The sequence below is a fragment of the Schistocerca serialis genome, chromosome 5 (genome assembly GCF_023864345.2).
Source record: "Schistocerca serialis cubense isolate TAMUIC-IGC-003099 chromosome 5, iqSchSeri2.2, whole genome shotgun sequence".
Classification (NCBI taxonomy): domain Eukaryota; kingdom Metazoa; phylum Arthropoda; class Insecta; order Orthoptera; family Acrididae; genus Schistocerca; species Schistocerca serialis.
The window spans coordinates 527,551,925-527,624,013 of NC_064642.1; positions in this window are offsets into that span (position 1 = coordinate 527,551,925).

The window sequence follows — 72,089 nt, forward strand, 5'->3', positions numbered from 1 at the left end:
GTGCAATTCGAGGTGAGCCGCCAGCAGTGGTGGATGTGGGGGGAGAGATGGGAGAGTTTTGAGAGCGGACGATCTGGACGTGTGTCCGTCAGAAAAAGGAAATTTGTAAGACTGGATCTCATGAACTGATATATATATATATATATATATATATATATATATATATATATATATATATATCCCCCATGAACCATGGACCTTGCCGTTGGTGGGGAGGCTTGCGTGCCTCAGCGATACAGATAGCCGTACCGTAGGTGCAACCACAACGGAGGGGTATCTGTTGAGAGGCCAGACAAACGTGTGGTTCCTGAAGAGGGGCATCAGCCTTTTCAGTAGTTGCAAGGGCGACAGTCTGGATGATTGACTGATCTGGCCTTGTAACAATAACCAAAACGGCCTTGCTGTGCTGGTACTGCGAACGGCTGAAAGCAAGGGGAAACTACAGCCGTAATTTTTCCCGAGGGCATGCAGCTTTACTGTATGATTACATGATGATGGCGTCCTCTTGGGTAAAATATTCCGGAGGTAAAATAGTCCCCCATTCGGATCTCCAGGCGGGGACTACTCAAGAGGATGTCGTTATCAGGAGAAAGAAAACTGGCGTTCTACGGATCGGAGCGTGGAATGTCAGATCCCTTAATCGGGCAGGTAGGTTAGAAAATTTAAAAAGGGAAATGGATAGGTTAAAGTTAGATATAGTGGGAATTAGTGAAGTTCGGTGGCAGGAGGAACAAGACTTCTGGTCAGGTGACTACAGGGTTATAAACACAAAATCAAATAGGGGTAATGCAGGAGTAGGTTTAATAATGAATAGGAAAATAGGAATGCGGGTAAGCTACTACAAACAGCATAGTGAACGCATTATTGTAGCCAAGATAGACACGAAGCCCACACCTACTACAGTAGTACAAGTTTATATGCCAACTAGCTCTGCAGATGACGAAGAAATTGAAAAATGTATGATGAAATAAAAGAAATTATTCAGATTGTGAAGGGAGACGAAAATTTAATAGTCATGGGTGACTGGAATTCGAGTGTAGGAAAAGGGAGAGAAGGAAACATAGTAGGTGAATATGGATTGGGGGACAGAAATGAAAGAGGAAGCCGCCTGGTAGAATTTTGCACAGAGCACAACATAATCATAACTAACACTTGGTTTAAGAAACATGAAAGAAGGTTGTATACATGGAAGAATCCTGGAGATACTAAAAGGTATCAGATAGATTATATAATGGTAAGACAGAGATTTAGGAACCAGGTTTTAAATTGTAAGACATTTCCAGGGGCAGATGTGGACTCTGACCACAATCTATTGGTTATAACCTGTAGATTAAAACTGAAGAAACTGCAAAAAGGTGGGAATTTAAGGAGATGGGACCTGGATAAACTAAAAGAACCAGAGGTTGTACAGAGATTCAGGGAGAGCATAAGGGAGCAATTGACAGGAATGGGGGAAATAAATACAGTAGAAGAAGAATGGGTAGCTTTGAGGGATGAAGTAGTGAAGGCAGCAGAGGATCAAGTAGGTAAAAAGACGAGGGCTAGTAGAAATCCTTGGGTAACAGAAGAAATATTGAATTTAATTGATGAAAGGAGAAAATATAAAAATGCAGTAAGTGAAACAGGCAAAAAAGGAATACAAACGTCTCAAAAATGAGATCGACAGGAAGTGCAAAATGGCTAAGCAGGGATGGCTAGAGGACAAATGTAAGGATGTAGAGGCGTATCTCACTAGGGGTAAGATAGATACCGCCTACAGGAAAATTAAAGAGACCTTTGGAGATAAGAGAACGACTTGTATGAATATCAGGAGCTCAGATGGAAACCCAGTTCTAAGCAATGAAGGGAAAGCAGAAAGGTGGAAGGAGTATATAGAGGGTCTATACAAGGGCGATGTACTTGAGGACAATATTATGGAAATGGAAGAGGATGTAGATGAAGATGAAATGGGAGATACGATACTGCGTGAAGAGTTTGACAGAGCACTGAAAGACCTGAGTCGAAACAAGGCCCCCGGAGTAGACAGTATTCCACTGGAACTACTGACGGCCGTGGGAGAGCCAGTCATGACAAAACTCTACCATCTGGTGAGCAAGATGTATGAAACGGGCGAAATACCCTCAGACTTCAAGATGAATATAATAATTCCAATCCCAAAGAAAGCAGGTGTTGACAGATGTGAAAATTACCGAACTATCAGCTTAATAAGTCACAGCTGCAAAATACTAACACGAATTCTTTACAGACGAGTGGAAAAACTAGTAGAAGCCAACCTCGGGGAAGATCAGTTTGGATTCCGTAGAAACACTGGAACACGTGAGGCAATACTGACCTTACGACTTATCTTAGAAGAAAGATTAAGGAAAGGCAAACCTACGTTTCTAGCATTTGTAGACTTAGAGAAAGCTTTTGACAATGTTGACTGGAATACTTTCTATCAAATTCTAAAGGTGGCAGGGGTAAAATACAGGGAGCGAAAGGCTATTTACAATTTGTACAGAAACCAGATGGCAGTTATAAGAGTCGAGGGACATGAAAGGGAAGCAGTGGTTGGGAAGGGAGTAAGACAGGGTTGTAGCCTCTCCCCGATGTTGTTCAATCTGTATATTGAGCAAGCAGTAAAGGAAACAAAAGAAAAATTCGGGGTAGGTATTAAAATTCATGGAGAAGAAATAAAAACTTTGAGGTTCGCCGATGACATTGTAATTCTGTCAGAGACAGCAAATGACTTGGAAGAGCAGTTGAATGGAATGGACAGTGTCTTGAAAGGAGGATATAAGATGAACATCAACAAAAGCAAAACAGGGATAATGGAATGTAGTCTAATTAAGTCGGGTGATGCTGAGGGAATTAGATTAGGAAATGAGGCACTTAAAGTAGTAAAGGAGTTTTGCTATTTGGGGAGCAAAATAACTGATGATGGTCGAAGTAGAGAGGATATAAAATGTAGGCTGGCAATGGCAAGGAAAGCGTTTCTGAAGAAGAGAAATTTGTTAACATCCAGTATTGATTTAAGTGTCAGGAAGTCTTTTCTGTAAGTATTCGTATGGAGTGTAGCCATGTATGGAAGTGAAACATGGACGATAAATACTTTGGACAAGAAGAGAATAGAAGCTTTCGAAATGTGGTGCTACAGAAGAATGCTGAAGATTAGATGGGTAGATCACATAACTAATGAGGAGGTATTGAATAGAATTGGGGAGGAGAGACGTTTGTGCCACAACTTGACCAGAAGAAGGGATCGGTTGGTAGGACATGTTCTGAGGCATCAAGGGATCACCAATTTAGTATTGGAGGGCAGCGTGGAGGGTAAAAATCGTAGAGGGGGACCAAGAGATGAATACACTAAGCAGATTCAGAAGGATGTAGGTTGCAGTAGGTATTGGGAGATGAAAAAGCTTGCACAGGATAGAGTAGCATGGAGAGCTGCATCAAACCAGTCTCAGGACGGAAGACCACAACAACAACAACAACAACATATATATATATATATATATATATATATATATATATATATATATATATATATATATATATACACTCCTGGAAATTGAAATAAGAACACCGTGGATTCATTGTCCCAGGAAGGGGAAACTTTATTGACGCATTCCTGGGGTCAGATACATCACATGATCACACCGACAGAACCACAGGCACATAGACACAGGCAACAGAGCATGCACAATGTCGGCACTAGTACAGTGTACATCCACCTTTCGCAGCAATGCAGGCTGCTATTCTCCCATGGAGACGATCGTAGAGATGCTGGATGTAGTCCTGTGGAACGGCTTGCCATGCCATTTCCACCTGGCGCCTCAGTTGGACCAGCGTTCGTGCTGGACGTGCAGACCGCGTGAGACGACGCTTCATCCAGTCCCAAACATGCTCAATGGGGGACAGATCCGGAGATCTTGCTGGCCAGGGTAGTTGACTTACACCTTCTAGAGCACGTTGGGTGGCACGGGATACATGCGGACGTGCATTGTCCTGTTGGAACAGCAAGTTCCCTTGCCGGTCTAGGAATGGTAGAACGATGGGTTCGATGACGGTTTGGATGTACCGTGCACTATTCAGTGTCCCCTCGACGATCACCAGTGGTGTACGGCCAGTGTAGGAGATCGCTCCCCACACCATGATGCCGGGTGTTGGCCCTGTGTGCCTCGGTCGTATGCAGTCCTGATTGTGGCGCTCACCTGCACGGCGCCAAATACGCATATGACCATCATTGGCACCAAGGCAGAAGCGACTCTCATCGCTGAAGACGACACGTCTCCATTCGTCCCTCCATTCACGCCTGTCGCGACACCACTGGAGACGGGCTGCACGATGTTGGGGCGTGAGCGGAAGACGGCCTAACGGTGTGCGGGACCGTAGCCCAGCTTCATGGAGACGGTTGCGAATGGTCCTCGCCGATACCCCAGGAGCAACAGTGTCCCTAATTTGCTGGGAAGTGGCGGTGCGGTCCCCTACGGCACTGCGTAGGATCCTACGGTCTTGGCGTGCATCCGTGCGTCGCTGCGGTCCGGTCCCAGGTCGACGGGCACGTGCACCTTCCGCCGACCACTGGTGACAACATCGATGTACTGTGGAGACCTCACGCCCCACGTGTTGAGCAATTCGGCGGTACGTCCACCCGGCCTCCCGCATGCCCACTATACGCCCTCGCTCAAAGACCGTCAGCTCCACATACGGTTCACGTCCACGCTGTCGCGGCATGCTACCAGTGTTAAAGACTGCGATGGAGCTCCGTATGCCATGGCGAACTGGCTGACACTGTCGGCAGCGGTGCACAAATGCTGCGCAGCTAGCGCCATTCGACGGCCAACACCGCGATTCCTGGTGTGTCCGCTGTGCCGTGCGTGTGATCATTGCTTGTACAGCCCTCTCGCAGTGTCCGGAGCAAGTATGGTGGGTCTGACACACCGGTGTCAATGTGTTCTTTTTTCCATTTCCAGGAGTATATATATATATATATATATATATATATATATATATATATATATATATATATATATATATAATGACTTTTGAACACTGTTAAGGTAAATACGTTGTTTATTCTCCATCAAAATCTTTCATTTGCTAACTATGCCTATCAGTAGTTAGTGCCTTCAGTAGTTAGAATCTTTCATTTAGCTGGCAGTATTGTTGGTGCTCGCTGTATTGCAGTAGTTTGAGTAACGAAGATTTTTGTGAGGTAAGTGATTCATGAACGGTATAAGTTATTGTTTCTTAGGGCCATTCTTTTGTAGGGATTAATGAAAGTCAGATTGCTTTGCTCTAAAAATATTGTGAGTCAGTTTAGTGATGATCAGAATAAGTAAAGAGGAAACTGTTTGAGTACGTTGAGTTTTGCTCAGCTGCTTGAAAAGCAAATAACGTAGAGGTTTTCCAGCACTGTCATTTATAATTTTTCTATGGGGACGTCTCATATATCGACCCTTAGCCGAGGATACCTCACTGCAATCTTCTGATTTTTTCTTGTAGTTTGTGTAATTGGTGTAGCTATTGTTTACTGCTAGCGGGTAATTGTAGATAGAATCTTCTTTGTAGCTGTAGTTTTTCATTGTTGTACTGTAAAACAGTTGTGGCAGGCATGTAGATTTGCACCAAAAATAATTCGCAGCTGTGCTTGCAATTAATTAGATATTATTTTCAGTGCAATGTTAATGTGTTTTCTTGTTTTTGCTCTTCAAATTGTTCTTTTCTTGTTATCGTGTGTGATACGTATAAGAAACGTAACACTAGTCTCCAAAGTAAATTGAGAAATGATAGTAACGACGAGCGTAGCTTATCAGCACCATCATGTAATGAATTAACAGACATTTGGTAACTGTGCATAGGGAAATGGACCAGGCGGCAAATAATGGTGGAGACAGTGAAATAATTAGTGAACAGGGAAGCATTATCGATCGATTGGTCGGCAACAGCACGCCTCAGGAATCCTAAATGACAAGACACAATCTTACAAATTTCCTTTTTCTGACGGATACACGTCCAGATCGTCCGCTCTCAAAACTATGCCACCTTTCCCTCCACATCCACCACTGCTGGCGTCTCACCTCCAACTGCGCAACGCTACTCGCTGTTCACATCCAACTGCCCAACACTACAATAGCGAATATTCCAACAATGCCAACCAGCCACAGATTGCACACAGCAGAGTTAGTGATTTTGATACAGAGAGCTACGTGTCGTTATCAACATAAAAACCTAAACAGCCTACTTACACAGTTACCTGTAGCGTTTCAGATCTAACGGCAAGAGCAGTTTGATCTGCCAGTTTGACAACCCTGCCACGATTCTGAATAGATGTCACATTCTGTCACTGTCATACCCGATTTCTCTTGCACGGTTTCTGTTTTCCTGTGTTTAAATTTATTTCGTGCACTAAGGCAAATTAGATAGCTGAAGCTAAATGCGTTGATGATTTGTAAGTTTTTGTACCTTGTTCGTTTGTGTTTTCATTCATTTATTGCTGTAACTTCTGTGTCATTTGTTGATTATTCTTGACGGAAAACGACGCTATGTTAATTTGTGGGAGGATAGATCATTTGAGGGTCACTATGTTATTGTTGATTAGGGATGCTTTTACTTGATATGTCTTGTCATGTAGTCAGACTTAGTAGCTCACTATATCCAATTTCAGGGTAGAATTGTGTGTAATTGCGATGGTAGCAATTGAAATCTCTCGGTATTAGGTATCTGAATATATGCTTACTAGAAATAATGCACATTTGCTTCAAAGTAGTGAGAGTACTGAAATCTCGTCATAACTGCATAACTGGATCAACTTCAGACCAGTAGCGTTGATTAAGAGAAAGTTGTGGAGAACTCTCAGGCAAATATAGAAGCCAAATATAAAAGTTTCCGTCTGCCTAATAAACAGAAACAGCTGTGCCACAAATTCTGCCCTACTTCTAGCGGACCTGTATGATTCTGCAGGATTTCTCACGTGAACACACGAACTCTAGACCTTGAAATTAAGGGAATCTCTTGGTATTCATCATGTCTGTCATGTGAAACCACTTGTAGAATAGGTGTTTATGGTAGTTCCTTTAGGGTAGAGTAAAGAATCAGTTTGTACATAGAACCTCAATGGATTAGCACATTCTAGGTGATTGCGTAGCATTGTCTAGATTATCCGTTTATTCAATTTCTGTATTTGATGAATTTGTAACTGTCCTTTAGTAGCGTATGGTATGGTTCCTTGTGGAACGTGGTCAAATGAGTTGCTTGGTTGTTACATCACCGTATCAACGCTTTCACTTGCCGCTTAAAAGTCAAAGTCAGGATTGAATAGAAATTCATCGTAAGTGACGGTTCCTCATGTAAACTGATCTCTAGTGGCGTGACAAACCATGCACGTTAATGAACTAAGGTCTTTGTCCAACCAGCATATTACCTATGTTGCAAATGGCCACATGTCTTTGGACTATCGGTGTCCATTACCACGCTAAAAGGACAGGAAGAATATTAGTCAAGAAAAGAACTCGTTATGACTATCTAATTTAGCTGTATAATTCTCGTAGCAGTGTCTTCTATAGTATCACTGCGGTCTACGAGATTGTTTCTGCATTTTTTCGCAGTATCTTGTACACTACCTAAGAGGCGAATGTACGTTTCTGTCCACTGTTTTGCACTGACGGGACTGCGACCATACCACAGCGCATGTTTGTATTTATTTTTTGATACTTTATGAGTGGTATTAGCTGCCCACGAATTAGGTGACCGGAGACGCTAATTCTGCCGCGATTCTAATCCATCGCGTCATGCGACGGAGGCTCTCTCGAGATCTTTGTATTTGGGTGGCGCCATGAGATCGCTATGGGAGTAATATATGGCATGAAGCGTGAGAACGAATAGTGGAAGTCATGATGGTGTGGTGTACCATACACTCAGGAAAAGGAAGGCAGTAGTTAGAAGAGGACAATTGGTGAGGATGATCAGCCTACACCGGAGAACAAATTAACATTTTTGTAATTTATTACAGTGGCAATCCAACAAGAGGAAGGCTGGAGGCATTTCTGTAACATGTTAAGCAGCATGTATTTGGGAACTAGTGACGTTTATAAGTTTCAGATGACAGAATATAGGTGCAGTTGTCATGATACAGGAGGACAGCTTCAGACCGCCTCAGCACTGGGTGACAATGTCGGCAGAAGTACTAAGAACAGGAGGAGCATCTGTAGTGCAGTCATAATCTAAGAGCGGAAAGGTTTTAGAGGTAAAGTTGACAGGTGTTGGATAAAGAAAATAAGTTAATACTATGTGTGGAGTGAGCAGGTGTGAATGATCAGTGGATGCAGTTGTGGCATAATGATGCGGTATGCACGACAGGAAATGGTACCAACACAACTCACATACAGACCAGAGACAGTTCACGTCATATTTTTAAGACACTAGTAACTGTTCAGGATGTCATACTTAGTCAATACAATAACACTTATTTTCATTTTATTACAATCGCTCAAATTATCATGTACAGGTTCATACTGTATTTATTCAAATAGGTCATGTTCGTGTTGTTGTTCTACTGATAAGAAACTATTTGCAAAAACTGATGTAAAGACATGACACTGAACGACACTATGAGGACTGTGCAGGTCTTGGGAGCTGTCAAACCCTGTTTGATACATTCTGGCGGTATCATGCGGCAACACCTTGCAGACAGCAGTGATGCCCTTGAGGCAGCTTGAAGGAGAATACCTGTGGCGAGTGCGGCCCAGAATGCCAGCAAGCAAAGGGCCAGTCAACAGCGCTGAATGTATGTCCGGACAGCTGTGTGCTAGCCATCTACCTTCACAACAAAACGAGAGAGAGGAAGAGCGCCACGGCTGCCATAAACCAACCCACCCTGGTGGCTTTGAATTGAGGTGGCACGCTGGACAAGAGTGGCCCAACATTGAAGTCACACTGCACCATCGAGAGCCTTGCGGATGCCCTGCCGCCACCGCGTAACTGGCAGCTAACAGCAACCACCCACTGTGCTGCTGCGAATGGGACCGACTCTACAGGAGGTCATCCCTGACATCACGCCACACCCTAGAGGGACCTAAATAAAATAAATTTTGACAACGTAGTCTTTGGAGAGCTGTGACCTGATGTTATATTTACGTTTAAATGAACAGTACGATCGTGGTACCACGAGAAATCCGAGGGGCCATCAGCACAAGCCATCGGAGAGTAAGAAATTCTGAAGATGGCTTGCATATAAGCCGAAACCGGTACAGTGTACGATCATGGTACCACGAGAAATCCGAGGGGCCATCAGCACCAGTCATAGGGGGCCAAGAAATTCTGAAGATGGCTTTTATATAAGCCGAAACCAGTCAACAAAAAATATTAATCCGCTCCCGATTGTTCATTTTAACATACACCTAAAGAAAAGCTGGTGCCACAAGTCTCAGAGGAATCCTCCAGGTGGACAGATCTCTCTACAGACAGTGTGGGGTGTCTGATGACCACTATCTGGCCAATTTCCTCTTTCAGTTGTGCATTAAAATGCAGACGAGCATTGGCGATTGTGGAAACATCACTTGCTACCCAGTGGAACATCGAGAGCCAAGAACTCGTCACTAAGAGACAGGGTGTGCACCAAATGCAATGCTCTCGTGCACTGCTTCAGCTACCTGGTCTAGAAACAACACTTAATCAGTTGCAGACGTTGGGTGCCATCCATCAACGCTTGTGTTTCAAATCCTCCTACACATGTAATGTCCATCGCAACTAACAATGCGCCAGACTGTCAAATGCTCCCAGGTCGAGAAGATGCCAACAGCACATCTGCCATCCAAATGCTAGCAGGTACAAGAAGGCGAACCAGAGCTATCAGCTGCTGTTCCTACATCAGGCACTGAGTAATGGGCAGGGTTCACTCTGGCCCAATCTCGCTGCATCTTGATGCTCCAGCCAGTCCAGAGACAATTTGTTTTGCATGTGTCTAGTGCCATGTTTCACCTGTGCGACTTTGTGAATGTATTGCCCGGGGATCCTTGTCGAGGCAGCGATAAGATGTTTCACGAAACTCTTGATTTCATGTAATTCTGTATATTTTCTGGTGAAACTGATTTAATCTTGATACAGTTATACTCGTACAGATAATTTGTCACACATATACGTAAATTCTACTAGAAAATGGAAAAGTCTTGTGGGTAGTAGAAAAAATATGCCCTAAGAAATAAGCACAATAGATGACACACATTACTTGTTTGTTTAGATTTTGAGAATGAGTATGTTTCTTAAATTATAATTACTGTCTATACATGTATTAGGGACCACTGAAATTTTGTGGATGACTCAGCAGCGGTAAATCACTGATTCAGAGAAGGTCTGAAATCGACGATTTTATAATCTGATTAGGGACATTAGTCACCTCTGATGTCAGAAATTGTGTAAGGAGTAAAAATACTGCTGCAAGACCTTTTAACCGCTTACCAATTGTTCATCCGAAGGCTGTGGTGTAGCAAATAATCTTAGAGTCCTCTTGCATCAAACTACACACAGTACTGTTCGTATGTTGTTCTTGCAGGCATGCAGCTGAGTGTGAGTGACTCCTTTGCTGAATGAGGCCAAGTTAAGAAGTTTTTCTCATGTGCAGTCTTGTTTGGCGAAATGGCCCCTATAAGTTAGCTTATCAGTACTATTTCATGATTTCCTCTGTTCTGTGTCACACTGTACCAATTTGAAGTGTGACGTAGGTGGGGGGGAGTCTTGAGAGAACACTCTCATTTGTTTAAATGTTCCATGCTATTCTTCAAGATTGATATTACACCCTAGACGTCAATTTTATTAGGCGACAGGAACTGATCAGTATGAGGAGGCACTGATGGAAGCATGTACAGTGTTAATGCATACGAGATCATTGTGGTAGCTCTCCTTGGAATAGATTTCCTGGAGTTGAGAACAAATAGAGGGCGCGGTTATTTAACAGTAAATCATCCAGAGGACACGGAGGGCCTGGAACCCACCTGAAGCTATTAGACAGAGGAACAACAGTTATTGGGGAAAGAATGTTGGTCCCAAGAATTTCTCACACGGGTGTGCTGACAATGCCTTTGGTCGAAGATGCGACAAACAGCCTACCTGGATCTACTTGTTTCTGGCCACAGTAGGAACAGGGCCACAGAAGAGAAAGTAGGTTTCCCGGTTGAGGCTTTTCGAAAGTGTCGTGAGCACCCATTGTGTACATAGCTGGAGTCCACAAAAACCCGTACCGAGCGAGGTGGCGCAGTGGTTAGCACACTGGACTCGCATTCGGGAGGACGACGGTTCAATCCCGTCTCCAGCCATCCTGATTTAGGTTTTCCGTGATTTCCCTAAATCGTTTCCGGCAAATGCCGGGATGGTTCCTTTGAAAGGGCACGGCCGATTTCCTTCCCCATCCTTCCCTAACCCGAGCTTGCGCTCCGTCTCTAATGACCTCGTTGTCGACGGGACGTTAAACAACACTAACCTAACCCTAACCACAAAAACCCGTGAGTTTCCATATCCACCATGCAATAGATGCTGTAGGCAGAGCCCTCAGCTGGTGTCATCCCTCTAGCTGACGAGATTTTTGGAGAGCCTCTGGTCTCCGTAGGAATTTTAGGACAGAACGCAACATTTGTGACGGCTCGGAAATGGTCTGCGTTCGGACACAAAAGCACTTCTCATAGTATAGCCGAGACCCCTGGTCGGACATGCTGTATCATTTGGCCCATCAAGATATAAATCTCTGTGCTAAGAGTGTCGTTCACTTTAGGACTAAGCGAAAACTCTCAAAAAGATGCTGCCTAAAGGTGACCGAGGGGAACATAACTCAGGAGCGTAACGTCTTTTCCTTCTTGTGTGGAAATTTACAAGTCATGGATTGGCTGCTTCTCCAGCAGGGAATATATGTTGTCAACTTTGCTTATGATTGGTTCGGAGGGGAGGAGCTAGAGGGGAGACGTGGCACTTGTGGAGCCTTGTGATCGGCACAGAACTGTTTGAGGCGGATGTATTGGTGCTCTTTGCTAGTTTATTGAGTTTTCATGGAAATGTAATAAGTGGACAGAAATTTCTTCTGATTCAGACTTCGACCTGGGGAGTGAAATCTGGTCTCGATTCTTGTCGTGAGTGGGTTGCAGTTGGGACACTTGACCTGAGCGTGGTTTCGCACTTGTACTAGCCTTGATTGGGAAGCCTTTTTTAAAGTCTTAGTTGTACCGACAGTTGGGACTTCAATCATCTGGGGCAAGTCGCTCTGGCGAGGACAGTGTTATTCGTCTCAGATATGCTGCCTTGACTTTTGATGGTTTTGTGCGCACTGCCGCATGAGTGAGTAAAATTGATCCATGGTATGACCGGCGAACTGGAGTGTCACACTATGGAATCTGCCGAGACCTCAGGACTCGGTTAGAGAAGATATGGGATCCGCCTGACAAATCGCCTACCCACGACTTTGCATATTTGTTGCTCGCGAGAACGAATTATAGGCTCTGCACATTGCTACTGTGCCGACGCTTGCACCATGGCCGTCACCCAAGACAGCTCCAAGCATCGAAAAGAGGTTCAGTATTGCTGCTCCGGCTTGTTAGGGCAAACAGAATCACAGTCTCCGCACTTGTTCTCATCTTAACCAACATCTTTAACTTCTGTGTAGAATAAACGCATCAACGTCTATTCAGCGCTAGATAATTTCAAATTGTTTTATCCATGTTCTGAGCCAAGGTAAATGGGTTATACAGATATCATTAGTCTTTGCCAATCAGACGCCAGCCGTAGAGTGTTAATTATTTGTTACCTGTATTTGTATTCGCGATTTATTTGTCATCTCGCTTAACTTGTTTTGTTTGTCCTATTTTATGATTAATAAACTTTTGCCATTTTTATAATAGATTAAATTCGTGTTCGTGTACATTAATCACCCATCACTAACTGAGTACGATTTTCTAATTTCACTCAGCATTCACTTATTATCTAAGATCTGGCATGTAGGGACGAAATACTGAAGACACATTCTTGAAAGCGATGAAACTGCCATGAAAATTATGTAATTGCTTTAGTGACGACACATGAGATGACGTTGAGACATTCCAGATGATTATGAACACGTAGGCTGCTAATAGTAAATTCAATGTAGAGCTGTAACTTTACAATGGTAGGGTAATTAGATCTATTACTCTACGTGCACAATTACTTTTAAGGCCGGAATTCCTCTAAAAACATGAATTGCACAGTTTTCGCTTTCTGCACATATAACTACTTCTGTTGGAATGAATGACGCCAAAGAAGAATTTATTGCGTATAGTTGTGTTGCCACCGCGGTCGTTATATAACTGATGTTCATGTTCTTTTTAAAGAAACGGCCAAACACTCAGCAGAAATAATGTAGGACAGTAGTATGAAACCTGATTTAAGGCGTGTCGAATACTGTAAACTTGGTTTCAACGCTGTCGGAAATTTTGAGGTTAGCCTACAACATTCTATAGGTATCGATGCGTCTAAATACGTAACACGTACCCACACAGGCCACGGGTGCAGTGATTTGTACATGTACTACGCAAGGGAAGTTACTCGCCCCTCCTAAACTTTCCCAATGTCCCCAGTATGCGACGTATGATGGAAGCAGTAGGATGACGACCTGTTACGTTCACAGTCACACATGTCCATATATATTCGTCGTGTTGTGTTAGGCAGTAATTCTGTAGAGGTCACACTAGTATTAGAGTTACACAACAGTAGAGTGGGATCTTCTGTTCAAATTCCTTCCATCGATGATATCAATTAATTGCATTTCAGATCGTTCAGTAGTTCTTTTCCTAGCTATTTCAGAGTATTTTGCAGACACCAGTAGTTTACTAGTAATGTTTCAACTTCATACTTCCAGTTCTGTCAGTATTGAAGAAATATTGGCTATAGCTATGAGGTCATATTGTTCGAAACTGAACTGCTCAGGATGTGGTAGAACGTATATTCAAATATTTACAGGAATTTGAGGGTACGTACATGAAGCAGGCAACAGACAGTGAGCTCACAGAGGAGGTTTACGTCACTGGAAAGAGTAATTCAATCAAATGGCTCAAAGCACTATGGCACGTAATATCTGAGTCATCAGTCCCCTAAAGTTAGAGCTACTTAAACGTAATTAACCTAATGACATCACACACACCCACGCCCGAGACAGGATTCGAACCTGCGATCGTAGCAGCAGCGCAGTTCTGGACTGAAGCGCCTAGAACCGCTCAGCCACGGCGGTTGGCCAAAGAGTAATTGACCTAGTGTAGACTGTTGTAATTCATGTTTGAGTAGAAAATATGCGTACATAGGAAAATAAGTGTTTTTCTCTTTCTGCGTTACAGGAAGTTAATGCAGAAACACTTTATGGGAAAGAGGAGGATAATGTTATGTTATATTCCCCATCATAATCAGTTAATACTTTACCCACGTTAGCAGCAGATCAAAGTCAGTCTATTAATCTAAGTACTAAACGTTCGGAAACTGTTGAACAGAAATATGCACCTGATACAGGATATAGACTAGAGATGTTTGTCCGAAAGGACTTTTGCACGGTCATCAAATGTGTAAAACATTTGTGAAAATAGACCACAACCTGAAAAAAGGAGGAAAGGTGAAATTTGATTCAAAGATTTTCGAGGAGAGGAAGAAACAGAGGAAGTTAAACTGAACTTGGGAAGACATTACTAGACAACTTGCATAGGTGTTGCCTAAGAGCGGCTGAGAGCGAGCGCGATCACCGGCACTCGAGGAACTTCCTTCATTAAGAAGACACCAGAGAAGCAGTGGCAGAGCTAGACAGGGGGCGAGAGTATGCAGAACTTTTCATTCCAGGTTCTCACGGCACGAAATCAGCCGCAGATGCTTCGTGCGCAAATGAAATGGCCTGGAGAGTGCCTTTAGAAGTTCCAGAGAATCCGCGAGGAAAGCGTGGTTACCTCTGAAACGTAAGCAGCACACAGTTGGTCTTTGCCGCCCAAGAAACTTAAGACAATACTTTTCTCCTTCGCCAGTTATCAGAGTGATGTTTGAAAATGACTGCTTTTGCCCCTTCGCCTTATCCAAGAATTAACGACACATTCGTCAGCGCTGTACTTGATACATATTGGGCGCTGATGACCGCGCTGTTTAGCGCCCGAAAACCTCAAACCACACACACACACACACACCTGATACATAAGGCCCATGTTAATGCTGCAGTTTCCTTAACTAACCAGTGTGTCATTTTGTTGTAGAATCTTCTGGGAAACACGAGGCACATTATTGCCACCATCTATAGGCACACATTTCCCACTGATCGACTGTAAACAGGAAACACTGTGCGAATAAGATCCATGGTTGTAGCGCACTTCCTTATTCTTTTCTAGTGCTGCTAGTTCATATTTTTCGGTATTTCTATTACATTACTTCTAGAGTGTCCTCAAGATGGCGCATTGAAGCGCCGAAACTGGTAACTACAAAATAAACAAAATCATAAGGCGTTTCATTTTCTCACAATATATACCGCAGAGACAGGCTGGACTGTGAAGGGGGAGGCGTGTTTGTAGCGATAAAAAGCGCAATAGTATCGAAGGAAATTGCGGAGATACTAAATGTGAAGTAATTTGGGTGAAGGTCACGGTTAAAGCAGGGTCAAACATGGTAATTCGATGTCTCTATAGGCCCCCTGGCTCAGCAGCTGTTGTGGCAGAACACCTGAAGGAAAATTTGGAAAATATTTCGAGTAGATTTCCCGACCATGTTACAGTTTTGGGTGGAGATTTTAATTTACCAGATATAGACTGGGAACTTCAAACGTTTATAACGGGTGGCAGGGACAAAGAATTCAGTGAAATTTTTTACGTGCATTATCCGAAAAGTACCTTGAGCAGTTAAACAGAGAAACGGCTCAAATGGCTCTGAGCACTATGCGACTTAACTTCTGAGGTCATCAGTCGCCTAAAACTTAGAATCAATTAAACTTAACTAACCTAAGGACATCACACACATCCATGCCCAAGGCAGGATTCGAACCTGCGACCGTAGTAAGCAGAGAACCGACTCGTGGCGATAACATAATAAACCTTCTAGTGATAAACAGACCCGAACTATTTGAAATAGTTAATGCAGAACAGGGAATCAGCGATCATAAAGCGGTTACAGCATCGGTGATTTCAGCTATAAATAGAAATATTAAAAAGGGAAGGAAGATTTTTCTGTTTAGCAAAAGTGACAAAAAGCAGATTACGGAGTACTTGACGGCTCAAGACGAAAGTTTTATCTCAAGTACAGATAGTGTTGAGGATCAGTGGACAAAGTTGAAAACCATCGTCCAGTATGCATTAGATGAGTACGTGCCAAGCAAGATCGTAGGATATGGAAAGAGCCACCGTGGTACAACAACAGAATTAGAAAACTTCTACGGAAGCAAAGGGAACGTCACAGCAAACAACATAGCCAAAGCCTTGCAGACAAACAAAAATTACACGAAGCGAAATGTAGTGTGAAGAGGGCTATGCGAGAGGTATAATATGGTCGCATGAACTGTTTGCTTCAAAACAATTTTTTGCGGCTTTGTATTGCAAGCCTGAAACTTGCACTCAGGGTAGCTAGTTTTGTTAATAGGTTTTCGTTCACTTACGTTTGCGCATACGCTGCTTGTTAAGGGGCTCCGGAAAGGCTCAAAATCATGAAAAGTTCAATTTTTACTTTTTTGCGTTTTCTGAATCTGCAGACTATTACCTTTTAATAGATATATAATTTATTCAATTCCGAAGACTACAACTATTTTTAAATTTTTTTTTGAAATGTGTTCTACATGGGCGTGACCCACTGTGGCGCTGTTAAACTGCTGTCAAATGGTGTTATTATTAACGTCCGTGTTCATCAGGTACATTTTAGTGATGTGAGATAAAGTATGTGTTGTGGCTAACCTGTGATGGTTCAATATATATCGCTGGTGTGATTGTCGATTGTTTCATGTTTATTTACTCTGTCGTTATCTCTAAAATATTCGTTATTAATTCTGTTTCTTGAGTCTCTGTTTTGTTGAAGTATAATAATGAGTAAAAGTAAAGTTATTAGAAATCCTCTGAAGGCTTTTAAGAAAAGGAGAAATGCTGGAAAGCCAAAGGTATGTGTTATTACCGTAAACAATAAAGACGATAACCAAGTGAGTGAACCTAACCTCTCAAGTACACCTGCCCATAGCAGTCAAAGTGGGAAAGAAAATACTTCACAGAAGAAGCTTGGTTCAATGAGTGAAAACTATTAATGTTTTATGGGCGAATCGGATGTGAATGAAATATTTGACATGTCGGTTCTCAAAGGAATTTTTTCAAACTGTGTAAGATGTATTCATTGTAGTGAAGTTGGTCTGGAACTCTCCATAATAAAGCACGTAGGACTTGCTAGTGAAATACAACTGAAATGTGATAAGTGTTCATACATGACCACCTTTTGGAACAGTGTTGCAGTAACTGCAACTGAAGAAAATGGTAGCAAAATCTACTAACACAATAATGAGCGATGCTTGCTTTAGACAAGGAACGCCTTCGGGCTGCAGACAGGGCTGTAAAGAGTCTAGAAATACAAGCAACAGTAAACAGGAGGAGGAACAAGAGGAAGCTGGAGGAGGAGTTTGTAGAGGATGAAGATAATCCATCCTATGGACCTGGAATGCACTAAAAAGTTAATCCAATCTTTGTCGCTCGATTCCCAAAACTTTTATTTTCTCATACTAATTACGTGTTTTCTAAGGATCTTCCAAACATATTTGTTTCAAACTTTCAGTAAATGTTACACAGTACCTTCTGCATAATTTAACAGAGCCTTTTTCCAAAAAACTGTATATTTTTGAATATATAAATAAAAAATTGCAAAAAATGTTGTGAATTTTCATTACAATTGAAAAAAAAATCATCTTTAATAAATGAACTAAAATTTTGTAAAATCCCTGTGTTAAGTTGTAGCCCATATTCCAATAAATAATCTGTAAAAAGTTCAACTTCCTACCTCAAATACTTTGTGAGGAAAGATGTAATTTATAAGCGTTATTTTAACATTGCAAGTATAGGGCGTTCCGGAGCCCCTTAAACGTTTAAGCTATTCACAAGCGCACTCGTAAACAATCTTACAACAGCCGTCTTTAGTAAGACATAATGCAGGACGAATCAGAGATACAGTTAACAAGCTTCAAAAGAAAGCGAACTAGGGAGAGGACTAACGCTACGCGCTTTTATGCGTCTGTTGATGCTCGTACCATAGAAAGCTCGTTCGATGATTTCGAACATTACAGGGAGCGTCTTCAAGAAACTCTAGGGAAGCTCGTTTCATTAGATGACGCTATTCATAATTTTCTCTCTGACGATGAATACAATGCAGACGTGCTGAGTAGTGAGGAATATATAGACAAAGTCAAACACGCTATACAGAAGGCTACAAAAGCAATTAATTACAAGCTTTCAGCGACAACGTCGCAGATGCATATCACGTCGCCACCAGTGCTCACACAACCAACAGTATTCCATTCTGTCAAGCTACCAGAAATTAAGCTTGAGTCATTTTCTGGAGATGTCGAAATGTGGCCCCTCTTCTCGGAACAATTGGAATCGACCATTGATAAAGACCCATCCCTTTCTACAGTAACAGCTGTTGACTTCGCTGGTCCATCATATGTCAGATAAGGACATATTACGAAGAAAGCGTATATTGCTCTATTCACATGCGCAACAACACGAGCCATACACCTGGAACTATGCTCAGATATGTCAACTGACAGATTTCTTCAAGCCCTACAAAGGTTTGTCGGAAGACGAGGAGTGCCCAGCACAATTTACACTGATAATGCTACTACCTTCCATGCCACGCACGTAGAGCTGGCAGGCTCTCGTGGCAAGCAAGACGCACAAGTACCTCGCCCAGCAAACCATCACTTGTAAAGGCACGTGCCTTGGTGGGGAGCATTCTGGGAACGGATAGTGGGATCTGTCAAACGCTGGCTGAGAAAAGTTTTCGGACAGTCACAGTTGGACGAAGGTCTCAACACAATCCTGGTCAGCATAGAAGCAGCACTAAACTCTGGACCAATTACGCAAGGGGGAGAGGAGTCTGAGCCACTGACGCCCGCACATTTCCTTGTAGGTGATCGACTCACAACACTACCTACTGGTCTAGAATCACCAGTTAGAAAGGACTTGTCCAAGGAATTTCAATGCCTGCAGAAGATGGTAGAACACTTCTGGAACAGGTGGAAGAAAGAATATCTGATCCTGCTCAAAAACTTCCATGAAACTCATCAACCAAGGCCAGGTTCAGGAAGAGTCCAGCTGGGTGATGTCGTTCTTCTACAAGAGGATGTTCGTCCACGACACCTGTGGAGGAAGGCGCGGATAGAAGATCTTCATGAAGGAATAGATGGGAAAATACGAACTGTAACCTTACGAACTTCAGAAGGATCCATAATCTCACGTCCCGTTCAACTGGTCATTCTTCTAGAAGTTGACCAGGGTGGGGAGGGTGTTGCGGGTTGATATTTGTAATTATAGACACTCTGGACATATTGATTATCCTTGAATTAATGTTTTATATTCCATGATGTACGTTCCTTGGAGAGAAATAAATTAACGTTGTATTGGAATCACGGTGTTTTGTGTCCGTAATAAATACAAAAGCTGTTTCACAGAGGAATACTGCACTGTAGTTCCTTCTCTAGATTGTTTCACAGATGACAAAATGGTAGATATCGAAATAGATGACAGAGGGATAGAGAAACAATTAAAATCGCCCAAAATAGGAAAGGCCGCTGGGGCTGATGGGATACCAGGTCGGTTTTACACAGAGTACGCGAAGGAACTTGCCTCCATTCTTGCAGCTGTGTACTGTAGGTCTCTAGAAGAGCGTAGCGTTCCCATGGATTCGGAAAGGGCGCAGGTCATCCCCGTTTTCAAGAAGGGACGTCGTACAGATGTTCAGAAGTATAGACCTATATCTCTAACGTCGATCAGTTGTAGAATTTTGGAACACGTATTATGTTAGAGTAAGAAGGGTGTAAGAAAAGTGCTCGTATTAAGAAGGGTGTAAGACAAGGCTGTAGCCTTTCGCCCCTACTCTTCAATCTGTACATCGAGGAAGCAATGATGGAAATAAAAGAAAGCTTCAGGAGTGGAATTAAAATACAAGGTGAAAGGATATCAATGATACGATTCGCTGATGACACTGCTATCCTGAGTGAAAGTGAAGAAGAATTAAATGATCTGCTGAAAGGAAAGAACAGTCTAATGAGTACACAGTATGATTTGAGAGTATATCGGAGAAAGACGAAGGTAATGAGAAGTAGTAGAAATGAGAACAGCGAGAAACTTAACATCAGGATTGATGGTCACGAAGTCAATGAAGTTAAGGAATTCTGCTACCTAGGCAGTAAAATAACTATGACGGACGGAGCAAAGAGGACATCAAAACCAGACTCGCTATGGCAAAAAAGGCATTTCTGGCCAAGAGAAGTCTACTAATATCAAATACCGGCCTTAATTTGAGGAAGAAATTTCTGAGGATGTACGTCTGGAGTAGAGCATTGTATGGTAGTGAAACATGGACTGTGGGAAAGCCGGAACAGAAGAGAATCGAAGCATTTGAGATGTGGTGCTGTAGACGAATGTTGAAAATTAGGTGGACTGACAAGGTAAGGAATGAGGAGGTTCTACGCAGAATCGGAGAGGAAAGGAATATGTGGAAAACACTGATGAGGAGAAGGGACAGGATGATATGACATCTCCTAAGACATGAGGGAATGACTTCCATGGTACTAGAGGGAGCTGTAGAGGGCAAAAACTGTAGAGGAAGACAGAGATAGGAATACGTCAAGCAAATAATTGAGGACGTAGGTTGCAAGGACTACTCTGAGATGAAGAGGTTAGCACAGGGAAGGAATTCGTGGCGGGCCGCATCAAACCAGTCAGTAGACTGATGACCAAAAAAAAAAAAAAAAAAAAAAAAAAAAAACTTTTCTGGAGATTAGAAATCTGCTCTGTAGGAATCAGCATGGGTTTCGAAAAAGACAATCGTGTGAAACCCAGCTCGCGCCATTCGTCCACAAGACAGAGGGCCACAGGCACGGGTTCCCGGGTAGATGCCGTGTTTCTTGACTTCTGCAAGGCGTTTGATACAGTTACCCTCACTCGTTTAATGAACAATGTAAGAGCATATGGACTATCAGACCAATTGTGTGATTGAATTGAAGAGTTCCTAGACAACAGAAGGCAGCATGTCATTCTCAATGGAGATGTCTTCCAAAGTAAGAGTGATTTCTGGTGTGCCACAGGGGAGTGTCGTACGACCGTTGCTATTCAAAATATATATAAATGACCTTGTGGATAACAATGGAATTCACTGAGGTTTTTTGCGGATGATGCTGTAGTATATCGAGAGATTGTATCAACGTAAAATTGCACTGAAATGCAGGAGGATCTGCAACGAATTGACGCATGGTGAAGGGAATGTCAATTGAATCTCAATGAAGACAAGTGTAATGTGCTGCGAATATACAGAAAGAAAGATCCTTTACCATCTAGCTACACTATAGCAGATCAGCAACTGGAAGCTGTTAATTCGATAAATTATCTGGGAGTAGGCATTAGGAGTGATCTAACATGGAATGACCATATAAAAGTAATCATCGGTAAAGCGTATGTCAGACTGAGATTCATTGGAAGAATCCTAGGGAAATGCAGTATGAAAACAAAAGAAGTAGGTTACAATACACTTGTTCGCCCACTGCTTGAATACTGCTCATCGGTTTGGGATCAGTAATAGATAGGGTTGATAGAAGAGATAGAGAAGATCCAACGGAGAGCAGAGCGCTTCGTTACAGGATCAATACCGACAATCTTTCTTTCCACGAACAGTACGAGACTGGAATAGAAGGGAGAACCGATAGAGGTACTCAGGGTACCCTCCGCCATACACCGTCAGGTAACTTGCGGTGTATGGATGTAGATGTAGCTGTAGAAACGGCCGTAGTCCCCAAGAATTCCAGTCAAAAGGACGGACATACAAAAATTTAATTACCTCCGCGCACACTTTTCCGTCCGCAGCTCGTGGTCGTGCGGTAGCGTTCTCGCTTCCCGCGCCCGGGTTCCCGGGTTCGATTCCCGGCGGGGTCAGGGATTTTCTCTGCCTCTTAATGACTGGGTGTTGTGTGATGTCCTTAGGTTAGTTAGGTTTAAGTAGTTCTAAGTTCTAGGGGACTGATGACCATAGATGTTAAGTCCAATAGTGCTCAGAGCCAGAGCAAATTTTTCCCACTGATCGCTTGTGAACAGGAAAAACTTTGTGGAAGACAATGAGGTGATAAAATTAGTGGTAGACCTAATATCGTGTAGGACCTCCTTTTGCCCCGTGTACAATTCGTAGTGGCACAGACACGACGTTGGAAGTTCCTTACAGAAATATTGACTCATGCTGCCTCTATAGCTGTACTTCACTGCGAAATTGTTGTTAGTGCAGGATTTTGAGCACTGACTGCTCCATAAATGTTCTATGGGGTTAATGTCGGGTGATGTGGGTAGAGAAATCATTCGGTCAACCTGTCCAGAATGTTTTACAAAGCAATGGCGAACAATTGTGGCCCAGTGACATGGCGCATTGTCATCTATAAACATTCTACTATTATTTGGGAACATGAAGTCCATGATTGGCTGTGAATGGTCTCTCTAATTAGTCGAACGTATTCGTTTCTAGTCTATGATTCGTTCACTTGGACCAGATGACGAATCCATTCCATGTAAACATACTCCCAACCCCCCATTGTGGAGCCACCACCAGCTTGCACAATGCTTTGTTGACAGCTTGGGCCCATGACTTCGAAGGACCTGTACCACACTCGAATCCTACCGTCAGCTCTTACCTACTGAAATCGGTCCAGTCGTCTAGGGCCGAACCCACGTGGTCAGAAGGCCAGGAGAGGCACTGCAGGCCATGTTGTGCTGCTAACAAAGGTTGATTGGTTAATTGATTTGGGGGAGGGCACAAAACAGTGAAGTCATCGGTCCCATCGGATTAGGGAAGGATGAGAAAGGAAGTCAGCCGTTCCGTTTCGAACGAACCATCCCGGCATTTACCTGAAGCAATTTAGGGAAATCTCGGAAAACCTAAATCATGATGGCCGGAAACGTGTTCGAGCCGTCGTCCTCCCGAACACGGCCGGCCCGTGTGGCCGAGCGGTTCTAGGCGCTTCAGTCTTGAACCGCGCTGCTGCGACGGTCGCAGGTTCGAATCCTGCCTCGGGCATGGATGTGTGTGATATCTTTAGGTTACTTAGGTTTAAGTAGTTCTAAGTTCTAGGGGACTGATGACCTCAGATTTTGAGTCTTATAGTGCTCAGAGCCATTTGAACCATTTTTTGCTCACAGCCATCTGAACCATCCCGAATTCGACGAGTCCAGTGTGCTAACCAATGCGCCACCTAGCTCGATTGTTAGCAAAGGCACTCTCGTCGGTCGTCTGCTCCACAGTCCATGAACCATACTTCGCCGTGCTGTGCTAACGGATACACTCGTCGTACAATCCACATGGATTTCTGTGATTATTTCCCGCAGTGTGCTAGTCTGTTAACACTGTTAACTCAATGCAAACGCCGCTGCTCTTGGTCGTTACGTGAAGGCCGTCGGCCATTCTGTTGCCCGTGGTATTCTAGACACACTCTTGACACCGTGGAGCTCGGAATATTGAATTACCTAAACATTTCCGAAACAGCGTGACGCCTGTGTCTGGCTCCAAGTACTAGTAGCGTTCATTGTTAATTCCCATTGTGCGGCCATAATTACGTCGGAAAGCTTTTCACATGAAGAGCCTGTGTAAAAATGATAGCTCCGCCAATGCACTGTCCCTTTATACCTTGTGTACGAGATACTACCGTCATCTGTGTATGTGCATATGGCAATCTCATAATTGTCATTACTTCAGTGTAGAATGGCAGTTGTAGCGCACTTGCTTCGTCTTTCCATATGCTGCAAGTTCACATGTTGTGTTAATTCTACTAGATTCTTCCTAGAGTAACGCCGTTTATTCATCCTGGATGTTCTCTTCATGATCAGTCCCATGTGAATCTCCCACAATTCAGCTATGTTCTAGTGTAGTGTGTGTTGCGAAGCCATCTGTCCAGATCTCTATTACAATAATAGCATCGAAATGGAGGACAAGTAAGGCCTAAATTCTACACGCATTTTCCAGAATTGTTTCACTGAAGAAGATTGCACTTCTGGTATGATTTCTTTTTTTTTTTCTTAGTAATTTAATTGAAAGCTTTGTTGCTTTGGTAAAAATAAAATTGGTTCTTTTTGTCGTGACAGAATAAATTACTATTAATCACACCAGATTTGTCGGAGAACAGCAGCAACATGTGTAATTGATCCAGCTTTAAGAAACTCTATTACCTTTTAGCGGAAAATTCGTGCGGTACTCTCCGACGTTAGAAAAGTCGTAGTGTTCCGTTCGGAGCAGGAGGCGGCTGTCTTTTCTCCTTCGCGATATCGAAAATTACTAAAGAAAATGAACAGAAATTTTTTTTTCGGAGGAAGATCGCGCGGAGAAAACAGACGGAAGTTACATGAAAGAAACCTAAGGGACCAACTGATTGGATTTGTACGAACATATAAACGGAACTGAAAGAACTTGGAATAAATACTATAGCGATGTCGTCACGACAGCCTCCTGTTCCGACAGAACACACGCTGGATCATAAGCTGCATAAATCTTTTAAACAGGAAGGATTATCATAAGTATAATTAATGAAAATAAGGTTGAGAGATTTTCTTTGAAATTAAATAAACTTCAAGGCTTCAAGTATTATAATATGAAACGGAAACTTACATTAACATGGCCACCCATTGTGGCGGTGGAGCGAATTTTTCACGATATACATTCTCGCTTGTTTGTGGCTACATATATTTTTAATCACTTAAACTCTTAACTTTACAATAAAAATGATTATATCAGATGGAGCACAATACTTTTGCGTCCGACTCGCAACACATTCACAGAAGAGCTAGACAGCGACGCGGCTCCCTGCAGAAGTAAAAACTGGCAATTGTTATTTTGAAACATAGGTGCATCGGTTTTTTTTTTTTTACTGATCGATAGCAGCGTATAACAGTTTATAGCTATCGTGATATTCTGCGCTTTTCAGGAGCGCGGCAAAGATATCTGGTTACAACATTCATTGGTATATGTTAGAAGTTCGCACATACTGACGCAAATACAGAAAAAAAAACTTTTACATGTTAAAAATCGCAGTGATAAAGGCTGTAATGTCACAATGCCTCCCATGTGAGGCATGATGATTCCGGAAGGATCATCAGGACTCACATGTAGTTTCAAGACATTACTGTGTTTTATCATCTGTTTACTTTCGTTCTAACATTAAATTGGAATGAGTTTGTCATCTAGTTATTTTATGCTTCCAGTACAGTTATGAAAACAAATAGTCTTTCAGTGTCTTTTGTGCACTTTGGCACTTCTCTCAGTTCATTGTAAGGTGTCCTTGCACTGTCATCTTAATTGCTGTTACGGTGAAACAAAATATGAAAAAAAAAACAATCTTAAGTCTAACACACACAAAGATAAATGAATAATACTCTATATAGAAAACAAAACATGTCAGTAGACAAACATACACAGATACATTTAAATAATTACTTAAACAGTCCTCTAAAATTGTCTGTGACCTGTTTGGTCTCATAATGTTTTTTTTATCCGTTTCATTAGATTCTTTTAGAATGTCGTTGTTAATCAGGACGTTTCACTTGACACTACACTGTACACTTTTATTTGTTACACGCTCACTTAACCGGAGTCTGCAACGTCTATTCTCGTTCGGTGAGCGGCGTCGTCCGAGAGGTCACGAGCCTGGGTAGCGTCTTTTTTTGTGTTCGCTCGTGTTGCCTCTCTAGTGTCTCGCATCAAGCGTCATGTCGTTTACATGCAAATAAACAGAAAGAAACCTGTGTTAGGTTCATGCTATAATGTAGACTTACAGGTAAAGGTTTTATAGGATTCTGGATAGGATTGATAACCTTCCCCTCCAGTTAACGTTTCAGTGCTCAGTAATGCCTTGTCTTTATTTAACTATCTATCGCAAAATATCCGACGTGACTGATTAAATGGAAATTTATTTGAAGCTAAGACTTCTCTTTTTACAGAATAAATAAAGTTTATAATTAAGTTTCACTGTGATAGCTTTAGCAATGTCTCTTGCGCGTCGGTTGTGTTTCAAATGTTAATTGTTGAGTCCAATTGCAAGCAGCTCCGCGCTGTTGCCGGTTACTAGTCCAGTGCAACACGCGCTCGTGTATGCTCGTATGAAGCTTAACGTGTGTCACTCGCACTCTGCTAAAATGAGAACACGCGGAAAACACACGTCTAGTGTCCTTTCTCCATCGTCGATCGGCGTATCGAAAACTTGGGTAGAAAATACCATCGTCTGTTTCGAGGATTTCACACGACAGTCCCTGCGACCTGCCATGCTGCTTACACACAGGTCAGTGAAGCCAACGTTTTACATATAGTTTGCAAAATAATTTTGCTGTGATCGCTGTCACTACCTGCACTTGCGTGTACACATGTCACTGCACACGTATTTTGTACACTTTTATCACTCGCATTTTGTTTAGAACGTCTTAGTGTCTGCAAATTCACATCTCCCATCTCACATTGTGATTTCAAAGTTCACAGTTCAAGTTACTCACAGGTAAATACATTACAAGATTAAACAATGTCCATAAATTACATACATACATACATACATACATTTCTTAAGTTTGCTTACAGTCACAAAATTCTGTTAACCTTTTCAGTCACGCCACGCCGGATTAGCGTATTGAATACCACTACTTGTGCATCAAGGCACGATTATTTCGGTTATTCTCTCTCCCTTTTACAAAGGTAAAAAAATTTTTTTTAAACAAATCTTTTAAGCAGCTTGTTATTTCGTTTCTCTTCAAAATTTAGTGTCACTGTTTATGTAGAGCACAGATTGAACAAATTCTGTCTCTACTGGTCGACCATACTCATGCATTTCTCTCCGGAAGATTCATGCTTCATAAAGTTACTGGCTGCAAGTACTACTCGCGGAATGTATTATAATCTCTCAACATTGCTACTCGCGATACGCGATTAGAACAAAACTTTCGCTAACGGATCTCTCCCACAAATTTCGTTTCCACTTCAACCGTCTAAAGAGCACTCAGATGAGCCTGTCAAATTCTAATCCTCACTTTTTTTTAATGGGATAGGATGGGGAAGTGGAAGAGGAGAGGATCAAATATGAACATAAATACACTATATACATATACAAATTCTAGCACAACTACACTAGGATTTTTTTTTTTTTTTTTTTTTTTTTTACCTTAGATGCATGACATGCGTCACGTGTGTCTTCAAGTGGCTATTCTTTAATCTAATATCAGATCTTAGTTTTATTATTATAATGTGAGTCATATCTGGTGACAGCTTTCTAGTTTATCACGCTTCCTTCTGGGCGCTTGTCGGGCTTGGCTGTGAAATAACTAATTACTTTAGTGCATCATACATGTTTAAAGAAGAAACGTTTACCATCAGGAATACTTCAGACTTGTCAGTACGACGTATATGTTTCGATGTAGTGGCACTCTCGACTACATGACCTAATAGCTGTTGTAAAACACAATAAAGGAAATGCTTTGTTGCTTAGCTATTAAATCTTTATGAGGCTTACTGTTCGTAGATGATACTTTGAATCTGAGATTGAATCTCCTGAAAACTATGAAACACTACGTGATACTCTCTCTCTCTGTTATTTACTGCTTTTGACAGTTCAAACACAAAATCTGTTTAATTCTGAAGATCGCGCTAACAAACGGTATAGTTCATGGCGGTGTTACAATAACGCACAGTTTACACGCAATAGGCTGTACTCTGTACACTTAAAGACTAACATTCCATCTTGAGGGCTGAAAAAGAAATTGCTTAACCTAATATTTCATATATATATATATATATATTCATTGGAGTTGGAAGGTGGCAATCTGCTACTTCCTTCCGTATCTCCTTTCACCAATAACGGCATTCCTCAATGCCAACAGCCAACTTGGACTGCTTACACCTATGACTAACTTAAAACTAACTGAGAATCTATCCTCTCAAATGGAATGTGCTTTCTTTTTCGTACGCCATAATAAATCAAATCTTCAATTACCTCCATAGTTTTTCGCCAAAGTGTGAGTACTCGTATTGGTGTGTTTGAATACCGAAGTGTTTCGCAGGTTAAACCTTAGGCTAATGTTCCTTTGCTCGTTACTTTGCCTCGTTATACTTCTTGAGATCCTGGTGGTGATACAATCCTTTAATTCTGCCAGATGCTGGATCCGCCATTAGATAACATCCTGTATGTGGTTTTCTAATTACTACAAATGGTCCGTCGTACAATAGCCTCCATTTCCGATTTCTTTTCAGCAACTTCGATGGCTTAAAATGTGTCCGTAAAAGCACCTTTTCATTAATATCATATGTAAGGGCCTTAGATACTTTCTTGTCATAAGACTTCTTGCGTAGATTCGCCTGTACAGCTAAGGATACCAATGCTTGCCTAAGTTTTGCATCTAAATCTAATTCTGGTTCTACAATTTTAGGTATGGGATCTAACCATTCATTTCTTTCCCGATGACTCGTCATTAGTTCCGCAGGTGTAAATCCAGTTGAGAAGTGTGGAAGATTGTTGACAATCTGCTCGAATGAAGATACAAAGTCAATCCAACGGGTTTGTCTATTAGGTATGTAGGTTCGAATGAATCTATTGAACTCTTTGAAGATACGTTCGGTGGGATTAGATTGCGGTCTGAAACGAGATATAAGTATTTGTTTGATGCCATGTCTGGCAAGAAAATTGCGCCATTGTCTGCCAGTGAAATTCGATGCATTATCTGATAGAATGGCCTCCGGCTTGCCAAATCGAGGAAAATAGTCTTGTTCGATTCGACGGATGATCGGAAGTGCACTGGATGATTTCACTGCATAAAGTCTCACATGTTTTGTGAAAAGATCCAACAATGCGACTAGGTATTTCACCCCTCCCCTCCCTTGCGGCATGGGGCCGGCGAGATCAAGGGCCAGAACTTGATTTGGTCTCTCAGTAATAATTGGATTCAGAGGAATTAGGTTCGAATGGTTGAAGGGTTTTGCCTTCTGGCAGATAAGACATGTACTTAACAACTTATGGATTCGATGGTGCAAGTTTGGTACATAGCAATAGGCAGAAATCTTTCGTTTGCATTTTTCAGGTGCATAATGACCCCAGGAAAGATGTGTGTACCAGATAAGGTGTTCAACGTATGCGTGTGGTATACACACACACCATCTACCAGAGAGGAGAGAAGTTCGATGGAATAAAACATCGTTGTGTAGTTTATAAAATTTGGACAAGTGGTGATCGGGTTTTGTTAGAAGAAGTTGTTTGATCTTACGCCATTTGGGATCTGTTTCTTGGAGTATGCGCATCTGCTTGCAGAGCTGAAGGAAATACTTTCCATGTAGTGGGTCTTTCATTAGAAGAATTCGGTAGTTAGACATCTGCTCGATAAGTTCACTGGACTCGGGAAGTCCTTGCGGCATGCGTGACAAAGCATCCGCGATAATGTTGTTTTTACCCTTGATGTATACTATTTCGAAATCATACTCTTGCAAGAAGAGACTCCATCGTGTAAGACGAGGATGAAGAAGTTTACACGAGAGCAAGAAACTAAGAGCTTGGTGATCAGAAAAGACCTTAATTTTCCGACCATGGATGTAGTAATTGAACCTTTTAAAGGACCATACAACGGCCAGAGCCTCCAACTCTGTCACCGAGTATGACCTCTCACATTCTGTGAGAACCCTACTTGCAAAGCTGATAACTCTTATCTCTTCTTTTCCATCAATTACTTCTATTTGAAACAAACAAGAACCAAGCCCCTGAAATGAAGCATCTGACGAAATACAGAATTCTTTATCCATGTCTGGATGGAACAAAATATTGCTGTTAAGAAGTGCTTGTTTAATGCGATCAAAATCTGTCTGACACTCTGGCGTCCAATGCCAGTGAGTGTTTTTCTTTAGAAGATCATGCAATGCTTGACTGTTCATCGACTGGTCCAAAATAAACTTTCTGAAAAAGGAAGTCATTCCGAGAAAGCCTTTCAACTGGCGTTTAGAAGAGGGCACAGGAAAGTTTTTAATAGCTGCTAGTTTGTCTGGATCTGGGGTAATTCCCTGTGATGATACAAGATGTCCTAAAAATTTAATCTCGCTTTTACCAAATTTAGACTTATGTAGATTAGCTGTGACTCCATAGTCAACAAACCTCTGGAAAACTTTGCTTATTATGTCTAAATGTTCTTCCCAAGATTTCGTAGCAATCAGTAAGTCATCAACATACACTGTTACTCGATCCAACAGTTCAGGTCCTAATACATGATCAAGTGCAGCTATGAATACGCCTGAACTCACATTCAAACCAAATGGAACTACTTTGAATTGGTATGATCTACCTGCAAATATAAACGCTGTATATTTTCGAGACTGTGATGTCATCTTGACCTGCCAGTAGCTCGATCTCAAGTCTACGGATGTGAGGAATTTTACTCCATGAAACCTTTGTAATTGTTCATCCATAGCCTCAGGTCGAGTTCTTACTGGAATAATTATTTTATTTATGTTTCTTGCATCCAAAACTATACGTACACTACCATCCTGCTTCAAAACTGGCAATAACGGACTACTGTAAGGTGAGTCTGACGGTTCAATGATCTCCCACTTAAGCATTTTACGTATTTCATTTTTCACAGCCTCGCGCCTTGCATACGGGACAGAGTACGTTGTCTTGCAAAAAGTAGAATGGGGAGCGACCGTCATGTCATATTCGTAGTCACGTATTACTCCAGGTTTCGAAGAAAAGACATGAAGATACCTCATAAGTAAGTGCAGTAAATCTTGCCTTTGTATGTAATCAAGTTCACTTGATTCGCTTACTTTATTCAAAATCTCTTCTCTAGTCGGAAGTCCGTCATCAGTATCAAAATCCGTCCAACTGTTACCCTGTCTTGTCATGTGTGCTTGGTTCAAAAACATTCGCTGTACCAGTCTCCGTACCTTAACTTTGTGCTCAGTGTTGACTCTTTTGACCTTGCCGCGCAACAATTGCAGCGTTACCTCCTGTTCACCTACTCGGATTGTACAGATACCCTTTTCTATATCAATCACTGCCTTATTCTTCCTCAGGAACTCCATTCCTAATAAGCATGACACTGACAAATTCTTAACTACTAGAAATACACACATGAAAGAAGTAGAATTAATCCTTATCGGTACCTGAGCTTGCAAATTGACTCGCTGTGATAAAGATCCTACCGCTCCTGTTACTGAACAACCTTGTACTGGTAACGTTAAAATTTTCATCCCTGCAGAAACTTTCTTAAACATACATAGTGATAAAGCATTTACATTTGCACCAGTATCAATAATAGCATCTATTGGTGTATTGGCTATGTAAATTTTAGTCATTGCTTGTACTTCGTCTTCCCATACGTCATTCAAGTCTGTCTCAATATTTTCCTGCAACAAATCGTCTCTCAAGTCAGTGTCGCGATCATAACGTATTACGTTAAGTCGTTCAAGGTCGAGTTTGCCCCCATTATGTCCCGCAGCATCCCCAAGGAGGCGAAAAGGTGCTGCCTTTAGTTTTCCGCTTTCTTGTGATGCGACTGATTTGATTCTTCTGTCACATCACTTGACCATTCTCGCTGGTTTTTTACCCATTGTGTTTGTTGATTTGTATCAAACCCTTGTTGGTAATGCACTTGATTACCAGGCTGAAAAATCGGTACATTACTTGCCTGCGTAAAATATACCGGTGGATTGTATTGTTTTCTTGGTTTATTGTTATTGTATCTAAAGTCCTGTTGTGGTGCCGTGTACTGTTGTTGTCGCATGAATGGTTGTTGCTGAGGCGTGTATTGCTGTTGTTGCTGGTGTTGTGGCTGCCCATAGGGTTGTGGTGGAGGTAGCTGACCTCCGCAATTTTGATTGTTGCAACGTTTACCCTTGTATTTGTTCCCATTCTCGTAGAAGTTACTACCGTTATTGTTTGATTGGTATGGGGCATTCCCGTAATACTGTTGTTGCGTGTTGTATATTGGATTGTACCGTTGGTTGCCGTAATGCTTGTTTTTGTGTTTACCATTACGGTAACCATTGTTTCGGCCTCTATTGCGGTTATTGTACTGTTTGTTTCCGTATTGTGTTTCGTGTGAACCATTTCCATTACTACCGTTTCCATTCGAATACGTGCCTGCGTTGTTGTTCTTACGGTTAGCATTCGCACGCGCGTCTTCGTGTACAAGATCGAGCGAATCAAGGACGGATAAAAATGCGTCCTGATCTTCCTCTGACACGTTCACTAATTTCTCGCGTATGGAAATGGGTAGTTTTGACTTAAGGATCATAATAACATCTTTTGTTGTTATGGGAGTGTCCCAATATTGTATCTTTCTCAAGTACTTCTCAAAGTACCGGCGAAGTCCGCCACTGTTCGAATGGAAAGGTTCGGCGTTATAGACCTCTTTGCGTAGGCGTTGCTGAACACCTGCGCTCCAAAATTTGCTTAAAAAGTTTTTCTCAAACTCGCTAAATGTTTTGCACTTATCAACCATCTCGGTTCCCCATATAGCACTTTCTCCTTGTATGTATCCGGTAATGAATTGTATTCTCTGTTTGTCATTCCAGGCAGCTGGAAAGACTCCTGAAAAGTTCTTTAGGAAAACGACTGGATGAATATTTCGCTTTTCCGGTTGGAATGGTTGAAAAACTCTGTGTTTCAATACACTCTCCTCTTTCATGAGGGTTGTGAGTGTCAATTGTTCAGTGTTGTTGTTGTGTGAATCGTTAAATTCATTTTTCAGTCGCGGAATGTACTGTGGTGTGTTGTGTTGTTGTGTTGTCTGGTATTGATGTTCATCTGGCTCAGAAGGTAGTGAGTGTTTCCCGTCACTCTGGTTATCATACTGTAGTGTTTGAATTTGCTGTTTCAGGTCGGATATCTCATCTGTTACTTGCTTCCGCCATTCCGGCAAATCCCGGGTAAACACTCGTCTAATTTGGCCTAGTTCAGTACAAACAGTGTCTCCTGAACTGCCGGGTGCAGATAATATGTCTAAGGTTGCGGATTTAACAACATCTTTCAAGTCACGTGTAACCTTCTCCTCAACTAGCTTCTCTTGTACATCAATCCATTCTTTGTAATGTTCGGTAAGTGCTTTAGTGTGCGAAGCAACACTACTGTTAACTCTTTCGTCAATAGTTCGGTCCGAAATGTCATTCGCCATTGCACTTACTTTTGATTCTACAGTGGCTACCGCTGTCGCTAACTCGTCTACCTGTCGTGCAACTGTTTTATACGCAAGTTTTACCGAATCGGTTTCTTTGCGACACGCTTCGATTTGAGTTGTGAGATTCTGACCGATGTTCTCAATTTTGTTATTCAGAGTGCTTATCTGGGTTGTCAAAGTGGTTACTTGCTCGGTGACGTCACCCTTAACCGAATCTATCTGTGCCGTGACGTCACCCTTAACCGAATCTATCTGTGCCGTGACGTCACCCTTAACCGACTCTATCTGTGTTGTCATATCCGTTTTCAGCTCTGATAAAAACTTGTCTCTGTCTTTCTCACGTTGTTCGCGATCACGTTCGCGCTGTTCCCTCTCCTGTCTGTCTAATATCAATTCCTGTAACATTTTGACAATGTCAACTGATACCGTTATCGGGGAGGTGGGTGTTTCCTGCTGAGTGTCGTCCACGTTAGGTACCTCTTGTCTGTCGTCTGTCCTGGCCGTCGTTCCGCGTGAGCGGAGTCGGTAATGTTTGTTAACAGTGCCGTCGCTTTCGTCTGCAGAGTTCGCGCTCGATTGTCCGTCCGCCATAATGAAATTCAACTATTGCCAACTTAAAATGGGTACTGCCAACTGAAATTCTGATTGTCAATTATTCTTGCCGCGCAAGTTAAAGTCGCGGCGCGTTCGTCAAATGTCTAATGTTACGTGGGTAATAACTGACACACGTCTGTAGCAAAAAGACAAGATGGAGTCAACGCCGTTGAAACAATTGATTGCCAACGCTGTTACACAGAAAAGTCTGAAATGGCATCCATCTTGAACTTACACGAGAATACTAACTACAGTATAAAACAAATAGGCCAAGCAAAAGGTTACAGAAAATGTTCAAATATTTACGTAGAAAAAAAAATGGTTTTTTACGTTAAGCTACAGAAAGGATAGAGTGAGGTCGAATTTGAAGGTCAATGAGCTACTCTTTAGACAGAACTATGGCAAACGAAAATTTGGTACTCACTCGGCGTTGTCTTCAAAACTGCAAATCTGCGTCTTATTAAATCCCAAGATACTTGTGTAAATACCGCGTCCTTCAAGATTGCGTATATTTATTGCTCATCCGTAATTTTATGCAGCAGTGGGTTCCAAAGAGCGATACATGAAATAAGACAATCATATATTAGTACCGTGACACATTCAATATTTTAGTCAAGTCCCTGTTCGGGCGCCAGATCTGGTATGATTTCTTTTTTTTTTTCTTAGTAATTTAATTGAAAGCTTTGTTGCTTTGGTAAAAATAAAATTGGTTCTTTTTGTCGTGACAGAATAAATTACTATTAATCACACCAGATTTGTCGGAGAACAGCAGCAACATGTGTAATTGATCCAGCTTTAAGAAACTCTATTACCTTTTAGCGGAAAATTCGTGCGGTACTCTCCGACGTTAGAAAAGTCGTAGTGTTCCGTTCGGAGCAGGAGGCGGCTGTCTTTTCTCCTTCGCGATATCGAAAATTACTAAAGAAAATGAACAGAAATTTTTTTTTCGGAGGAAGATCGCGCGGAGAAAACAGACGGAAGTTACATGAAAGAAACCTAAGGGACCAACTGATTGGATTTGTACGAACATATAAACGGAACTGAAAGAACTTGGAATAAATACTATAGCGATGTCGTCACGACAGCCTCCTGTTCCGACAGAACACACGCTGGATCATAAGCTGCATAAATCTTTTAAACAGGAAGGATTATCATAAGTATAATTAATGAAAATAAGGTTGAGAGATTTTCTTTGAAATTAAATAAACTTCAAGGCTTCAAGTATTATAATATGAAACGGAAACTTACATTAACATGGCCACCCATTGTGGCGGTGGAGCGAATTTTTCACGATATACATTCTCGCTTGTTTGTGGCTACATATATTTTTAATCACTTAAACTCTTAACTTTACAATAAAAATGATTATATCAGATGGAGCACAATACTTTTGCGTCCGACTCGCAACACATTCACAGAAGAGCTAGACAGCGACGCGGCTCCCTGCAGAAGTAAAAACTGGCAATTGTTATTTTGAAACATAGGTGCATCGGTTTTTTTTTTTTTTTACTGATCGATAGCAGCGTATAACAGTTTATAGCTATCGTGATATTCTGCGCTTTTCAGGAGCGCGGCAAAGATATCTGGTTACAACATTCATTGGTATATGTTAGAAGTTCGCACATACTGACGCAAATACAGAAAAAAAAACTTTTACATGTTAAAAATCGCAGTGATAAAGGCTGTAATGTCACAATGCAACTCCACCCTTAAAATCGTCACCCAACTTCAAAACGACAACCATCGATATAAGTAACCGTGGGATAGAAAAGCAACTGAACTGCCCAACAAGGGGACATCAGCACCGTTCTAGAGATGGGTGTGTGAAAGATTTTGTTCCTCTTCTGCCAGCTGCGTAACGTAGGTCGCTAGAGGAACTATGTGTTCCTAATGAAAGGACACAAATGGTAAGGTCATCCCCTTTCCAAGAAGGGTCGTCGAACAAAAGCACGGAAGTGCCTATAACGTCGGTCTCTTGTGGGATTTTGGAACATGTTTTAGGCTCCTATTTCGCAACATTGACCAAGCTCGCTCTGTTAGCCCACGAGATCCAGGAAACAGGAGACACAGGTGCCCAGATTGACACAGCGCTCCTTGTGTTCCGCAATGGCGCTACTGAACAAAATACCACCGTACGCAATATCAGAACAGCCTTGTGATTGGATTGAAGAGTTTCTTGCAAACAGAACACAGCATCTCATTCTTAAGGAAGAGAAGTCTTTCGACGTAAAAATAATTTCGGGTATGCCTCAAGGGAGTGTTACTGGACCTTTGTTTTTCACAATTTATATAAATGACCTCATGCTATGGTTCCCAACCCACGGTAATTGCTACATGAGGACTAAAATTTAATTTTCGGGAGGTTAAAAACAAAAGTACGGAATTGTGTGTCGTTACGAAAGCAAATTATTTTTAATAGATTATGCCTAATAGCACTGTTTCCTGAGATTATTATGCTTAACATAGGTCACCAGTAATTACTTTACTTAATACTAGCATTAATTCGTAACACAATATAATGAGTGCTGCAGCTTGTGAACCGAATATAGGTACACCACCCCCTCACATGCTCCATTGCTGCGCGGGGTAGCCGCGCGGTCTCAGGCTCTTTGCCACGGTTCTCACTCGAATCCACCCTCAGGCATTCGTCTGTGTGTGTTGTCCTTAGTTTAAGTTAGATTAAGTAGTGTGTAAGCCTAGGGATCGATGACCTCAGCAGTTTGATGGCATAAGAACTTACCACCACCGCCACCATCACGACCACCACCATCACCATATACCATCCAGTATGGGCCTACACGTAACTGGTACTGTGTGCTACGCAGCTACGACAGTAAAATTAAGACTTGAGAACCGCGTGTAGTTAAATATCACATGAAAATGCCTTCTTCGAGTCTTACGTAGTTCTCTCATTGTCCAGAAATTGCAAGTGTTCACCTTCGTTGTGCGTAGATGGTGGCATATTTTCAGAGTAGGACGTGTAGTTGATGGACGGGGAATTATTTCATCATCGCAAAAAGCGTTTCCTAAAAGAAAGCAGTACCAGTTGGATCGTTGAGTAATTAGTCCGTTGCTTAATAAAACACATCGAAAAACTAAACGCTATTTACCTCTTATTACTCTAAAAAGTAAATTGTTCGAAGGCGGTTCCTTTCTATTCTAATGTTTAGTTACACACCAATACAGGTGATGGTGGGGTGATTACGTGTGTGGAACACGCAGGTTTGATAAATAACTAATATCTGATTGTACTGAGGTATAATGGTCTCAGAACTTTGGAAACCACTGACCTTGTGGATATCGTCGGAAGTTCCTTGAGGATTATAGCGCACTATGCTTTTGGACACAGAGGAATCGCAACTAGAAAGTTCTATCGAAATGGTCACATTGCTGCAGAATTATCATTGGATGTCATATCCATAAAAGAAATTGGAGTATGCATGCGGAGCTACTTACATTTCAACGACTATATACCACTAGCCACAGCGAAGGCAGATGACAGACAGATTCACTGGAATATTCCTCAGGAAATGTATTCTACTGAAAAAGGTGATAGCATACAGAAACATCGTTCGATCAATAATTTCTCGCCAGTCTGGGATCCGAACCAGACAGTCTTGATAGATGAAACAGAGAAGGTCCTAGACAGCTTCATTTAATAAGAGCAAAAGCGTCACAGAAATGCGCAGGCATAGGTGCTAAAAACACGCGTCCTTTGTCATGGTGTGGTCTGTTGTTAAAAGCTCCGAGCGCACTTTCCTAGAAGAGTTCAGATGGTTCAAATGGCTCTGAGCACTATACGACTTAACTTTTGAGGTCATCAGTCGCCTAGAACTTAGAACTAATTAAACCTAACTAACCTAAGGACATCACAGACATCCATGCCCGAGGCAGGATTCGAACCTGCGATCGTAGCGGTTGCTCGGTTCCAGACTGTAGCGCCTAGAACAGCACGGCCACTCCGGTCGGCCCCACAAGAGTGTAACAACATATTACTTCTTCATAGGAATATCTCAAGACGATCACGGGGATAAAATTTGGACTCACAAAGAGGCTTACCACAATCGTTTTTCTCGCCAACTGTTCGGAACTGGAATAGAAAAAGGGTAAGTGATAGTGGCACACAAGTATCCTCAGCCACACACAATAACATGACTTGCGGAGTATAGATGTACATGTATATGTGCTACTAATCTGTCGGTGATTTCTCATTAAATGAGAACTTTAAATTAAATAACGCTGTTGTGGTCCTTACAGAGGAGCAAGCTGTTTTATAGGTACTACGGAAGATAATCTGCAAAGAAAGAGACAAATGGATGTTATTTAAATGTCACCATATCATAAACGAAGTTGGTATGTTCAGAAAGGAGAAATTTCTATCTCTCCCGCATTTGAGCAATGAAAGAATTCACTAACAACAAATAAAAATTTGTAACTAGTCTATGGATTCGAAACCGAATCTCTTGCGTATTAGGCAGATGCGGAAACCAGTTCTACCATATTACCACGGTTGGACACAACTGTACAGTCCAAGCAAGGACGCCTTCTCACTCCATCAAAATTGCCAATGGCCACAAAACTATGATAGGAGCTTCCCCCAGCCCGTTTTCCTCATGTTGCTCGTCGCATCACGCGAAGTCACGCACTAAATCAGGGGGAAAAATGCTCTGCAGATGTCCGAAAGAACAGACACCGTTCATATAGAAACAAAGGTGATACCGTATACAAACAAGTCGCTACAAGTACCAAGGACTTTATGGCCAACGAGACACCTATGACAGCTGCTTGAGCTGTCGCCATAGATGTGAAGATCTGAGAACTGTAAATACGTCGGAATTGCCTGACAAGCATATTCTCTGTGCAGTCGATACTGAGTTTTCTACAGCATACTGAAAACTTCCATTTGTGGAAAGAAGTCACGCAAGCTGCATGCCAGTCTCGACGAGAGTTCCAGATGAAAATAGCGTGCCACTTCCGTGCACCACAGAGATGCTTTTTACCGCGAGTTTTTCCTCTTTTTCCCTTTTTTCGATCAAAGAGATTATTGGTCTACGAGAAAAAACGAGGCTCGTTGGCCAGGAACTGCGTGTAGGTATCTCAGTGCACGTGTGTGTGTGTATGTGTGTATGTGTGTGTGGGGGGGGGGGAGGGGGGGAGGAGGAATGGACTAGCGTCTGTTGGTGGATGAGGGCCCGCTCGTTTGCTGGGCCGATGCGAGAGAGTGCGTCCGTGACGCGTAATGCTGAGGCAGCCAATCGGTGGCGCGTAATTGGCGGCGAGGGCCCGGTGTGGGGGTGGGGCCGTGTCCGGCGGGAACCGAGCGAGCGACAAGACGCGGTGCCGCTCCCAGAATGGCCTGCGCGTCACGTAGCGCGGCGACGCTGTTTTCGCACCGGTGATTGCCGGTAACGCCATTACGATTAGTTGGCCCCGTCGCTGCTGCCATTACTCGCCGCTCGTAATTGAAGGCCGCAGGGAAGGGAAAGGGGGACAGGGAGGGAAAACGAAACGGGACTTGACTGATGCTGGCTGCATCTTCAATTGCGAATTCTGTTTTTGGTCAGGAATTGCCGATTGCCTAGCCGCAAGGGTACATGCACGGTAGCCATGATAGGCTCTTTCGTGGTTAGAAAAAAATATTTTTAGGGGTAAACTACTTTAAAACTGATGTCTTTATATGAAAGAGATCATCATCACCACCAAAAACACTTGGGTTTAAACCAGTTTCCGGTTGTTTCACGTGCAGGTATTTCGCTCTGGTCATTTTTTCTTTGGCTTATTGTACGCCATTTCCTGTATCGGTTTAAACTTCAGTCATGAGACTGACTGTATGCCTCCTTACATTCTTTCTGTACAAGGGTTAAGTTTTAACTATCGATATAAAAGAATAAACGTACTTAACAAATATGATCTTCGTTTTCCGGTTTACATCTCCCGTCCAAATCAAATGAGGCAGTTAATCACTCCTTCATCAATGATTTTGGTGCTGGCGGTCGTTCGAGTCGTCCCTCGGGCAAGAGTGTGTGTGTTTGTCCATAGGATAATTTAGGTTAAGTAGTGTGTAATCTTAGGGACTGATGACCTTAGCAGTTAAGCTCCGTAAGATTTCACACTCATCTGAACATTTTTTGATCAATGATTTACGCTTGTCGCGGTATATCCTGACGTGATACAGCAGGTTTAATAAGGAGATGTAGCCGGCCTGTGTGACCGAGCAGTTCTAGGCGCTACAGTCTGGAACCGAGCGACCGATACGTTCGTAGGTTCGAATCCTGCCTCGGGCATGGATGTGTGTGATGTCCTTAGGTTAGTTAGGTTTAATTAGTTCTAAGTTCTAGGCGACTGATGACCTCAGAAGCTAAGTTGCATAGTGCTCAGAGCCCCCCTCCCCCCCCCCCCCCCCAATAAGGGGATGTAACATTTGTTTTTCTTTGCTCGAGTGTGTTTCGTCACGAGTGGGAAGGTGAAGGAATGGATGTCTTAGAAAATTATCAATAGAATACGAAAGTAAACCAAAGTAAAGTTATTTACAGCAAATGTAAGAGAAAGCATGAGAAAACAACTAACAGTTTTCTTTCCTGTTTATTCAGTGTGGAACGGCGCTTGTACCGAGTGCTGAGGGAGGATTTCGCCAGTACATTAAAGTGCGCTTTAGAAACAATTTAATGAAACAAGCGCAGGCGTTATGATTGCAAGTAGCACCAACAGGGAGCATAAAATGTAAGAGTAAATTTCAAACTTTTCGCAGAGCAATCTCCTACACACGGAACATATATTTAGAAACGAAAGTATTATGTGAACAAATGGTGGAATTGTAATGACTATTATCTTCGGTCACTGATGCATATTTAGAAGATAATACTGGACGTTAAACGAGAAATAAATTGGTAATGTTGAAACATAAAGTAATTATGCGTGTCAATATGACTGAAATTTAATGTGAAACAAATACAGGGTGTTACAAAATAGTACGACCGAAATCTCTGGAAACATTCTTTACAAGTAGAGCGATGAACTTCGTTGTACGGGCTGTAAGCGTTTTATGTCCACGTTCGAGCTCATTTTCTAATTCTTTTCATAGTCATATAAATCATGGGAAACACACTGTAGAAGAACACTATCAGCAGTTGCTTTCCTACACGGGTACGCTTCAGCGAATGATTCATTCAACAATGTGTTAACACTCAGTTGAGTGGAAATGTGCTGTTCACGAATGAGCCTTTGTTTCAGTGTGATGGCACTAAATTTTCACAACCAGCATGTATGGACTGTAGGGAATCCTCACGAAATTAAGCAATCACATCGTCAAGAAAGACTTTCTGTCTTCGTATGGGCCGGCATTGTTGGTGACTCTAAGGGCCTCACGTTCTTTCATTCAGTCTCAACGGAGAAATAATGCTTTCTTTAGAGAATAGTCTACCTGTTCTGTTATAACTTGTGCTTTCACGAGTAGGAGAAAACTTGTACTTCATGCACGACGGAGCTCCTCCTCATTTCAGTGTTAAAATGTTCTTACAGGTAGACTTCTTAAGAACAGATTCGGTGACGAATGCACAGGTACAGGTGGACGAATTCCTTGGAACTTCGGAACTAAACTCGCCAGACTTTTATTTTTGGGGGCGTTTCAAAGCTCTTGTGTGTGAAATCCCAGATATAAAATATACAGTCTTCGTGCCCTTAGTGCAAAAGATTGTAAAATAATACGTTTTAACGTGGTAGAGCACTTGCCCGCGAAAGGCAAAGGTCCCGAGTTCGAGTCTCGGTCCAGCACATAGTTTTAATCTGCCAGGAAGTTTCATATCAGCCCACACTCCACTGCAGACTGAAAGATCTTACTCTCAATACGTATTTCTCAGCGGGCCACATAAGCATATCAGGGATTCAGTGCGACGTAGGAATGATGCATGTATCCTTTCTGTCGGAGGTCTTTTTGAACATTTCCTACACGGAAATGTTTCATCCTGTGCGTATATGTTATTTTCCTGTGTGGTTCCCATGATCAATGTGATTATGAAGAGAAGTAGAAAATGAGAACTAACATGGAAAATAAAAGCGTATCTGTTCCCACGTCCACATACATCCACGTCCATATAACACCTTTCATTCCTCTGTGTGTGAGGAATGCTTCCTAAAATTTGCACATAACTGTATTACTCCCATCTGAGTTAAGAATAATCTAATGGTCAATCTTTGCGAGTCCAATGGAGTATGAACCCCCCCCCCCCCCCCCCCCCGCCTACCATGAACCATGGACCTTGCCGTTGGTGGGGAGGCTTGCGTGCCTCAGCGATACAGATAGCCGTACCGTAGGTGCAACCACAACGGAGGGGTATCTGTTGAGAGGCCAGACAAACGTGTGGTTCCTGAAGAGGGGCAGCAGCCTTTTCAGTAGTTGCAAGGGCAACAGTCTGGATGATTGACTGATCTGGCCTTGTAACAATAACCAAAACGGCCTTGCTGTTGTGGTGCTGCGAACGGCTTAAAGCAAGGGGAAACTACAGCCGTAATTTTTCCCGAGGGCATGCAGCTTTACTGTATGATTACATGATGATGGCGTCCTCTTGGGTAAAATATTCCGGAGGTAAAATAGTCCCCCATTCGGATCTCCGGGCGGGGACTACTCAGGAGGATGTCGTTATCAGGAGAAAGAAAACTGGCGTTCTACGGATCGGAGCGTGGAATGTCAGATCCCTTAATCGGGTAGGTAGGTTAGAAAATTTAAAAAGGGAAATGGATAGGTTGAAGTTAGATATAGTGGGAATTAGTGAAGTTCGGTGGCAGGAGGAACAAGACTTCTGCTCAGGTGACTACAGGGTTATAAACACAAAATCAAATAGGGGTAATGCAGGAGTAGGTTTAATAATGAATAGGAAAATAGGAATGCGGGTAAGCTACTACAAACAGCATAGTGAACGCATTATTGTGGCCAAGATAGATACGAAGCCCACACCTACTACAGTAGTACAAGTTTATATGCCAACTAGCTCTGCAGATGACGAAGAAATTGAAGAAATGTATGGTGAAATAAAAGAAATTATTCAGATAGTGAAGGGAGACGAAAATTTAATAGTCATGGGTGACTGGAATTCGAGTGTAGGAAAAGGGAGAGAAGGAAACAGTCGGTGAATATGGATTGGGGCTAAGAAATGAAAGACGAAGCCGCCTGGTAGAATTTTGCACAGAGCACAACATAATCATAGCTAACACTTGGTTTAAGAATCATGAAAGAAGGTTGTATACATGGAAGAACCCTGGAGATACTAAAAGGTATCAGATAGATTATATGATGGTAAGACAGAGATTTAGGAACCAGGTTTTAAATTGTAAGACATTTCCAGGGGCAGATGTCGCCTCTGACCACAACCTATTGGTTATGACCTGTAGATTAAAACTGAAGAAACTGCAAAAAGGTGGGAATTTAAGGAAATGGGACCTGGATAAACTGAAAGAACCAGAGGTTGTACAGAGTTTCAGGGAGAGCATAAGGGAGCAATTGACAGGAATGGGGAAAAGAAATACGGCGGAAGAAGAATGGGTAGCTTTGAGGGGTGAAGTAGTGAAGGCAGCAGAGGATCAAGTAGGTAAAAAGACGAGGGCTGGTAGAAATCCTTGGGTAACAAAAGAAATATTGAATTTAATTGATGAAAGGAGAAAATATAAAAATGCAGTAAATGAAGCAGGCAAAAAGGAATACAAACGTCTCAAATATGAGATCGACAGGAAGTGCAAAATGGCTAAGCAGGGATGGCTAGAGGACAAATGTAAGGATGTAGAGGCTTATCTCACTAGGGGTAAGATAGATACTGCCTACAGGAAAATTAAAGAGACCTTTGGAGATAAGAGAACGACTTGTATGAATATCAAGAGCTCAGATGGAAACCCAGTTCTAAGCAAAGAAGGGACAGCAGAAAGATGGAAGGAGTATATAGAGGGTCTATACAAGGGCGATGTGCTTGAGGACAATATTATGGAAATGGAAGAGGATGTAGATGAAGATGAAATGGGAGATACGATACTGCGTGAAGAGTTTGACAGAGCACTGAAAGACCTGAGTAGAAACAAGGCCCCCGGAGTAGACAACATTCCATTGGAACTACTGACGGCCTTGGGAGAGCCAGTCCTGACAAAACTCTATCATCTGGTGAGCAAGATGTATGAAACAGGCGAAATACCCTCAGACATCAAGAAGAATATAATAATTCCAATCCCAAAGAAAGCAGGTGTTGACAGATGTGAAAATTACCGAACTATCAGTTTAATAAGTCACAGCTACAAAATACTAACACGAATTCTTTACAGACGAATGGAAAAACTAGTAGAAGCCAACCTCGGGGAAGATCAGTTTGGATTCCGTAGAAACACTGGAACACGTGAGGCAATACTGACCTTACGACTTATCTTAGAAGAAAGATTAAGGAAAGGCAAACCTACATTTCTAGCATTTGTAGACTTAGAGAAAGCTTTTGACAATGTTGACTGGAATACTCTCTTTCAAATTCTAAAGGTGGCAGGGATAAAATACAGGGAGCGAAAGGCTATTTACAATTTGTACAGAAACCAGATGGCAGTTATAAGAGTTGAGGCACATGTAAGGGAAGCAGTGGTTGGGAAGGGAGTAAGACAGGGTTGTAGCCTCTCCCCGATGTTGTTCAATCTGTATATTGAGCAAGCAGTAAAGGAAACAAAAGAAAAATTCGGAGTGGGTATTAAAATCCATGGAGAAGAAATAAAAACTTTGAGGTTCGCCGATGACATTGTATTTCTGTCAGAGACAGCAAAGGACTTGGAAGAGAAGTTGAATGGAATGGACAGTGTCTTGAAAGGAGGATATAAGATGAACATCAACAAAAGCAAAACGAGGATAATGGAATGTAGTCGAATTATGTCGGGTGATGCTGAGGGAATTAGATTAGGAAATGAGACACTTAAAGTAGTAAAGGAGTTTTGCTATTTGGGGAGCAAAATAACTGATGATGGTCGAAGTAGAGAGGATATAAAATGTAGACTGGCAATGGCAAGGAAAGCTTTTCTGAAGAAGAAAAATTTGTTAACATTGAGTATAGATTTAAGTGTCAGGAAATCATTTCTGAAAGTATTTGTATGGAGTGTAGCCATGTATGGAAGTGAAACATGGGCGATAAATAGTTTGGACAAGAAGAGAATAGAAGCATTCGAAATGTGGTGCTACAGAAGAATGCTGAAGATTAGATGGGTAGATCACAAACTAATGAGGAAGTATTGAACAGGATTGGGGAGAAGAGAAGTTTTTGGCACAACTTGACCAAAAGACGGGATCGGTTGGTAGGACATGTTCTGAGGCATCAAGGGATCACCAATTTAGTATTGGAGGGCAGCGTGGAGGGTAAAAATCGTAGAGGGAGACCAAGAGATGAATACACTAAGCAGATTCAGATGGATGTAGATTGCAGTTGGTACTGGGAGATGAAGAAGCTTACACAGGATAGAGTAGCATGGAGAGCTGCATCAAACCAGTCTCAGGACTGAAGACCACAACAACAACAACATGGAGTATGAATTTCTAACTGTACAAAATAATTAAAAATGTTTCTTTTTAATGTCACTTTTGGCTGTAAGGAATATATCACAAGTTACGCTTTTCTTACTGACGGGTTTTCATTGCTGGGTCTATGATGCTACACTGTTGAACTTTGAAATCCAGTGTACATCTTACATTCATTTTTAAGTCGCCTGTTGCCGTACGGGATTAGCCGAACGGTCTAGGGCGTTACAGTCATTGACTGTGCGGCTGGTCCCGGCGGAGGTTCGAGTCCTCCCTCGGGGCCGCACGGGATTAGCCGAGCGGTACAGTTCGGCGCTAGCGGCCGTGCGAAGCGGAGGTCCGATACTTCCGCCTGTGCGGCGTGTGCGAGTGTTTGTTTACTTGTGGACTTAGTCTGCGCGCGGGCTAGTAACAACGATAATGGCGAACAAGTACAGGAAAACTACATTACGATTCAATTTCTGCAAAGACTACGAACGACCAAAGGCTTTAGCAGTGGAACGATTCATTCGAGAGGACGTCAAGATACCGCCAAACGATATTGTCGGAATTCACCTGTCCATCGTTAGTCCATGGTGTATGTTAAGATGGTAAATGACGCGGCGCGTGAGAGAATTCTACAGGCGACAAAAGCAGGTCTCCGATTTTGCCATAGTGACGGGAATGTCGGCACGGTAACTGTAGAACATGCTGGTCTGGGTGTACGGACAATACGTGTTTTTGAGCTGCCATTTGAGCTCCCGGCTGACGAAGTTATCGAGGCTTTTAAGCCATACGGCGCGGTACATGGTCATACAGCAGAACGCTGGACAGAATTCGCCACGTACCCCGTTCTTAACGGAGTGCGACAGATCACTATTGATCTTCAGAAGCATGTACCGTCCTATCTGACAATTAGTGGTTGTCGGGCGGTGGTGCTTTACGATGGTTAACCACGTACATGTTCTGGCGGTGGCCAGGAGGGACACTTTAGGTCGAACAGTATGCAACGGCGGATTTCGCAACTGCCTTCAGATGTGCGGGAGCCGTCGCCGGCGATGACAGTACTACCGATCACCAATGCCAAAGCCCTCACTGCGTCCGCTGATGACCGAAAGGACACAGCCCCGGTGGAAGATCAAGATGGCGCTCTCCGAAACCTTGTCGCAGACGTCGGGATGACAGAGGATGCTGCTCCATCGGGCATACAATCTACGGCGAAAACATCAGATGAGACCAAACTCCCACCAAGCACACCGATAGTACATGAAGCAGTTCCAGCCACTACGGATGCTGTTCCGTCTGGAAAGCACTCTGTGACGACAACATCAGTTTCGACCGAACTCTCGCCAAGTACAACGATGGGACCCGAAACACTTCCTGTTCCTACGGATGCTTTTCTGTAGGGCAGCCGTGATTCCCTACAATCTGGGGACACGGAAGGAAGATCACGCAAACAACGTTCCCCGAAAAGGAGGAAACGGCGTCGTCGCACGACATCTCCTAGGGATGGCTCCCCTTGCCCCGACGACGATGTGCCTGTGGACCAAGACGACACAACAGGATGAGGCAATCTGTTCGATCAGAGCCGCAGCGGTCTGTCACATTGACGGTACCGGGACGTGGTGATGCTGAAGAGGAATCACAACCAGTTGGCTCTCCAGACGCAGATGCTGTGGCAATGGACACGAATATATCACTGCCTGCAAAGATGTGGTATGACGATATTGAGGAGGCGCCGGACGTCATACAGAGGCAGCCGGCACTCACGAAGACAGCCTAATAATTGCTGAAGGTGAAGGGAGAGGGGCGAGAGAACGTCTTCTAACTCAGCCCCCAGCGCCGATGCAGGGAGATGTTGCGCATCGACAGAGTGGGATTCAACGCCATGCGAACCGTATTGCGACATTAAATATAAATGACGTGCGTTCACCGGCCAAAATACGCCTACTGAAGGAAACGATTTGGGCATCTGATGTGGATATTGCTTTGCTGCAGGAAGTCCATATAGCTGCACTCCCCTACATCGCAGGCTACCAATCCTATTCGTCACATGGAGATCACAATGGAAGTGGGGTGGCAGTTTACGTGCGAGATGGCTTCCAGTGGAAAACGTGTGTTACCTTCCGTCGGCCAGGGGAATGGCTTTCACGACGTTTGGGACACGCATCATCAATCTTCATGTACCGTCGGGAAACAATCGGCGGCGGGAAAGGGCGCGATCTTATGCAGAAGACATTGCCCCACCTTTCCATGGACGTTATGAATGTGTAATAATTGGTGGAGATTTCAACTGTGTTCTCAACCAGAAAGACCAATGGCCGCAAGCAAACATCAGCCAGGAGTTGCGAATCGTTGTCAACGACCTTGTACTTAGTGGCACGTGGGAATTAGGACATGGAGATGCACCGGGATACATCTATGTGACAAGTCATTCGGCGAGCAGGTTAGCTCGCATTTATATCTCACGGGCTCATGCAAATTTTGTCCAGGACACGGAACGCTGGCCATTGGCATTTTCCGATCACAGCGCTTACATCTGTACGGTGCTTCTTCCCCGTAGAGAGGTGTGGAACAGTAAGGCCCCGTGGAAATTAAACATTCAACATCTACATGATCCTGAATGCCGTCACCGGATCCTTGAAACATGGACGACGTGCGAGCGAAGGGTTGGAAGGTATGCGACGAAGCTTGATTGGTGGCTGACTTGTGCTAAACCGGCGCTTCACCGTACGTTCATCTCATATAGCAGGGAGATGGCAGAATGGCGCCGCCGTACGACCGACTTTTATTTTGCAGCGCTGCGCGACCTGGACGATGGTCCGCTGGGACAGGACGTCTGGATCGAACGCAAAAGGATAAAAGCTAAACTAGTGGCTTTAGCTCGGAAACATCTTCAGGGAACCATGGTGCGTGCCAGATGCCACGATACGATAATGCACGAGATTCCTTCCACGCACCACGTCGTGAATGAACGAAATCACCGACAACGCGTTTTCGTACGGGAATTAATTACCCGCGAAGACCGAAGAGTGACGCGTCAAGCGGACATTGTCTCTGCATTCGTCGACCATTACAAACACATCTATCGGGAAGAAGCAGCCCCTGTCGATGACCTCGACCGTATAGCCACGTGCGTCTCCCGTAGACTGACGGTGGAAGCCGCGGGAACCTTACTGGAATCCATTAGCTGTGAGGAAGTGTATGATGCGATCGCAAAGGGTGCGTTGAATCGGTCCCCAGGCGTTGATGGACTTCCTGATGAATTTTATCGAGAATTTCGCAACGAAATGGCACCGCGATGGACGGAAATGTACAAGGAGATGTTAAATTCCGATGCGCCTATTCCTCCGGCTTTTATGGAAGGCCTCTTGGTGCCAGTACATAAACCGAAGCCAGGAATTACGGTAACACATTATCGCCCCATCACTCTGCTTAATGCCGACTATAAGATCTTTGCACGGTTGCTAGCGTCCCGATGTCGTATGTTAATTCGTAGCGTTCTCTCTCCAGAACAGACGACACCGGGTGGATCGGTGAATGTGCAAACAGCTACTGGCGAATGCCGTGATGTGATAGCGTTGGCGGAGGAGTGTCGGCGTAAGGCGGCGATGGTGGCGGTTGATTTTGACAGCGCTTTTGATAAGGTGCGCCACAACTGTCTGTACGCTGTACTGGAACAAATGGGATTTCCAGACCGTTTTACTGGTCTCATTAGAAGGATTTACGGGGGCGCACAATCCTTGGTATAGGTTAATCGGCGTATAGCAGGGCCCATTCAAATTCGACGATCCATTCGCCAGGGCTGCCCTCTTTCGATGCCGCTGTTCGCGATAGCGTTGGAACCATTAATTGGGAGGCTAACAAATTCTCTTTCTGGGATGGAACTGCGGGGCTACACCTTCAAATGTCGTGCCTATGCGGACGACCTCCTGCTGCTCGTTCGTTCTGAGGAAGACGTGAAGACGGTCCTTGAACTGTTGTGGACCACAGTGTGACGGTGGGTAGTGCAGTGAACATGAACAAATCGGCGGCAATGCCGGTTGGAAGGGGCCTTACGCCGGAAGAAATCAGTCCGTTTCCTTATGTGCAACGATTCCGCTATCTCGGCATAGACTTTACCTCATCTGTAAAACATACTGCGGCAGTTAACTACTGACGTATTTTACAGACAACACGTACCATGGTCCGACAACATCTCCTACGACGCCTTGATCCTTTGCATCGACTCGAATATCTGAACACTTACGTGGTTTCTCGAATGGTGCATATTTCGCAGATCCTGCCCCTACCACTCACGCTCGGACGTCGACTTCAATCAGCACTAGGCTATTTTGTGACGATTTGGTCGCCCCTCAAGGTGCGATACGCAACGCTCACGCTCCCTACGGACATGGGGGGACTCGGAGTTACGAATGTTCACTGCCGAGCGACGGCGCTCCTTCTAGCCACTATGTACAAGCAATGGCGTAGCGGGCGTGATTCCCTTGCATCCCGCCTACTGGATCTCCTAGTTCCAGCGTCCCTCACACCGCCGGTGGCGGTGGGCAACATTACGTCACATTTTGTGCATGTATCAACATTTATCGTGGAACTTAGTTATATCAGAGACGAGCTTCCGCGCACGAGACCACCATGCGCGAAGGATTTTTATGTTTGGCTGCTACGACGGATAAGTCGTAATGTCATTGAACTCAAACACCCCAAGTTGCATTGGCCGAAGATTTGGAGACATCTGCACCTACCTTCGTTCGGGCACTGTGGTTCTATGTCACCTGTGGCAAGTTCAACACCAACCAACGACTCCATGCAATTGGACTAGTGGACACTCCATTATGCCCGAAATGTCGCCAAGTGGATGACGACCATCACCGCTTAACTTGTATCGCGGTGGAGGACGTATGGCTCCTAGGAAGACAGATGGTGGCTTGCTACCTCCGTGTGACCCCGCAATATATTACACCTGCTTCCTTCTTACATCCGGAGAGTGACTACTTTCCGGCGACTAAATCACACTCGATCATCTGGGTCAAAGGCTGGACGATCGCGTACCTCTATGGGGATGCTGCCAAGTTGCGACTCGACTTTTGGTATTTCTTGCAGCAAGCCCACAATGAGGTTCATAGATGGTCACACTATCGGATTTACTAAGATCGCAACTGTTGTGTGTGGAGGTCCAGGCCGAGGGATGAGAGATGGTGCGTGGTGGAGAAGCCGGAAGGTGCGTACAGCGCCTGGCGTCGCTGACGGGGCCCTCCTGCGCGGCCCTCTTGCCCACGGCGATGGACATCAGACAACTGAGCGGATCGCGGCACAACACCGAAATGGCGGGAACCACGGAAGCAGACCGTAGAGGAAAACAAGTCTACATCACCGCCATAGAAATCGCCCTATGTATTTTAGATCGTATAAAAATGATAATTTTACTGTTTTTTAATTTTGATGAGTACAGATTTTAACCTTGACATCTACAGATTTTAATTAAGTATTTTGGAGATTAAAGTTAATCAAAAAAATATACTGAACGCAATATGTGCAAATTGAATGTGACAAATGTACCAGACACAACCAGTCGGTAATAGTGTTATAATTAATGTAAATGACGTGCATTCTGCCAACCAATTTTATGTGACGCAGCATGTGAAAGTTGCTGGATTTGGACGGGTTACTCCTGTAACTGAAATGTCAGGTACGTTCTGGTACATTTGATGTTGATTAGATAGGATAAAAAAGATTTGCTTTCGAAGAAATAGTAAATTAGTATCATTATCGTTACAGATCTGAAGATGGTTCTCAATGAACCGAAACACGTCATATGAATAAAAAAATTTTGCAATCGAGACGGATTATAAGTAATATTATACAATCACTGATTGCTGCTATCCCATCAGATATCATGTCTGTTTTTGCAAAAACTCGGTGTTGTATATTTACACGCATGTTCGCCGAACCTACGTTGGTACCACCTTATAGGCAGTTCCCCGTTCGACGACACAGAATTGGGAGAAGTATGGCTTCTGGATCTCTGGAAGTTACCTCCTCTGCCGTTCCAAGCACCACCATGGCACAGTAGCGCGCTAGTATGTGTGCACAACGTGTAGACTTTCATCACCAGCGAATCCAGTTCCTTGGACTCGACTCTTGGTACCACTGGTTTACTGTTGCCTGGCACTAACTTGTGCCGATGGGATGGCCTCTTGAATCCGACCTCAGAACTCTGCTACCGCATCCAATGTTATTTCCATCTGCGATGCTACTATCGTTTTGACTTGTGCTAATAGTCGGCTACATGACAGGGAGCATAGCAGGTTGTCCGGGACAATAACTGTATCAACTTTGCTCCGCAGATATTACAACGCCTTACGGTCACCCGTGTCTTATTGCGTCAGTACATGTCTGAGTCGCTGTTCGTGTGATGTATTGACTCTCCGGATTAGCTTTCCATCTGAATTTTAGTGCGGCAGAGCAGTGATCAAGAGTGTAGTACCTCTGCAGCGTAGATATGATCAAGTAGGCTCACGACCTGGGCGAATTTTGTCGAGTCGGCCGTAATTCCTGCGTAGCTAAAACTGGATTCTAGTACGGTAACCATGCGATCGAGTTGTTCGGCCAAAAAGGAGTTAAGCTGACCGCCAGTTTACACACATTTGGTGCCCTTGTATCATGCACGATATTTAAACTCCGTACTAGTTGCTAAACCTTCTTCTTCAGCTCAGTTCATTTCGGCCTCACCACTTTCCAGGATTAGTGCGATTTGGGCTAACCGACCACTGCTTAGCGTGAACAAAGCTTAGTCTCGTGGCTTCAACGGAACAATATTCATTATCGTGGTAATAATATCCGCTGAACAGACTGGACAAGCGGTTACTCATGAGTCCAGTATGAATCCGAACGTTTAACTCGCAGGTGAAACATTCTAACCGTGCGTATAACAAAGAAAGGTGCTTCACCGCTTCTCTGTGTCACCACCATATCTCTTGGAGTTACACACCGTCGGGGAAATTTCAAAGCATTACCGTCACGCGTTTTTAGTATCAGATTCGACTGTTACTCAGACATTGCTGTAAGTCCGCTCCTACCTGTCTACCGAGTCAGCTGGAGTGGATTCGAACCCGTGATGCAAACTTCACTTCTCTACATCCGCAGCGTCGGAAACTAATATGAAATTTAAAAGCTCTATCGCCACACATTCTCGTGGGCCCCTACCACCACGGCACAGCGCGTCCCCAGGTTGCGGATAGGGGATACGGTCTTCAGATATGAAGGATAGCTGCGAATACAAAAAATAAGCAGTCGCGGACAGCCGGTGGGGAGCGGGCGATGGCGTGATGAACCATCCCTGTTTCCTCTTCTCTTACTATCAAATCTATTCATCAAGAATCAGCAACATTAATGGGCATGGGTCCCTTTGAAGTGAAATATTCCGCAGGTAAACTAGGTTCCCATTCGGATTTCCGGGCGGAACCTACTTCGAAGAGATTCAGGCCGAAAGGAACTTACAGGTTGGGAACATGGAACGTTAAAAGTTTGAACAGACCAGAAACGTTCCAGACATTATCAGACGAATTAGATACATATGATGTAGACTAGGTTCCCATTCGGATTTCCGGACGGAACCTACTTCGAAGAGATTCAGGCCGAAAGGAACTTACAGGTTGGGAACATGGAACGTTAAAAGATTGAACAGGCCAGAAACGTTCCAGACATTATCAGACGAATTAGATAGATATGATGTAGACATTACAGCTATTCAAGAAACTCTGTGGCAGGGGGAGGGTAGCATAAAGAGGGGTAACTATACGTTTTTCTACGGAGGTGCGGAAGCTCACAGTTTCGGAACAGGTTTCGCAGTACAGAGAAAAGTGCTTCACGCAATCAGAGATACAAGGTTCATTAGTGACCGACTATCAGTCATAGTGTTGTCCGGCAGGTGGAAAAGACTAGTAGTAATTAATGTACACGCACCAACTGAGGACACTGAAGAGGTTGTTAAAGACGGCTTTTATGAAGAACTTGATCAACTGTGGTATGAGTTCTCCTCGTACGATACAAAATTAATCATAGGTGATTTCAATGCGAAGATGGGGAAGGAGGAAGCATTCCGGCCTACAATTGGGAAAGAAAGTTTGCATAACATTTCGAATGATAATGGCACAAGGGTGGTTAATTTTGCTGTTTCAAAAGACATGATTGTTGAGAGCACATACTTCAAAAGGAAGGACATTCATAAAGCAACTTGGGTCTCTCCGGATGGACACACCCGAAACCAAATCGATCATGTTCTTGTAGATCGGAGGTGGCACACTAGTATAGAAAATGTTAGAACTTTCAGGAGAGCGGACTACGACTCTCATCATTTTCTTGTAGTTGCCAAAGTTCACCAACGGCTATCTCCAGCAACATCAAGGTGTCACAATGCAGAACTTGTTAGGTTCGACACTGACAAACTAAATGATGAAAACTATAGAAGAAGGTGCATGATAGAAATTTCAATTAGGTTTGGTGCTCTCAGGACACAGTAACATCAAGACGAGGATGTAAATAAACAGTGGATCACTGTGAGGAACAATATCAAAGAGGCAGTGAAGATAGGTGCAATTAAGAAGAACAGGAGGAAACCGTGGTTTCATGAGGAATGCAAGAAATTGGTAGAGGAATGGAGAAAAGCGCGATTAGATTGGGATAGAATGGGAGACGGAAAACGAGAGGAGTTCGTGAACTTGAGAAGGGAAGTAGGTCGTAGGCTACGGGCAAAGAAGAGGGATTATTTGAACAATCAAATTATAAAAATGGAAACAAACAGTAAAACAAAAAAACATCAGGGAACTTTACCTAGACATAAATGGGTATAGGAAGGGCTTCAAGGCTATGACAAATGCACTTCGAGGGGATGCTGGGGGAGTACTGACAGACCCCAGTGCTATATTAAGTAAATGGAGGGCTATTTTGAGCATCTATTAAATGTACACCAGGAAGCAGGAAATGAGCAGGCGTACGAAATATATACAGCAGAACCCCAGATACCCGAGCCAACGTTAAAGGAAGTAAGAGATGCAATCAACAAATTGAAACACCATAAAGCACCAGGATCAGATTGCATAACTGCAGAATTAGATAAAAATAGGGGACAAAAATTGGTGGAAGTAGTTCACAAAGTGATAACTAAAGTATGGAACTCAGAGATAATACCTTAAGAGTGACAGGAGTCGATACTGATCCCAATTATTAAGAAAGGTGACAAAATGGATTGTAGTAATTACAGAGGGATATCGCTATTACCAGTATGTTCCAAAATTTTATGCAGATGAAATTGTGGGGGATTACCAAGCCGGCTTTCTGAGGAACAGATCAACCATAGGACAAATATTCACCCTGCGTGAAATTTTGGAAAAGAAATGGCAATACAATAAACCAGTTCATAGATTTTACAATAGCATATGATTCAGTATTGCAATCAAAATTGTACAGAATTCGTTTGGAACTTGGAATGCCAAAGAAGTATGTTAGACTTATAGAAGCGAGTTTGAAAAACACAAATGGTAGAGTACCCTTGGGGATATTGGAGTCAGAAGAATGTGTAATAAAGATGCACTGTCTCCGCTGCTTTTTAATTTAGTCCTAGAATATATTGTACGAATGGCAGCAGATAATTCAGAGGGTGTGGAGTTAAATGGCAATATTAATATTTTAGGGTATGCAGATGATCTAAACATCATTAGCGATAGGAAAGAATCTGTAGCAGCATATGCGAATGCGTTAATCAAGGCTAGTGAAGATGTAGGTCTAAGGATTAGTGAAGAAAAAACTAAATACCTCGTTATTACTAGAATGCCAACAGCGGTAGATCAGGAAATGTTATGAGTTGGAGACATGCAGTTTGAAAAAGTGAACACATTTAAGTAGCTAGGCGTGGACATCACTTTGAGAAAAGAGATTGAATCCGAACGGAGGAAGAGATTACGGGCAGGAAATGCGTGCTACTTAGCTTTGAATAGATTACTTTCATCACGGATATTGTCTAGGAATTTAAACATTAGAAAATACAAAACTGCTATTCTACCATTTATGCTGTATGGGTGTGAGACTTGGTCTCTCACTGGGCAAAATGAAAAGCCATTTCGAGTATTTGAAAACAAAATTTTGAAGAAAATTTTCGGAGCAAAAAGGGATGACACTAGCGGAGAGTGGCGAAAACTGCATAACGAAGAGGTTCATGAACTCTATTCAAGCCCTGACATAATCAGTATTATTAAATCACGTAGGCTGCGATGGGAGGGTCACGTAGCTCGAATGGATGAGGGCAGGGCAGCACGCAGAGTACTGGTAGGGCACCTAGAAGGAAAATGTCCTGTGGGGAGACCGAGGCGTAGATGGGAGCACAATGTGAAGGCTGATTTGAGGAGCCTAGGTATTGAAGGTGAATGGAAGGAAATAGCCCAAGACAGGGACAGATGGCGAAAATACGTTGCTGCGGTAATGGACTCTCGAGTCCGGTATGACCAGTGAGTAAGTAAGTAAGTAAGTAAGTATGCTGGACTGTTACTCATCCGTTGCTGTGAGTCTCCTCTCACTTGCCCACCGAGTCAGGTGGACCGGATCCGAACCGGTGACGCTATGTAATAGCACACTGACATAAAAAAAGTTTGTAAAAATAACAGAGGTCGTAATGTTCATAAACTTTATTAAATAAAGTAGGTAAAGATATATAACGAAACCGAGTAAGTGGCGTGAGTGCAGAAGCTGTTTGATATTAACCAAAACTGACAGATGTAATCACAGAAAGAAAAATCATGGAACATATGAAACCATTTAAGAAATCAGTTGCTGAAGTGTTTAGCTGCTTTGACAGCTGCGACTCATTTGTTATCACACACGTCACACGTCGCTAGCTAGTGAGAACTACGTAGAAGATGCTACTAAATTGTTTAAATTTTGATTGTAAAACTTTTCTAAAAAATACGTAAATCAAATTCAGAACTAATAATTTTGGTGCTTCGAACTATTCTCAGATGGCACTCGTAGAGGATCCACAACGTACAGCAGTTTGTACCACAGGGCGCACAACGACGTGTAGACTTCGCTCTCCATTCCGTCGCAAGGACTGAAGTTGACAAGGGACAGACGAAGTCCATTTTCCTCTGACGGGTGAGGTGAACACTCAGAATTGAGGAATTTGGGAATCCTCTCTTCAAGTCACTGGACATGAAGTTCCTCAGTATGGTGAACAAGTCACTATATTCCGTAGCTTCACGGCTAGGTTCATCATTGGCCCATTCTTTTTTGAACAGGATGTCAAATGAAACGCCTTTCAGCTGTCAGTTGTCATCCTTATTTTATCGGGCAACCTGTTTCATCGTTTTACTACGCCATCTTCAGGCCCCTGACCGACTTGTAGGCAGGTGATGGTTGAAGTGATCACTCCAACAAATATCTACTAATACCAGTATTTCTGGCCCCTGTTTTGATCACAAGCGAGGTAGAAAATTCCTACACGTCGGTCAGGGGCCTGAATATGGCGTAGTAAAACGCTGAAACTGGTAGCCCAATAAAATAAGGTTGAAAATTGACGGCTGAAAGGCGTTTACTTTGACATCCTGTATCGAACAGCAGAGTCTCGCAACCATCACTAAAAAGATAGACATACGGAGTCGTTTTTGAACAGGTTGGTGCTCAAGGAACAAAGACCCACAGTGTGACTGGCCAGCGCTACTGCGAGCATGTTATACCCGCCCTAATGGAGAGAGACTTATTGAACTCTGCAGTTTTCATGCAAGATGGGTCCCCATCCACATCAGTCGTGTTCACCTGCTTCTCCGAAAACCATTTGGAAACGATCGAATTATCAGCCGATCGTATCCTTATGCCTGACCGGCACTATCACCTGATCTCACTACCTGTGATTTCTCGTTTGTGGTCTACCTGAAGGATAGGGTTCACTAGGTCGGCATTCACAAAAGGGCTGATCTGAAGCGCAGCATATCAAAACAGGTAGCCAGTATACCTACAGACATCCTTCGTTCTGCTGTGAAGAACGCAATCTTGCGCTTTAAGACTCCTATGGACAGTCGGCCAGAGTGACCGAGCGGTTCTAGGCGCTTCAGTCTGGAACCGCCCACCACTACGGTCGCAGGTTCGAATACTGCCTCGGGCACAGATGTGTGTCATGTTCAAAAGAATGATTCAAATGGCTCTGAGCACTATGGGACTTAACTGCTGAGGTCATCAGTCCCCTAGAACTTAAAACTACTTGAACCTAACTAACCTAAGGCCATCACACAGATCCATGCCCGAGGCAGGATTCGAACCTGCGACCGTAGAGGTCGCGCGGTTCCAGACTGTAGTGCCTAAAACCGCTCGGCCACCACGGGCGGCGTGTATGATGTCCTTAGATTAATTAGGCTTAAGTAGTTCTAAGTTCTAGGGGACTGATGACCTCAGATTTTAAGTCCCATAGTGCTCAGAGCCATTTGAACTCTTCTGGACACTGATGGGCGCCATACGAGCCCCTTTTGTAGAAGTAATGGTAACTGAGGTGTCCTGCCCACTCGTCTCTCATAGGGTGCCTATAGGATGCTGCTTTCTCTGATAGCTATACAACAGTTCAAGTAACTCATATTAACGGTTTTTATTACAATAAGGTAGATTGACAATACTTAACTTTGGTTTACGATGTCGTGTTGCAAGCTATTGGCGACATGCAAATAATCAATTTCCTTCGCTATATGGAATTTCCGTGCAAGTAATGAATATGGATCACAAGTAACAGGACTACGAATGCTCTCTTCTAGGTCTGTGTGTACTCGTGTCTGTCTTCTACTGTACGGGTCTGTTAGTGCTGGTCTGCTACTGTACGGCCGAAACTGGCAGGAGCGGGGTTTGTATTCTCTTCGGCTAGAGGCCGCTCCTGTTGTGGTGCGGTCCTAGTCAGCGAATTATCGGCTGACGTTGTTTAAGGAGGAACAGTACCGGAATGATTTACCGTAGCAACACATTAAAAGTGTTTCAATTGAACTGATTCTGCATTATTCCTTTTCACCATTGGCATTAATGCTACCAAGTTTGGTATTCGTACGGTAATTAGTTGTCGTGTTATAAAGTGTTAAATAGGAAAAGTTTAATAATAACCACCCAGTACAATTGAACATGGAGACAACCACATATAACGTTGGCTCAGCAGCTTGCCCTCAGTTCACGTTCAAAGGTTTATTACGAAATACCAAACCCTCAAAGGCTACTACGCGTATGCCTTGTGGTCCATTCGTGCAAGCGAACAACTTCTCCATACACAAACATGAGCGGAGGAAACCCCATTCAAAATTGTAGTGTTCCTTATAATGCAACCTCCTACTAGAGGTGTTACAGTGGATCTATATTTGAGAAAGATTAAGGAAAGGCAAACCTACGTTTCTAGCATTTGTAGACTTAGAGAAAGCTTTTGACAATGTTGACTGGAATACTCTATTTCAAATTCGACAGGTGGCAGGGGTAAAATACAGGGAGCGAAAGGCTATTTACAATTCGTACAGAAACCAGATGGCAGTTATGAGTCGAAGGGCATGAAAGGGAAGCAGTGGTTGGGAAGGGAGTGAGACAGCGTTGTAGCCTCTCCCCTATGTTATTCAATCTGTATATTGAGCAAGCAGTAAAGGAAACAAAAGAAAAGTTCGGAGTAGGTATTAAAATCCATGGAGAAGAAATAAAAACTTTGACGATCGCCGACGATATTGTAATTCTGTCAGAGACAGCTAAGGACTTGGAACAGCACTTGAACGGAATAGACAGTGTCTTGAAAGGAGAGTATAAGATGAATATCAACAAAAGCAAAACGAGGATAATGGAATGTAGTCGAATTAAGTCTGGAGATGCTGAGGAAATTAGATTAGGAAATGAGACACTTAAAGTAGTAAAATAGTTCTGCTATTTGGGGAGCAAAATAACTGATGATGGGCGAAGTAGAGAGGATATAAAATGTAGACTGGCAATGGCAAGAAAAGCGTTTCTGAAGAAGAGAAATTTGTTAACATCGTTTATAGATTTAAGTGTCAGGAAGTCGTTTCTGAAAGTATTTGTATGGAGTGTAGCCATATATGGAAGTGAAACTTGGACCATAAATAGTTTGGACAAGAAGAGAATAGAAGCTTTCGAAATGTGGTGCTACAGAAGAATGCTGAAGATTAGATGGGTAGATCACATTACTAACGAGGAGGTATTGAACAGAATTGGGGAGAAGAGGAGTTTGTGGCACAACTTGACTAGAAGAAGGGATCGGTTGCTAGGACATGTTCTGAAGCATCAAGGGATCACCAATTTAGTATTGGAGGGCAACGTGGAGGGTAAAAATCGTAGATGGAGGCCAAGAGATGAATACACTAATCAGATTCAGAAGGATGTAGGTTGCAGTAGGTACTGGGAAATTAAGAAGCTTGCCCAGGATGGAGTAGCATGGAGAGCTGCATCAGACCAGTCTCAGGACTGAAGACCACAACAACAATAACAACATATTTGAGTCTCACGCCAGCGACCAGCTGCAGCGCCATGTTACAAAAACAATATAATTTCTCACAAAATCATACGAAACCTTGACGGACACCCAGGTGCCTTAACACATGCCCATTCCCAGTACCAGCAGTTGACTTCAAGGTGCATGAAATCCAGAGCAAGTCGTTCCAACGACCAGGGCCGCCCCATACACCCCAATAACCATGCATGTGACTCTGTATTCGGTCCCCGACGGCCAGCCGCCTAATATCCACTCCCGCAGCAACGCCACACTGTCCCCGGCTCGCCGCGCTTGCCCTCCATATTGCTGATCACATCCTGGCGCCTGGCCAACCCGTGCGTCCGCGACTGCCCTGGGGGACCGAACATTCTCCACTTACACCACTTGAATGCTTTGCACATTCCCTCTAGCTCTCCCTACGTGGCTCTCAGTCAAAGATTATAACTCCCGTCGTAAAACATGGTCGACAGCAGCCCACACAGCTGAACGTACTCCTTCTAAGTAACGGCACTTTGTTTGGCCTCATTAGGCTGCACCCATGCTGCTTTTTCAGATACGTGAACAACACGTTCTCCGTATGTTCCTATGGCGAAACAGTACTACATTGATTTTACGAATATTTGAAGAAGGTACTCAAGGATATCCAGTTCACGATCGAAGTAGAGGAGCACTGGTTAATTCCATTCAAAGACGTGGAAGTAAATAGGTCACACTACAGAGTGTATCAGAAGCCCCCAACAAGCACAAATGTTTACATGACGAAATCGATCACCACAATTCAGTAAAGGAACTCATAAATTCTTCCGCTGAATGCCAGTGTGTGGCATCTACGTCTGCGTGGCAGTCAAGTGGTAACGAGACAGATGGAAAAAGTAAATATTCGCCATAACTGTTACACATATACACCACTGTGAGACAAGGTGGTCTTGGAAAAACGTCTGCTATTGCCTGCAAAATCACGATTGCGCGCAGGCGTGCACCTCCTCTACCGAAGAAATTCTAGGGCCATTAGTGTCTTCCTTTTGAGCTCCAAACACATGGAAATCGGCGTACGAAGAGATCGGGAGTGCTTGGAGTATGTGTAAGAATTTCCAAGCGAAACTTCTGGAGTGTAGTTAAGACAACCTTCGCAAGGTGTGGACGGTAATTTTGTTGGTAGCTTGTATCGAGTACGTTGCCGAAGTCTCGTTGAGAAGCCCTTACACATTCACCTTACAATCCTAATCGATTTCATGTGTTTAGAGCCCTGAAGAAAGACATTCGTGGCCGCAGGTTAGGTTTTAATCGTTCATGGTTAGGGAGCTTCTACACAAGAACGAATTCATAAGTAGTGAGAGCAATCGGCCCACTTATCAAAAACAAGACGTTCCTCCACGATGAAGACGGAGGTCTAGCATTCGTAACGAAAAGGATCTCAGAATCAAACTTCCATTCTGATCCTGAACACCAAATACAAATATTGGGATGATTCCCTTAAAACCATAGTACGCTACTGCCAATCCTATTCTTGTCCAGTCAGAACTTATGTTCATTATGTAATCTCCTCTTCGCGGGATGGATATTAAAATCTTGTTTTCCCAAATTAACTGAAAATTGCCAACTTCATAATCTGCCTCAAAGACTGAAGATTTTTATATGGTTTTCGGCTTGTCCTCTCTGAAGAAGACCTCTTATACTTGTGGCTACACTGATATTGATACACAGGTACCACTAAGTAGAACAAGTAGAATGGTAAATCAATAAGAGGAAATAATCGGTACTGAAACATCACAACGTAAGTATACTTGGTGAGCTCAGTGGCGGATACAGAAAAATCTCAAGGAGGGAGCGCTACAGATATCTTAAGCTACCTTTACTTTTATCGTAATAAAAAATAAACTCACATGCAAAGTTTAAGAATGTTTTATTTACACAGATTATACACATATACAGGACAATGCCATCTTATGATATAAAAAATTTGCAGTTGTGGTTCTCTATCTTAAATGATAAATTTTATGCGCCTATTCTTCCTGGCAAATTGGTTAATTAGATCGCCAATAGGACAATTAATGTCAGGGTTAGTGTTCAACAGAGCTAAGCCATTAAGTCGATCCTACTTCGTTGTCGACCTCAGCCATTTCTTTGTACGCCGCAATGTTGAAAAAGTCTTTCTACTGTAGCACTAGATGCAGGTAGACAAGCAAATATGTAGTAGAGTGTGTGCAGGGTAGGTTAGTCAGATCTAGGACAAACAGACAATGCTTGCATAGCAGATCACGATCATTAAGGGCGCTTATGCTCGTTTCCTTGTATTGAAGAATCTCTCCCATTAGTCTCTTTTTAATCACAAAGAGTTATTCTTCTTCAAAGAACGGTAGTTCAGTTAAGCACTGATTCAATTTTTGTGGCAGATCATTACCGTCATGCTTCAGTAGTTGTGAAGGCAAAAGTATGTTGAATTTTAAATGATATATATTTTCCTCACAAAACGTTCTCTCATGTCTGTTGTAACATGGTCCAGTGTTGGAATAAAAAAAATCTTTCCAATATGTCACAGTATCATCATTGTGATCGCAGTATTCCCTGTGCCGGTGTCTGCCTGTAAGACAAGGAACACTCATCTACACGTCTAACTCTTCCATAACTACCTTCGCCTCTTCAGCAATACGAGCAAAGTGGCTATCAGCATTAGCTCTCATACACCTTGAGCCTCGAATCTAATTTTGCTTTTGCCATCGCGACGTCCTAGCTAGGGTCTTGTAAGATTTTGCTTACTGGATATGTTATGCTCACAATGTCACTTCCCGCGCCTGGGTTCGATTCCAGGCGGGGTCAGGGATTTTCTCTGCCTCCTGATGACTGGGTGTTGTGTGATGTCCTTAGGATAGTTAGGTTTAAGTAGTTCTAGGTTCTAGGGGACTGATGACCATAGATGTTAAGTCCCATAGTGCTCAGAGCCGTTTGAACCATTTTTTTTTTTTGAACTCTCCATTAGATATAGCTCGAAGGAGAATATTGGCTTTGGCAGCCGCTGTTCTATCCCTCAAACACTGTATTTCTTTAAGGACTTCCCAAATTCTTCCGAGATCAGCTGCGAATTGAATAACAACACCATGTCGCTCAACCCATCTCGAATGTCAATGTGACTGCTGCCAGTGTTTTAGGTGACTCTTTAATGTTGCTAACCGCTTGCTAGATGATTTAAAGAACGACAATTCTTCTTCAATAGTGGCATGTGAATTTTGCACACTTGTAACTTTGCAACTAACGGGGGCAGCGCACGTGGCAATGCGGTCGACGACCGCCCCCATATATATCGGCCACTGGGTGAAGTACCTGCTGAGAAGGATAATGAAGAATATAGTTCTTGGAAACACTTCTGTTTCTGTAGGATCTGGTAGAACTTGGAGAGACAGAAAATCTAACGAAAATTCAAACCAATCGCTGAATACTTAAAATAATTGTTCAACGGAACAACTAGCACTTTTTTCAGTGTAATTCCTTTTTTCCCTGAGAAAAGACATTTGTTTTTAATTCTGAACTTTACTGTATTAGAATGCAAGTAGGTTTTGTATTCGATGTTTTTTTTTCTTTCTTTAAATAGATTTCACAATTAGGAAAGACAAAATAATCAACAGGTGCTAAATTTAGGGCTTAGAAGGTAAGGCATTTACATGTAATTAACTTTTGCCATTACCAAGGCTGACGTGTGAGGATGTGCTATGACCTGGAGCAAGAACACTTTGAGCGTCAGCTGTGTATGCAGACTGTAAAATAATGAAACTTAAAAATTATTACCATTTTACTCTCTTTCAAATAGCCAGATATGATAGTATCCTGTAAACCTGAAATAAAACCTTCGACCATCATTTACTCCGCCGACACCGTTTCCGATATTTTACAGTCCTTCTTAGCCTTCAACAGTTCTCTGTGTTGATGTGAAGTTTTGACTCCAGGGTGAAATGACTAATTCATATCACCTCTAGGTACCAGCACTTTTGAAAGGCACAATTTTTGGCAAGTGTTTGTCTATAGGTTGGAGGAAATTTAGGATATTGAGAGCTACTCCAGAGGAGTTAGTGAATTAGTTACATGTTCCATGGATCATTTTGCGCAACAGATCGTAATGATGTGGAACGAGACAGCTTAAATTCACATCGCAGATTAAATACAGTTACGTTCTGAATACTTCTAATTTCATTTTCTTTACAAAAAGAAAAGAAGATATATAGATGAGAGTAATTCCTACCCATCACCTCTTTCACACATTACAGTAATACAGTAATAGAAATTCTTCTACAGAGTAGAAACTTTCTCAGTTTGTTATCAAATTTTACTTTGTTGTCTGTCAGATATTTTATATCACGGGGTAAATGATCAAAGATATTAGTGCAGCATTCTGCACCCCTTTTTGCGCTAAAGACAACCTTAATGAGGAGTAAAGAACGCCATTTTTCCTTCTGGTATTGTAATTAATTATCCCATTGTTCCATTTGGACTGTAGTGGAGTATTTACAACAAAATTCACGAAGGAATAAATATACTGTGAAGCAGCAGTCAGAGTACCAAACTCTTTAAATAGATGTCTACAAGATGATAGTGGGTGATCACCACATGTTATTCTTACCGCAAGTTTTTGCGCAATGAAGACTTTCTTTCTTAAAGATGATTAATTACAATACTAGTGTCATCTGAAAAACGAACTCATTCTGTTTTTTTGATACTAGATGGAAGATTTACATATATGAGGAACAGTAGTGGACCTAAGATTAAAGCCTGGGGAACCCCACAAGTGATTTTTTTTTTCCCCACAGTTATATTATGTCCTGGACTATATTGCTTGAATTACTATGTACCACTTTCTTCATTCATTTTGTTAGATATGACCTGATCCATTGGTTGGTTATACTATCACTCCCATAAAACGTCACTTTATCCGGGAGACTACTGTGATTCACACAGTCAAAGGCCTTAGTGAGGTCGCAGAAGATATCAACCGACGCTATTCTATTATATAATGCTTGTCAGTTCTAGTAAATGAATGTGTAAATGACATTCTCACTAGAGCAATCCTTCTGGAATTTGCTAGGGATAGTATTCTTGCTAAGGTGAGATACTATTCTAGAATACATCACATTCTCAAATATTTTGAAAGAAGGTGTAAGCAGTGAAAAAGGTCTTTAGTTATTGATATCTCTGTTATCACCTTTATTAAAGAGGGATTTAACCATGGCATATTTCAGTCTCTCTGGAAAAATGCCTTGAGTTACTGATTCGTTACATATTTCATATAAGACTGGGCTTATAATGGGTAACAAATTTTTAGTACTCTGTTGGAAACGCCATCAAAACCAGATGAGCTTTTATTTTTCAGAGAACGTATAATTTTCTTAATATTAGTTAAGACACAAATTTAAATACAGGAATTAACACATGCACTAGTCCATCATCAGTAAGGACATACACAAGGCGATTTTTGCAGAATACCATTAGACTCCTTGCTGGGGAACACTTTTCTGCTGCCCCTCATGTGAAAAATTCCGGCTTGTACTGGGAAAACCCGACCGTTAAGGATGATAGTCACAGACATATTTGTTAAAGTTCGTCTATATGGACGTTGTCACAGACACTTATGAGCAATAACCAGTACCCACAAGTGCTGCCGTCTCATGCCTAAAGCATCTAAACCGCGAATCTACATCTACAAACATATTCCGCAGGCCACTGTATGGTGCGTGACGGAAGGTACCATGTATCGTGTACCTCTACGTAGAATCGCTTGATACCATGCACCAATCATTCACCATCCGGTAATAGATGCACTGAAGCACCCCCATTAAATTTCCATCAGCCAGTGATCCCTATGCCTCAAACTCATAGGTAAGTGACACACAGGAAGCCTGCGATAATTATTAGTACTTTGAGAATATTATTGATCACTCTGAATAAAAATTCCCATATTTTCATCTCTAGCTATATTTATTAATTTTCGCTACCATCAATAAATTTCAAAGGCATATATCTTCATCCTCAGTCAAAAGGTGCGGGCATCGATGTATTACACCTCCATAAGTATATCAGCTGACCAGGAGGCAGTATATACAACGAGTATGATTGCACATCGACTTGTAATGTTAGTTTAAAAACAGCATGTATTGAATATCTTCAAAGAATGACAGAACTGTATCTGCGTCAAGTCACATGAAGTTCTTTAATCTTTACTAACAACGGATGTATAAGAGAAGCAAAGGCTCTATATTTTTCAACGTTTGAGCCACATCAGTATAACTAGAAGAGGAAATAGTTTTAGAATGAAGGTGTAAAGACGCCTGACAGCTACGATGGGGACCTAATCCACATCTCATGCTTGGCATGTTGAAACATTAGTAGGGTTGCTATTGTAAGGTCATTATTATACATTGTAGCCGTAATACGTTTACGATATGTGATTGCATTTAATAACTGTGCACGATATTACTGTAACTAACGTTGCTCATGTTTCTTATAAAAGTAGTATACGGTGCGTAGAAGTGGGTAGATAGAAGACTCTCGAGGCCTTGCGACAAATAATACAAACGTTCGACAGAGAAATTCAGCCTCCCAGACCCATAATAATAGAAACAACAGTACAACGTTCGTCAAGGATAAATTAAACGTTTTATTGACAGCTGATTGAGAAATCCTATGGAGACAAATTTCGACAGCACTGATTTTGGGATCGATATTTGGAGTCGTATTTAATTGAAACATCAAGGCACACAGAAGCACAGAAAGAACGAGTGAATGTACGCTTTCTAGAGACACGAAAAGATTTTGCCACTGACGTGCAAAATCTCCTAGAAAAGATGCATAAGAGAGCGATACCACCCCACTACTCGTCATTCTACATAGAATTTCCCACTACTGTGGCAGCCTTAAAAGGTCTCCCAGAATAGGCGTATGCACTCACTCTTGCATGCAATGATCCGCCCTCTGTGGATGAGCGGCTTTTTTTCTCCTCGGGAAAACTTTACTCCTTGACCAACGACTAATAATTTCACATAGGTCTATTAATTCACTTTGTGTGATCCGCTACAAGAGCAACGTATTTCTACATGGCCCGTGCTGTGTAGTTCTGGACATCCCTTGCTGCACCGATAGACAGCTGTGCATACACTATCACCTACCAAGTATGGATTTGTGGTTAAAAGAGTGATTTCGTTTTGAATATTAAGTTGTATACCCCTTCTGATTGTAAAACAAGTATAAGTCTCTCTTGTGTATATGACTCGTTGTTCTCATAGAGGGGCACTGGTGAGGTCCACAACAGTGATAAGCCTGTACCTAAGACAGTTCCGTTCGAATAGGCCTCAGCCCTTCATCTGTCTTTAGAGAAATTAGTTCACATTCGTTTACAGTACGCTTTTCGCAACTAGCAGTGTGCTAGTATACCTAAAATGGTTTATAACACATTAGCTCCTAATGGGATGTGACCAGAAGACTTGATTTGGAAAACGTGCTTAATTTTAGCACCGCATCAGAAAGACTATTCTAGTAGGACAAAAGGCATAAAAGTTGGCGTAGCCCAGTTTACGGTGATGCGAGGAAACCGGGGCCAATGCAAGTGTTTTTCGATCCCAGAAGCCCCCGGGTAATATCATACAGAGAAGATCGGGTCATATGTTTTCAGTGTAAAGGTCAGAGGATTCGTACTGCCCCTGTAATACGCCGGGGTGTCAATAGTATGCGAAAATCTCCAATCTCTATCTGACCACCAGTATTTAATGGGGCGCACCGCGGTGAAAACACCTTTATTAAGCAAACAAGGTGAAAGGAGGCATTAGACAAAGCAACATCAAAACTGGAGGGTGCAGTAATGGTCCAAGATGTTATTCATGGACTAATCTAAGTTTGAAATGTTTGGAAGCTATCGTCGAATGTTTGTACTTCCATTTTGTGGAGGAGGTATGAAGAGTGAGCGTGTGTCGCCAACGGTGAAACATGGTGCAAGATATGCCGTAGTTTGGGGTTGTTTTGCGGTTGGTAACGTGGGAATTAATCGAAGATTAAGTAAGGCAGGATACTGAGCCGTAGCAAAATTTCCTGATTTGAAGAGCGCGTCGCAGCACGTAGTTTGAAGCAGTCGCCCTCCGTTTCTGGCGGTGGCGCCGCTGTGGCAATCGCAGCTTTGGCGTCTCCCTCTGGTGGAAAAGGGAAAAGGTTGCCTGTTCACGTGCATTTAAGTGACGCTATAAGCTCACCAGGGGGACTCTGACAGTCTCGACGAGTCTAGTAGGTCGGTCAGTCGGAGTGAGGCTAGGTCAGTCTCGTGTCACCAGTTGCTGGTCTGGCTCTCGTTTGCATTTGTGCGGCAGTTAGTGTCTGTCTGTCGTCGGAGTGCTAGTATGTCTGTCGTTTGGATCAAACCTTAAAGCCAGAAAATGAGTCTTGCCACTCCGCCAGTAACAGAACTCAGCCAGTGGTCGCCCGGTCGGGGCTGAGTTCCTGCACCTGAGTCTGCGCGTTACGCCACCAGTCTGCTCGAGTTGCTCGGGCAACGGTCATTGGCGGTTGGATCGTTCGTTGGTCGGTCGCACACTGGGAAACAAGATGACTTGTCCGTCTGGAGTGTCGGCGCATGTGAGGTCACCACGTGAGTCCAGTGGCCGCGCCGTATAGCGAGGCGTAGTGGCTTCGCGGCCGACACGAGAGCAACACTGGTCAACCCACGATATCGGTCTGGCCGGGGCAAGCCGCGACGCCGTGAGACGGGAGATCGGCGCGCCTTCCTGCGTCCGTTGAAGCGGCTGGCAGCGGACGGTTCGGAAGAGCGTTTTGGCGGTGCTGCGCTAGGTCTTCGCCAGAAATCGCAGTTATTAGAAGCTGAGTGATTAGTGATATGTTGTTTCATTACTTGTTAAATTCTACTTCTGTTGTTGGTCAGTCTCTCATCCCCAGCTTGCTCGTTTGTCTCGTCCGCATTTGCTAGACAGTTAGTGTCTGTCTGTCGGTCTGCCATAAGTTAATAGCTGCCTCTGTCATGTGTGTCGGATTCGGTGCTAACGAATTTATAGAATTAAGGTAAAGGCCGAATTCCTGAAATATCTTTTTATCTTGCCTGTCATCTTGCGAGGCGTTATATGTGTAATATAGAGCATGTTGTACAGTTTACTTAAGTCTGAATTTCATGGGTTTTATTTAGTTATTTTTATAAAGTTGCCACCCTTCCATCATAAGAGACCTTTTAAAAACAAATAGCACTTTTGGTAGAAAATAATTTCCTAGTGTGAGTGTTTGTACCATTTCCATCCCTCTTACGGGGTGCATAGTTAATGCGTTTGTGTGGGTTGTTAAAATTTTTAGTTTAAAGTAATCTGGTGTGTTGCAGATTTGCACCAGTGTAGTCTTTCAGAGGTCGTTGTGAGCGGTCGTGACTACGGCCGTGTTAAAAGGGAGCGGAAGCTTCTCAGTCCGAAGTCTCCTACTGTACAAAAACAAAAAAAAAAAAAAAACAAAAAAAAAACAAAAAAAAATGTTTATTCTGCCTCTGAATAGTTCTAACTTGATATTTCGAGGGTGCTTTTCTGATTATAATATTAAATCTGTTTTGAGAAAGCTTTTGGGAATAAAATTCACATTTGTTAAATTGTAACTTGATATTTCGAGGGTGCTTTTCTGCTTATAAATTTTAAATCTGTTTATGAAGAGGCTTTTATGAATAAAATTTCCATTGGTTAAAATTTAATTTGTTTCCATCAATTACTCCTCGGCAACTACTTCCACGCTCACATAGTGCGTTAATGTTCTTGATGAATCGCTAGTAAATAAAGTAAATTCTTTAAGGAAAGATTTTGAAAGTGAATAGTAAATTTTCACGGTTCAGATATCACAGGATACTGTTCAATAATGCAGTTCCATCTGGGAAGAGACTTATGCGTCGTGGGCTCGTTCTGCAGCAAGGCAATGATCCCAAACATACTTCTAAATTGTGCAGAGGGCATGTCAATAGAAAAGAGAAATATGGGCAACTGAAGAATATGATCTTGGCAAGCCAATTACCTAACTTAAATCCCATTGAATTCTTAAGAGATGAACTTGACAGGGTGGTGAGAAAACTGAGGTCATCTTATGTCGAAGACCTGTGGAATAATTTGTGGACGTGTTGGATTGCAATATCTGCAGAAACAGTGTAAAATCTTACCTCCAGAATGCCAAGAGTTTGTGCAGCTTTTCTGAGGGCAAAGAAGCTAAAATATAAACCATATTGTATTGTACATAATGAGAGAGGGAGGAAATATTTGTTTTGTTGGTCTATTTAGTCTGTATGATATCTTTGTACAGTGAAATAAAATACATAGTTTTTATCACGAGTGATCGAAAAGTTTGAACAGGTAGTTTGTACAGAGCCATTATAGCTACATTCACTGCTGCGTTTTTGTAGGACGTTATCCTAGTGTCATATGTCCTTTCACTGCCATAGTCTCCTTCTTCTTCTACTTCTAGTTGTACTTCTTCTTCTATTTCCTGTTTCCTCCACTGGGTCAGTATTGCAAGCCTGTATGGGAAGAATCACTGTTATTGACAGCTGGTGGTCGGATATCCTGCCTCATGGCAGCAGTCCCGCCGGGACGGAATTCATGCATCCCATCTGTCGGTGTCTAGCTTGAATCTCTTATTCAAGTGTGAGAACGCTTCGAATTATTTGCGTAGTTCGTAGCTGAGGCGGGAATTGCATACCACCCTGCAATTCAACTAGATGGATGTGAGAAACAGCCTAAAAGCCACATTACGTGTGACCAGCCCACTGGCCCTCGTCGTTAATTCGAGAATCGGGTTAGATCACTGGCAGTTTCGCCTCCACTAACTCGGAAGCGGCGTATTACCGTGCTCGGCTATCTGGTTTATGACTGCCACAGTATTTTCAAGGTAATACTGGAAGGAGCTGGGGTCGGGGGCGTGACAAAGATATACTTACCTGTTTAACTCAGATATATTCCTGAGTTCTGAAATCATATTTGGGCCGCCTGTCTTCCACCCAAGAGGAAAAAATACAGAAAAATGGTTGTTTTCTTTTTCTGGCAACGTAGATAAAAACAATTTTTTCCTCTGTTAAAACAAGCTGTCAACCTTATATTCGTTTGACTGATACCTGTCACTAATGAAATTATTTAATGCTTTAATATATGTAATAATCTTAGGAGTATTCATTAACATTAGTGTTAATTATTATTTTTCCCACATATCTTAGGCTTAGCCTCAGATCGGAATAGTTGTATTGTGAGCGATGTCGGTCCAATAATTCCTTAAGGATACGAGTTAATAGTTGTGAAACTAGCTGCAGCCGCTTCATATGATGATGGAATTATTACTGAATAATAGAACTAACAAATAATAGAATTTCCATAATGTAATGGGTGCAGAAAATGGTAAACCTGTACAATGGAAGATATATGTTGAATGCAACATTTAGCTACATTATTACAATAATCTGACTAAATTATCTTATGTTGAGAAAGTAGAAGAAGCGACCTATTTTTTACTAGGAAAAAATTTTCAGTAGCCAAGGTCGCATAAATTAGTCTTTATTGTTGACAACCGATGTCGAAAGTTGTAACTGACATCTTCTGGCCTTCAAAAACTTTTTGTTTTAAAACGTGTTCCATTGCGAGTTAGTACCTCGTGCCATGTCGTCGTAATGGTGGATAACATGCAGCACATTATACACTGGTGAGTGCTACGTATGTGAACATTCCCATGGTTTTATTGTGGAAAATTTGTGTACAATGTGCTGCATTTTATGCAACATAATAACAACATGGCATGAGGTATTAAGTCACAAAGGAACACGTTTTATAACAAAAAGGTTTTGAAGACCAGAGGACGAAAGTTCGGAGCAGTCGGAACCGGTTGACAATAACAAAAACCAACTTATGCGGTCTTGGCTACTGAAAGTTTGTCCCTTTACAAGAATCAATTTTCGTGAAAAATTTTCAAGTTTAATGGTCGCTGATTATTCTTACATTCGATAAATATAGGTTTGAACGGTGTTAACATGTGATCCATTGCCTTTAATGAAACTAAGTTTTATCAGAAATTAATAGCTGATTAGTTAAACTTTCCGTATTCTCAAAAATCTCTTCTGTTTGAGAAAGAGCAACTTCAGCTGCTGTAAGAGCTTCATATG